The sequence below is a fragment of the Leopardus geoffroyi genome, chromosome A1, assembly GCF_018350155.1.
Source record: "Leopardus geoffroyi isolate Oge1 chromosome A1, O.geoffroyi_Oge1_pat1.0, whole genome shotgun sequence".
Lineage (NCBI taxonomy): Eukaryota > Metazoa > Chordata > Mammalia > Carnivora > Felidae > Leopardus > Leopardus geoffroyi.
In genome coordinates this window covers 218703248-218775336 of record NC_059326.1, presented here as the reverse complement: position 1 = coordinate 218775336, position 72089 = coordinate 218703248, and positions in this window count along the sequence as shown.

Sequence of the window (72089 nt, the reverse complement as noted above, 5' to 3'; positions counted from 1 at the left end):
CCCTTATTTAGTATTGAAAATATTCTTTGTTTTATTTTTGACTTTCAAAAGGTTTAGAATAAAGAAAATTAATAGGAGTACCCTTTCCAGGTATCTTTCTTTTAGGGCAATAATCGAAAGGAAAGGATGTGTAGGGAGTATTTAAAATAATTACATGTTACTATTTATTAGAATACTTCTCAATCCTTTAATTTCATTTCCATTAATTACTTTACTATGTCTTACGATTTCTAATTCTGTCCATAAAGTACCTGAAGTTAATCATGATTAGCTGTTGAATTAATAAGTAATTCAAATGTATAATATAGACAGTTCTGTAAGTCAATAATGGTGTTTAGTGGTGATGCAAATATTTGTACAATGAATGAATTTCAAGGTAAAACATTTTGAAATGATGAAAATGATTTTGGCAGAATTTCTGGTAAGTAATAGAGACTTATCTTGAAATATGACATTTTTCCATTTCCTTCTCTATTATTAAAATGTGATTTACCACAGGGAAACATCTGTTTAGAAAATCAGAATAATATAAGTAATCAAGTTCCTTTTGTGTTCAACTTCCATCCAGCTGTATCATATTATGAAAGCATTTCATAAAGAACATGATGATGATATCATGAATTTGTCTACCTAAACCTTTAGGGCAGACTTGTCTGCTTTTTTTTCTGTTATTTCAAAATATTTTGAACAAGGAATATTACTTGGAGAAGATTTACTACATTAAGCTAAAAACTATTTTTTTAATAATATTATAAAGAAGACACATCTAGCTTACAACAAATGACAGGATGTATACAATTGTCAAAGTTTAGGCTTGAAATAACTGCTAAAACCTCAAGGAAAAAAATTCATATGTAAAAATAAAGTCAAGATTGATAGATATATTTCACTAAAAATTAATGTAATTATATTCCCAGGTCTTTCATTACTTCCATAGACTTGAACTTTCATTAACCCCTTCTGATGTTTCCTTTCATCAGGAATTCATAAAACATACTCAGTCATCTACAGTAAATAGGATATTTTGTCTGTTGTGGAGTGTCTGATTGGAAAAAAAACCCTATATTTAAATTTTCCTTTTCAGTTTTTATGGCAGCACAGTAAATGATTAATTTGGCATTATTATTGTAAGTTGAGATCTCCCTGTACAGGTTGATTTAATTATTAATCCTTGGCAACTTGACTCTTTCTATTCATTTCATAAATGGAACCTGACTTATATTACTTCTTTTACATTGCATTTCTATGTCTATTTGATTATATATTAAAATATATATTTAAATATATTTATTATATTTTTATAATATAGAAAGGAAATTTCAAAGGAAATTGTTAAACTATTTTACTTAACGTCCTTTCCATCTTTAATTAGGAGTTTAAACTCTTGTTCACATGTATCTTTTTAAATTTGATATTTCATAAATAAAGGCAATATTTGGTTGGCAAAGAATTACTTTAAAAGTGGAGGGGCGCCTGGGTGGTGCAGTCGGTTAAGCGTCCGACTTCAGCCAGGTCACGATCTCGCAGTCCGTGAGTTCGAGCCCCGCGTCGGGCTCTGGGCTGATGGCTCAGAGCCTGGAGCCTGTTTCCGATTCTGTGTCTCCCTCTCTCTCTGCCCCTCCCCCGTTCATGCTCTGTCTCTCTCTGTCCCAAAGATAAATAAACTTTAAAAAAAAAAAAAAAGTGGAAAAGGAACAACCAAATGGCCTTAAAAAAACATTTTTAGCAATCAACAGCCCAATTATAAATTTTGAAAATAGTTTTTCCCAAATATTGGTCTATACTGAATGTTTTCAATATATTAGCCCATTGAATAGGTAATGAAACTCATTTTTTTCACTAAGAATTTGTTATTCTTTTGTGAATAGACAGGTCCTAACTTCTATCATTTGAAAATTATTTAGGATTTTCTTCTTTTAAGCAGTAGCGATTCAAAAAATAATGTTCATTTATATTTTATCATGTAACTCATTTCTTTATTGGTTTCATTTGTTTATTGTAATTCTCTCAAAGGGCATTTCATTTTAGGTCCAGGGTTTTATATATTATTATAAGTAGTAACCTTTCAGTTTTTTTTAAATTTCATACTTAAAATTAATTACTATTTTATTTTTAAGTTTGGAGTACTGATTGTACTTTTATTCTTTTTTTAAAAAAAATTTTTTTAATGTTTATTTATTCTTGACAAAGTGAGACACAGAGTGAGAGTGAGGGAGGAGTCAGAGAGGGAGACATAGAATCCCAAGCGGGCTCCACGCTCTGAGCTGTCTGCACAGAGTCTGATGCAGGGCTCGAACTCACTAACTGTGAGATCATGACCTGAGCTGAAGTCGGATGCTTAATTGACTGAGCCACCCAGGCACCCCTGTACTTCTCTTCTTAATCAGTAGAACTGTAAAAATTAGTTAAATGTGTCTTTTCAACTATTTAACTAGAGCATAACTTCCAGGGCATTATCAGAGTCAAATAGGGAAGGGTAATATTCAAATCTAAGTCTCTCTAGTCAATCTGTCTCACATAAGGGGGTGGAGGAGTGAGAAAACTTGTGAATATATACGAAAATCTTAAAACTTAGTAGTAAGAAAATAAGCACTGGTTAAAGAGTGGACCAAAGTCCTTAATAAACAGCTCACCAAAAAAAGATATACAGAAAACTAATAAATATATGAAATTATGTTCCATACCTATGTCATCAGGGAAATGAAATTTAAACAAGGTACCACTCACTATATACCTGGTTAGTATGGTCAAAATCCAGAACTCTGACAACACCAAATGCTGCCAAGAATGTAAAGCAACAAGAACTCTCATATATTACAAGTGGGAGTCCAAAATGGCACAGCTATTTTGAAGGACATTTTGGTCATTACTTACAAAATTACATATATTTTACCATATGATCCAGCAATCACACTCCTTGTTTTTTACCCAAAGTAATTGAAAATGTATGTTCAAATGAAAACTGCACATGGATGTTTATAGGTTTTGTTCAGAATTTGCTAAACTTGGAAGCACCCAAGACGTCCATCAGTAGCTAAATAAAGGATGTTATATCCAGGCAATGGAATATTATGCAACACTAAAAAGAAATGAGCTATTAAGTCATTACAAGACATGGATGAATTCTTTTCAAATAATTTATTTATTTATTTAAATTCAGGTTAGTTAACATACAGCATACTATTGGTTTCAGGAATACAACCCAGTGATTCATCACTTATATATAACACCCAGTGCCCATCCCAACAATTGCTCTCCTTAATGCCCATCCCCCATTTAGCCCATTCCCCTCCCCACCACCTTCCCTCCAGCCACCCTCAGCTTGTTCTCTGTATTTAAGAGTCTCATGGTTTGCTTCCCTCTCTGTTTTTATCTTATTTTTCCAATGCTCATTTGTTTCGTCTCTTAAATTACTCATACCAGTGAAATCATATGGTATTCGTCTGTCTCTGATTTATTTTGCTTAGCATAATACACTCTAGTTCCATCCACGTTGTTGCAAATGGCAAGATGTCATTCTTTTTGATTGCTGAGTAATATTCCATGGTTTGCATCCTCGCCAACATCTGTTGTTTCCTGAGTTGTTCATTTTAGCCATTCTGACAGGTGGTTTTGATTCTCACTGGTTTTCATTCTCACTGTGGTTTTGATTTGCATTTCTCTGATGATGAGTGATGTTGAGCTGCTTGTCATGTGTCTGTGAACCATCTGGATATCTTCTTTGGAAAAGCGTGTATTCAAAGATATGGAGGAATTCTAAATGTATAAGGGAAAAAAGCCAATCTGAAAAGACTACGTATTGTGTGATTCCAACTATATTACATTCTGGAAAAGACAAAATTACAGACACATTAAAAAGATCAATAGTTTCCTTGGAGGAAGGCAAAGATGAATAGACAGAGCACAAGATTTTTCAGGCATTGAAAATATATGATATTATAGTGATAGAAATATGTTATTATATAATGTGCATACCCATATAATATACAATGATAAGAGTGAACCTAAGGTAAACCATGGACTTTGGGAGATTATGACATGTCAGTGTAGGTTATCTGTGGTAAAAAATGTATAATTTATGTTAATTTATGTATAATTCCAGTGTGTGATGTTGATAATGAGGAGGCTATGCATGTGTGGGATAAGACAGTATATGGGAACTCTGCACCTTTCTCTCAATTGGATTATATATCTAAAATACTTATAAAAGTGTGAAGTAAAAACAAACAAACAAACAAAAACCAGACATTGGTAAAATTGTTAGCAGTCACTACTCCCTGGACCTGTGTCATGACTTTTAAAATCTTAGATGCATTTTGCCTGGTTTATAACTTGTTGTCATAGGAACATGTTTATGAATAAGATTATTTGTGCATGCATTGTAAATCATTCATTCACATTGACATATAATATACCATTTGGTGAATATAGAAAAATATTTTGCTGTTGATGGACTTTGGGATTATTTCCACATTTTGTCTGTTACAAATATTGAATCTCCAAACATTCTGGTACATATGTTTTGGTGAATATATGCATGCATTATAATTAGGTATCTAAGTAAGAGCAAAATTACTGGGTGATATGTTCAGCTAAGCAGATATTCCAAGGTTATCAAAAGTGAGTATATCTGTTTTCCAGGAGTTACGTGTGCAAGTAGCAATTACTCCATATTCTTACTAATACTCATTATTATGAGTTAATAAATATATATTTTTTTTATTTTTGAGAGAGAGAGACAGGCAGAATATGAGTGGAGGAGGGGCAGAGAGAGAGGGAGACACAGAATCCGAAGCAGGCTCCAGGTTCCAAGCTGTCAGCACAGAGCCCAATGCTGGGCTTGAACTCACGAGCTGTGAGATCATGACTTGAGCTGAAGTCAGATGCTCAACCGACTGAGCCACCCAGGCGCCCCGAGTTCATAAATAATTTTTATCACTGTAATAGTTATAGTGATATCTAATTATACACCGAATTTTATTCTTTTCAATTTGGAATGTGTTGAGCATCTTTCGTATGTTTATTATTTAATATTCTTTAAAATACTATATAGAGAAAATACAGGCATTGTCCATATCCAGTACAGTTATAATTGTGATATATTACTATAGTTTTTGGAATTGTTAACTTTTGGGTTCTTTTTGCAAATTATCAAACTGAAATGATCAATATCTATATTCTACTGAGTGAAATAATAGGGTAATTCAACTGAGCAAGGTGCTACTAATAGCCATTATACTGTAAATAAATATACCACTATAATGACAGGTGCCTACCCAGGATTAGGGTAGTATAGTTCATTATTTATTAACTCTCAGCATAGAAATATCCAGACAGAGATGCTCCTACTTATGTACTTTCCTCTCTACCAGTCACGTTCATTACAAACCTTCTACCTATCAAAATCCTACACCCCCATTAATGCAAAAGCGTAAAATGAAATGTATCACAACTTCCTTTTTTAACTATTTTATAATCTCATTTTGTGTGTGCATAAAACATACTAAAATATCCACCTCCCCTATTAAGATTGGGATCCAAGATTATTTATTTACTTTATTTATTCTTTTCTTGTCTGATACTGAAGAGTCCCTCATTAATTACATTTATTTAAATATATTAATTTACTCAATTAATTAAAAACATGCTCTGAGAGCATATAATACATGGTTAGATTATAAAACTATGGATGGGATATGTAAATAATAATTTTATTGCAGACAAACATACATACAAGTAATAGCAATAAGATGTAGAGACTCAGTGTAGGAGAAAATATCAGAGGCTCAGTAGGTTAAGGAAGAGAGGGCTAAATATTGTTACACAGTGGTGCTCTATTCTGGTGAGCCAGAGAGCTTATGCTCCGACATCAGTGTCTGAGTGTTGGTAAGAGTTACTTTGCTTGATTTCAGGGACCTTATCAAAATTCTTGTCCTTATCCTAAATATGGTAAAACTGAAGCAAGCTCATGTTGCTTACATATTTTATGGAACCAAAAGCTCACGTAGGTAGTTTTTCTAAAGGCTTTCAAAAGTTCAATCTCATACTCAATCAGTTGTCAACCCAACTTAGACCAGATTCAAAACCATTACTGTAGACAGATGAATATATAGTTAATTTAATAAGTCCATTATCTTCCTGTTTTAAGTATTGACCTTCCTGGTAAACTCACTGAATAAAAGTAAAAATATAAAGACTTAAAGGATTGTTGCTTTTAAATAATTCTAGTAAGTGACCCAGTGCAGTTTCTAAGGCAAGAGTGATTATTTTCAACCTAAATAAGTACTACTCTGATAATTGATTAAATATCAGGGCTAATGACCCTAATAGCCAAATCGACATAAAAATAATCATCTCAAAAATATAAAATTTCTTTTTTTATTTCTTAGAAGGTCATAGAAAAGAAAACAGGAAGAAAAAAGACCTTCCATATCCAAACCCCTCTTTTGAAAACTTTAACAAATTTTCACACTATATATTTTTGAGAGTGCTTCAAGTAAAAATTGTGAAAATGACCTTTACTTTTATGCTTTTATTTTCTTGATGTGCTAGCTTGGATCATCATTTTATGCACTATTTATACTCCTTTTTATGGGAAAGCTGACCTTTACTGGAATTTAGATATGAACAGAATACAAATGTGCAAGCATACTTCTTATGAGTTGGAAAAAAATCAAAGGAATGATAAACAGATGAGGAAAGTATCTGTGAAAGATGCCATAGAAAGTGTATCTTTCAGGCTATGGTTTATGAAAACCAATTACAGTTTTGTAGCTTTCTAGATTATTTTATCCCCACTTCAAAATGAAAAAAGATGAAGCAAGTACCAACATGAAATATGTTTGATCAAATAACTCTTGAAATTGGCTTGTTCATATGAGCACAATATACTAATTACAAATGTTTTTTTTTGAAATTCTACTAAATTGGGAAATATTTGAAATGTACAGACTTTCAACTTTTTTTTTGAAATGTATCATCATACCTAATTTTTAAAAATCTCTGAATTGGCTTTTTACTCAGTAACATATAAGTTGATAACTTTAACTCTGAAGTAAAAGTGATGAAATATAACAATGAAGAAATAAAGCTGATTGGTATACATATTAAAATTTTATTAATTAAATATTATTCTTACTGAGAGATGTTAATTAACAAAGATCTTAGGCAGGCTCCAGAGTAACTTAAATCAGTAGATATGATATTGTGCTCAGTAATAAGTGTAACAAAAGTATATTATTTTCATTAAAAAGTGGAAGGTTTATTTGACTGATAATAAAATTTAATGGAATGTACTAAGCTGATGATTAACTGATGCTTGTAAATCTAAGATTATCTTTGCTAAAAAATATTATTTAATATGTAATTGTAAGTAAATAGATTAAATGAAATGGTCAGTTTCCTTACTTCAGTTTTTCAGTGTGGCAAAGAATGCTATTTTCCCATCAGAATCCTTTCTGCTTCTCTATTTGCAATAGAAAACATTCCACAGCTAAAGTTAGACATGGCCATGTGAATAAATACACACCACTGGAATGTGTGAGGGATGCCTGTTTCAGGCTGGTGGCCTAGGAAAACAATGGCCAAAAGGACTTTGAGAGCGATATATTGAAGCTGGCTGAGAAACCAGCATAGGGCACTGTTTCCATGGACTTATCAACCTGGATTTGCTATAGGAGAGACACATAAATATTTATCGTGTTTAGTGATTACACTTCTTGGTCCATTTATTATAGCTCTTCAGATTATCCTAAAATAAAATAAGACCCTAACTAACATAATCAGGGAGAAGGAAAAATCGTTTTATTCACTCAATTTCTAGAATCTCTCAGCGAAAAGTACAACTTAAAGAGCTGATTTGATTTTCTTAAACCACAGAATTAGAAATTTTCATTCATTAAGAAAAAGATGACATTGTATTGCCAAACAAAAGGTGTGACATCTTTTAAAATCAAATGCATGCCCTGAAAATGGCTAGTTGTGTTTGGTGCTAGTAACCAAGAAATAAATTTGAATTAATGTCACTATCAAATCATGTCTTTCATTTTGGAATCACTAGTGCTTTTTAAAAAGTTGTCTTCTCTTTTATTAAACAAGTAATAAATGGAGAATTCCAATGAATGAAACGTCTCTTTTTGCCTTTTTTGCTAAACCTATCTTCTTTTATACAAGCAATTGTCATTAATTTTGTTGGCATTTCTCCAGTAATCTTGATTGACAGACAAAATAATCATAATAGCTACTTATATTAGAATGGTAACATAGTATTCACAGACTTAATTCATATAGGCTCCTTGTCCTTTTAAGAAGCCTCAATTATTTTTATTTATCCAAAGGATACAGATGTGCTGTTTCAAAGGGGCACATGCACCCTAATGTTTATAGCAGTGCTATAAACAATAGCCCAAGTATGGAAAGAACCCAGATGTCCACTGACGAATGGATAAAGAAGATGTGGTATATATACAATGGAATATTATTCGGTGATCAAAAAGTATGAAATCTTGCCATTTGCAACAACATGGATGGAGCTAGAGTGTATTATGCTAAGTGAAATTAGTCAGAGAAAGACAAATATCATATGACTTCACTCATATGTGGAATTTAAGATACAAAACAGATGAACATAAGGGAAGGGAATCAAAAGAATGTAAAAACAGGGAGGGGGACAAACATAAGAGATTTTTTTTTAATGTATATTTATTTTTGAGAGAGAGAGACAGGGAGCAGTCAGGGGAGGGGAAGAGAAAGGGGAGCAGAGAATCTGAAGCGGGCTCTGCACTGAACCCTGGGGCCTGAAGTCATGAACCGCAAGATCATGACCTGAACTGTAAGTCGGATGCCCAACCAACTAAACCACCCAGGCACCCCAAAACATAAGAGACTCTTAAATACAGAGAACAAACAGGTTTGCTGGAGGGGTTTGGGGTGGCAGGATGGACTAAATGGGCCAGGGGAATTAAGGAGGACATGGGATGAGCACTGGATGTTATATATAGGCGATGAATCACTAGATTCTTTTCCTGAAATCATTGTTGCACTATATGCTAACTAACTTGGATGTAAATAAAAAACAATTAAAAAATAAAAAAAAAAAGAATCCTCAATTATTTTGAATATTTGACTAAATATTTGAAACCCAGTATATTTATTTGTGCAAATGGAACTAATTCTTAAGTTCTTTGCTTTTTTAACTTAGTCCATTTGGTTTTCTAGTCCTCTCTCTATATATGTATAAATATATAACTATATGTATTTATTCCTTTACATGTGGGGAATAAGCTTAGGAATTCCCTGACCTTGCACTGATGGGTTAACAAGGCATAAAGAATTAGAAAAGCCATAGGGTAAACACACCCAAGTTTGGGTAAACAAGATTAGGTAAACAGGGCAAAGGCCCCCAGTATAGGACAAAGATATAGGGATAGAAAAGCCGCAGGATGAGAACATCAGAAATGAGATAAACAAGATTAGGTATTCAGGGTGGTAATGCCCCCAACTTAGTACAGTAGCAGAAAACTACTTTCACAGGAAGGAAGGACCAAATTAGGTAAACAGGTAAACAGGGCTATAGACCCAGAAGGGCGAAGTTGCCCAGAGGGGAGCTAAAGAAAGATGACTTGTTGACCCTGAAGTAGCAGGCTCAGTCTTTCTTGGCCCCTAGCCCAGTTTAGGTAAACAGAGGTGGTTCCTCATGCCTGCTGTAAACAACCATCTGCCCAGTGCCAGGACTTTTTTTGTATTGACCCAAACTCCTAACACCACATATTTTCAATACCCCCCACCCTTTCCCTCACGCCCATGAGTTAATGTTCACGGTTTCATTGTTTCTTTGTGCACATCCATCACACTTGTAAGCCTTCTGATCTTAATAAAAATGGAGCAAGGATGCTTACTCTTGGCTCTTGGCTCTTACCAGACATTAGCCTCTCTGGCATTTAATCCTGTGTCCACTCTCTTGCTGAACAAGAGAGAACTCCAGACCCAGAGTCTATGACATTTACACACATGTTTATGTGTGTTATATTGTGTGTGTGTGTGTGTGTGCATAGCATATACATACAAATATATAGCACATACACATATATATATATATACACACATAGCATATGCCTACATGTACAGAGTAAATAATGTGTATGTACTTAATTCCATGATCTACATTTTATCATTGTATTAATGTTTGGCATGTGTGTCTCTGTTAAGAAGTGGTTTTCTTTCTAAATTCTGGTTTTGTTTGATCCACTGTGTCCGATATTTCTACTTTCCATATTTGATGACTTTTTTGTGTTTCTCTGTAATGATTTTAGTTTTACTCAATTATTTGTTATGTGCACATGTTTCCATTTGAGGATTTTTTTCAAGCATTATTGACTGAGCAACTAGGAAAAAATAGTTACTTTTTACAAAGATAGGGAAGATTATTGAAAAAGCTGATATGGGGGGAAAAACAGCAAATTGTGTACTTTACACAGTAACCACAACTATCCTTTTAAAATGACATTTAGATTTGTTGCTCTTCTGCTCAAAACTCCATGCCTTATGATGATACTTTAATATTAAAAGCTTCAGGGGCACATGGGTGCCTCAGTTGGTTGAGTGTCCGACTTTGGCTCAGGTCACGATCTCCTGATTCTTGAGCTAGAGCCCCATGTTGGGATCTGTGCTGACAACTCAGAGCCTAGAGCCTGCTTCAGATTCTCTCTGCCCCTCCCCTGCTCATGCTCTTACTCTCTCTCTCTCTCAAAAATAAATATTAAAATAAAATTTAAAATTAAAAGGTCTTTTAAAAATGTATCTTTAAAATTAAAATTAGGGGTGCCTGGGTGGCGCAGTCAGTTAAGCATCCGACTTCAGCCAGGTCACGATCTCGCAGTCCGTGAGTTTGAGCCCCGCGTCAGGCTCTGGGCTGATGGCTCAGAGCCTGGAGCCTGTTTCCGATTCTGTGTCTCCCTCTCTCTCTGCCCCTCCCCCGTTCATGCTCTGTCTCTCTCTGTCCCAAAAAAATAAATAAATGTTGAAAAAAATAAATAAATAAATAAAATTAAAATTAAAGGTTCTTTTAATAATGTATCAGCTACAGGGCACCTGGGTGGCTCAGTTGATTAAGTGTCCAACTCTTGATCTTGGCTTGGATCATGATCTCACAGTTCATGAGTTCCAGCCACACATTGGGCTCCATACTTACTGCACGGAGCCTGCTTGGGATTCTGTCTCTCTTTTTTCTCGGCTCCACCCCACCCCCCCCCCCACATTTGTGCTCTCTGTCTCTCTCTCTCTTTCTCCCTTTCAAAAAGTAAACTTAAAAAAATAATAATTTATCAGCCCTACATGATCTTGCACCGTGCATACCTTTGCTCCATTTGCTATTTTTCTCCCTTTTGATCAGTATGCTCCGGCCGTAATCTCATGCTCTATCTCTGGGCTTTTGTATATACTGGTTCTTTGGTTTGGAATGCCCTTCTCCGGATAATTACACCTCACCTCTTTCAAGTACTTTCTGTGTTCTTGCTGGCAAGAGCTTCACGGTCCACTATTACAGAAAGTCCATTCCTCATCTACTAATTTTTTCTTTCCTTCCTACCCTTCTTTATTTTTTTTTCCATTGCATTGCTCGCCGCCAAATATTTCCCATTACTTGTATATCTGTTTCCTACTTCTTGTGTATCTGTTTCATTAAAGCAGACTTTTTTAGAGAGTCATCCCAGTTCTTAGAACCAAAAAATAATGCATAATAGACCAATAAATTTTTTTCCAAAATTGCAAATGAAGGTAGGAGAAATATGAAGGTTAGAGTTGCACATCTCTAGAAATATAGGGAAAAATCCAGATTCAAAATTTGGAAGTTTTAAGCTTCCGGAATGCTGAAACTTACCAATTCCGTTGGCGATGCTGCCATCCTGAAAGAGAGGATAAAGGAGGCCTGTAAGTTTATTAAATATGCCATGCTGAAGACATGCTTTCACAGATACGTTTATGGTTCATTTTTTAGATAGACTTTTGCAAGACCGATATCTTACAAAGACTACCACCGCTTACAACAGCTTAAAATGTAAATGTGTATTTGCAATGCTTATCTCAGTTAATGTAGACAGTAAAAAATTAAGCTGATTGTGCCACTTATTACTTAATTGTGATGGGAATTTAACTAAGAAAGTCCTCAAAAATTTGATGGCAAAGCCAGCCTAATCAAGCTTAGCCAGCTAAAAGTGCTCTGACATCATCTGCTACTAGGGCCAGTGTTTTAAGCACAATAGTTGAAGATTAAGTTCAAAAATCTGAAAGAGATCCAGTAAATTTTTTTTTCCTTCTTTTACTAGAGTTGTGACTTTGGGGAAAAATATCATTAAGCCATCTAACCTTTACTTTCTTGCAACAGCATCATCTTTACCAAGTATAAATCAACCAAACATATTTTTCTTAACACTGGCTTTAGTGTCATAACACAGATAAAATATCATTAAACAGTATTCTTTTCTATCTAAATAATAATATAATCTGGTTTATTTAATGAGATCGCTAGTCTAAAACCTTACAATCTCTCCATGCCTCAGATTTCATCTCTATAGCACAGATATATTATTTGATTCCACTGTTGAATATGTGAAAAATAAATATTATAAGAAAAATAATAAAGTACAGAAGAAACAAAGTTAAAGTTTCATTCATTGAAAATTAAATTATCATTATTTTTATAAACCTGCATAACGGGCATAAACACCATTCATATTGAATCTAAGCTCCATACATAATTTCAAGGATTTAGATTCATTCAATGTAAATCATTTGGTATTTTTGAGAAGTAGCTTAAGCTTTCAAGCATTATTTTTAATTAAAAGGGGTTTGGAAAATTCAATTTGCTGTTTTATGAAGAGTCTTCTCTCAATTTCAATAAACATTACTATAGTGTCATGTGACAACATGTTAGTTTGGCTGACAGTTTAATGAAAACTCCCATTCAGGAAAAGAAATTGTCTTTATTTTTCAGAGTGTGTTTATGTTCAAGTTCTCCTTGAACTGTGATTATATATAGTTTTTCTTTTATGACCTGCACAGTAACATTTTTCTTTTTAAATACTCTTAAAAATGGTTTATTATAAAGTCCATTATTCTTTTTAAAAATCCTCTAAACCTGAACACAATTAAGAAATTGTTGACAATTGCTCCTTCACTGCCTAAATGGAGGTCTTTCACCTCCATTGTTGGGTTAATTCAACAATCCTTGCCCAGAGTCATCTCTAATGCATGTTGAATTAATACAGCAAGGTGAGTATCCACACTTTAGCATAACCCCTTTGTGGATAGTTGTTGCTATTGCCTCAATATTCCTAAATAGGTTTAAGGTTGGATAAATTAAGTCTTCAAGAACATTATATTTGTGACTAATAAAAACATTTTTCATTATCTTACATGTATAATTTTAACAAAACCAAGGAATAGATTTTAATATAAAGGAAGCCATGTCATGACAATAGGAAAGAAAAGGAAATATGTGGAGAAGGAAGAGGGGGTGGAGTAGAACATAGAACTATTTTTTTTAAATGTGAATTGTAATTTGCCATTAAGAGTCAACAACTTTGTTATGTGTAACTAACAACAACAAAACCTAATAACTAAAATTGTGCTCTACTCTACTAAACTGAACTTACTGCCATTAAGTAAACAATGTTGGATGATAGGGTAGTTCTATTTTTTGTTTTTGAGGAACCTCCACCCTGTTTTCCAGAGTGGCTGCACCAGTTTGCATTCCCACCAACAGTGCAAGAGGGTTCCGCTTTCTCTACATCCTCGCCAACACCTGTTGTTTCTTGTGTTAACTTTAGCCATTCTAACAGGTGTGAGGTGGTATCTCATTGTGGTTTTGATTTGTATTTCCCTGATGATGAGTGATGTTGAGCATCTTTTCATGTGTCTGTTAGCCAGCTGGATGTCTTCTTTGGAAAAGTGTCTATTCACGTCTTCTGCCCATTTCTCAACTGGGTTATTTGCTTGTTAGGTGTTTAGTTTAATAAATTCTGTATAGATTTGGACACTAACCCTTTATCATATGTACCATTTGCAAATATATTCTTCCGTTCTGTAGGCTGCCTTTTAGTTAAAAGAAATTTGGGTTTGAACTTTCACCACTATCCTTTCAAATTCAGTTTCCTTTTATACTAATAAAACAAAGTTTCATTTAATATATAGAAGTTTCTAGCAATATCTTTTGGTTTTTTTTGCAGATTATCTCAGAGAAAGTGTTCAATGTTGTTCAACATTATGTTCCTTGACTTCAAAAGACTTAAAATGTATATAAATATTATATATGTTGTTCAGTGTTTCACTAGGAGAAATTGTTCTTTATGCAAAAACTTTAGGCTTTCCACCACACCTTAATATTTTGAGTGTTTTGGGTTAATATATGTTACTTTGGTTAAAAAACACCAACATTTGACAGTAAATTTATTTCTTGCTGAAAATATATGGCAACAGTTAAGGTTTTTAGAGTGAAAAGGTGATGATGTAGTGTGAATATTTATTTTTTCAAAATAAACACTTAAATCTAAATATGCATATGTAGTTAGCCATGTATATGTTGGATGGACATGGAAACATCAGGTTAAAGAGAAACAAAAGGAAATGAATAAACAAAATTATAAAGACCAAAATACGATTTGGGCATTTTTTAATTTTTTTTTTCAACGTTTATTTATTTTTGGGACAGAGAGAGACAGAGCATGAATGGGGGAGGGGCAGAGAGAGAGGGAGACAGAGAATTGGAAACAGGCTCCAGGCTCTGAGCCACCAGCCCAGAGCCTGACACGGGGCTCGAACTCACGGACCGCGAGATTGTGACCTGGCCGAAGTCGGACGCTTAACCGACTGCGCCACCCAGGCGCCCCTGGGCATTTTTTAGAAAAAATACACTTAAGATATGTTTTAGGTTTGTATTGAAATATTATAGAAGGTTAAACTTATTCAGTCAGAAAAAATCTTTGATTAAAAACTGTAGTGCTCATTCCTTGGGCTATGATTAAATTGTGAAGCATGCTGGCATAATTTAAAATGAAGGTCTTAGTACTCAGCAGCAGCAGCAGCAGAGAATTATTAATTGCAAAGCCTTTGCATTTCTGCCCCGTCAATCAGCACAAGTCACAAGTCAATCAGTTGGTTAGCACAAGAATGAAGGTCAGAGGAAAAAACAATTTCTGTTTTAGCTATAATAAAGTATATTTTCTTGTTTTAGTGGAAAATAGTTATTGAATAGCTTTGATTATGACTAAAATTCAATTGGAGTATACATGCCTACCACAAATTTAGTGATCCAGCACATGGTTAGTTTTCCAGCTGTTTATTCTGTGAATATGTTTAATTTTAACCATGTTCAATATCCATGGTCTTATCCATCCTACCATGTCAAACACCGTTCTGGTTTTTCTAAGTGGAAAAGATAAAAAATTATGCATAATCATTGCCTAAATTCAAAAGTTGGAGAAATTCTTGTTCTTCATAATAAAATATTATTCAGAATCTAGACAAAATTTTCCCATGAAGGGGCACTTGGGTGGCTCAGTAGGTTACGCCCCTTGACTTCAGTTCAGATCATGATGTCACAGTTTGTGAGTTCAAGCCTATGTCAGGCTCTGTGATGACAGCTCAGAGCATGCAGCCTGCTTCGGATTCTGTATCTCCCTCTCTCTCTGCCCCTTCCCTCCTTGCGCTCTGTTTCTCTCTCTCTCTCTCAAAAATGAATACACATTAAAAAAATTAATAAAAATAAAATTCTAAAAATCCCATAAATATTTCTGTATTTTCCTCATAGTTATTTATTGAAAGAACAATATTATTCAGAGTAAAATCATTGAATTTTACTAGATACATTTTGTGTGATTTAAATTTTATCAAAATTTTTTCATGCTTAGTAAAGAATACATCATCTGATTTGAAATCAGTAGAAACAGATGTTAATGCCTTAAGCCTGTTGTAGACATCACTGTATTTTTAAGCAGACTACAATCATTTTATACAAAATGTATAAGATGTATTTAATTATACAACTGAATATATTTTTAATTCTCATTTTCATTTTTAATGAATTTAATGAATATGATGTTAGGAGAAATGAACACATTACTGCTAAATCTTTATGTTGAAATTTTAAAAATACAGAAAAGGGAAATGCTGCATATAAAATTGATATTTATTTTATTCATTTTTATTATTTATAATTTTTTAAAGCTGCAAATAATATAATAAAATATTTTAAAATTCTACCCTTTAATGACCTCCTTTGTCTTCTGGTAATTTCCTGTGTATATAATACATTAGATCTACTTTTTAAAAAGTTTCAAAATAGATGTGTTGAAAATTAAAAAAGTAAGATGCAGGGGCACCTGGGTGTCTCAGTTGGCTAAGCGTCTGACTCTTGATTTCTTTTTTATTTGATTTTATTTACTTTTATTTTTTTTCATGTTTATTTTTGAGACACAGAGAGAGAGAGAGACAGAGAGACAGACAGAGCGCGAGTAGGGGAGAGGCAGAGAGACAAGGAGACACAGAATCAGAAGCAGGCTCCAGACTCCCAAGCCGTCGCACAGAGTCCGATTTGGGGCTCGAACCCACAAACCGTGAGATCATGACCCGAGAGGAAGTTGGACACTCAACCGACTGAGCCACCCAGGCGCCCTTGACTCTTGATTTCTTAATCAAGTCATGATCTCACGGTTAGTGAGTTGAGCCCCATGTCGGTCTCTGTGCTGACAGTGAGGAGCCTGCTTAGGATTCTCTCTCTACCTACCCCCCCCCCACTTTTGCTCTCTCTCAAAGTAAATAAACTTTAAAAAATAAGGAAGAAAGTTAAGATGCGTATGACAGTATTCAAAATTCTGTATCTATTATCTACTGAATTCATGGGTATTTAACAAATGTAATATAATAGGCGATCAAATGTAGGTAGATTAAATACATAGTAAAAGGAAAAAAGGAGCTAACATTGATATGCAGTTCCATTAGTAGTCACATATAATTAACTTAGCCTAATTTTATTTAATTCATGAGCTGAATATTCATATATTCTTTTAGCTAACAGTTCCAATATGTGCCTCTACCATGGAACTCTATGAGTTTGTTCTTTTTCCACTTTCCACAGGATACATAAAATTAAGTGAATTATTGCACATCTCTCTAAGTGCAGTCTATGAAACGCTTTTCTAATGAATTCACATAATATCAATACCACATATACGTGGTATTGTAACAATACTGCTAATGTCAAAGAATGCACATGTTAAACTACTTTAAACAAGGGAAACAAATGCATACAAACCTTATTGTGCACTCTAATGTAAACATCGTGGAAGAATTCAGATTAATTTTTCAGTGAGCTGAGTACCTGACTTTAAACTAAGGTGCCATACTTTTATGTTAAAAATAAATTATGTTAAAAATAATTAGTTTGATTGCTTCATTTTTTTGTAATAGAAGAACAGATTTAAAAAAACTGTGAGACATTTATAGTTTCAAATAAAGTCTCTAAATTGAATATGTTATATAATATGACTGGTCATAATTTGAAAGATCCTAATGAGTAACCCCAGAAGAGAAAGTTTTATTACTGACGTTAATAATTATATCTGTTACTTTTTAATATCAACTTTTCAGGTATTTCTAAATTCCAGTGCAAAATAGAGGCTGTGGAAAGAGTTGATATTTCTTTTCTTTTCTTTTCTTCCATTTTCTTTTCTTTCTTTTCTTTTATTTATTATTTCCAGTTTTTAAGCCATGGAAGTAATAATAGGAATAAAAGAGAAATAAGTCAATGATATACTAGAGGGTTTCTGTTGTTTTTTATCTAATTGACCAGATAATAAATAGACTTTGTAGACCATAAAATCTCTGTCACAATTACTCAATTCTGCAATTTTATCATAAAAACACATTGGTAGCACATAAATAAATAGATATGAGTGTTTTCCAATAAAACCTCATTTACAAAAAGAGATAGTGGGCCATAATTTTCTGACTCCTAATATAATAGAACTGACAACAGAAACAACAACAAAACATTATGGCATGAAAAAGACAAAACAATTCAATTGCCTTGGCTTTCTCCTTTTCCCTGAAGCTTTCTGTCTGTCTGTCTAAGAATCATTTAAATAATGTATGTTAAATAGGGTTTACTTTTTGCTGTCATCTTCCTTGAACATACAACAATATACGTTTGAATATATTTTGAAGGTCTATGCACCAAATTGAAAATATAAATCTGTGTTATGCCCACCACCCCCTCCCAAATGTGTTTGTTGAAGTTCTAACCCTAGTACTTTAGAATGTGACTATATTTGGAAATAGGGCCTTTAAAGAAGTAATTCATTTAAAATGAGGTCATTAGAGTGGATCCTGATTCAACATTCCTGATGTCCTTGTAAGAAAAGAAAATTTGCATATAGACACATACAAAAGGAAGGCCATGGGAAGACAAGGGAACAGACTGTTTCCTATTACTCAAGAAGAGAGGGAGAGGCTTCAGAAAGAAACAACACTGCCAACGTTTTCACAACTGTTAGAAAATAAATTTCTGTTGTTGAAGCCACCTAGTCTGTAGTACTTTGTTACGGCTGCCCCAGCGAGCTTAATATAGTCTTATTGCAATTTTATCTGAAGCAATAACATAAAGTTTGTTTTGTATTTTGCGAAGACTATATGCTATCTCATAATTCAAATACAACCATCTCTGCCTTAACAGATTCTTGAGAACCTTTATGTTAAATAAAATGCTTTTGTTAATTTTAACAGGAGAATATGAATGTTTTATCTCTCTTGAGGTGCTCAGGCAACTTTCATGTGTAGAAACATATCAATTACATGGTGTGCACATATTTTATAAGTTATCAATAATGATATAAACAAATTAATTGCTTCAGTGTAAGATGCAGTGTTATGAAGGATTGTCCCACTCGCCATACTAAAACCAGAGGACCAGAATGGCTGATAGCTCATGGAGAAGGGCTATGGGATTATCATTGTTTCAGTGGCGCATTCTTTTTGTTTAGTTTTACTCAACAATGTTCAAACTTCTGAGGACACGTGAATAACTTATACTGCACTTACATGTAAGTGTATAACACAAAAATAATTTAGGAATAAATAATGACTGAATATATGGGCCTTCAAAATCAAGGAAATAGCAAACATTCTCACATACCAAAGAACATGCAGACATTACTCGTTTTTACTTGTCATATACATGCAAAGCAAAAAATTATGGGTTCTGTTTTATTTCCTTCTGATTAGAAACTGCTGTGTTAAATAAATTGTTGGGTGTCTTTTTCTAAATCCATGATAAATGAAATGTCCCTTTTATTATTTGGTGTGTTTTGAGGTGAAAAAGTCATTAAAATAGCCCTATATTGCCTAGAGACATAATAACTTTTGTGGCTTATAAAATAAAGCTTCTTCTCCTTTTGACCCTAACCTCTCTCAACTTATTATCTATATCAAAACAGCATGAGGGAGAAGTTGAAGTTCCTTCTCCAGAATAAATATGTCAAGAATTCCAAAGAAACTATAGTCCTGGCTAATGTGTGCAGGCAGGAAAAGAAGGAATATGAATACAAATAGATTGGGGGGAATTAAGGAGGGGGACATGATGGCTCGTGGGGCTGAATATAAGGCTAATTTAGAAAGGCATTTTATAACATAGGTACACTCTCTCATGAGTCAGAATTCTGAATTTTAGCAAAAAAAAAAAAAAAAAACTTGGAATAAATTTTGCTGTGGACACGAAAGTGACAGAAATTATTTGGTATATTATTCAGGAAGGGGAAGGTTCTGGTAGGTGAAAATGTTAGAATGACACTGTGAAGTAAAATCTAAGAGTCTGTGCCTGCTTATAGTTTTTTGAGTGAGACCAAAGGACACTCCTTACAGGAAGATAATGAAGAATGTGCTAGTAAGGCAAGACACTGGTATTATAAGAAGCTTAGTGGTAGCTGCCTATATAGGCTGCAGTTGGAAGAAAGAAATATTTTCATGGAACTGAGATTAGTGTGAATTTGGGAATTAAAAAGTCCAGAAGATATAATTAAATATTATAGAGGCAAAGTGGATGTAATTGTAATAATAAGTAGCAAAGCCAGAGTTAATAATTGGGGTGTCTTCATCAGCAAATATCTGTGGGAACAGACAATATGTTATGATATTTTCAAGTGACATAGATATAGATTTTATTTTTGTTTTGTATTTTATTCATTTTTGAGATATAGATTTTATTTTTGTTTTGTATTTTATTCATTTTTGAGAGAGAGAGAGAGAGACAGCATGAGTGGGGGAGAGGAAGAGAGAGGTAGAGAGAAAGAATCCGATGTGGGGCTCAAAATCATGAAACCATGAGATCATGACTTAAGCCTAAACCTCTAAGAGTCAGACGCTAAACCAACTGAGCCATCCAGGGGCCCCAAATTTTAAACAACACATACTTAAGTAACCAGTGAGTTGAAGTAGATATCAAAATGGATTTGAGGAAAAAACTGAGACAAATCAAAATGAAGACACACCACACCTAACTTATAGGATACACTAAAGCGGTGCTTACTGAGAAATTTACAGCAGTAAATGTCTATAATAAAAATAAAGATCCCAAAATTTTTTAATTTCTTATATTTTAACTAATCAGTATTATAACTCACATAAAGCATTACTTATTCGTGGCTCTTAAAATCTAAATTAAAGAAAGAAAACTGAAAATCAAATTCAGGTAACCTAAATTTATTTTCCTTCATAGATACAGTTAAGAAAATCTTTCAACTCCAGTTTATTGTATTTTAAAGCAACTAAAGATATACATGTCTTGCTCAAAATGCTGTTTATTCCTATAATTCAAGAGAGAATATAATGAATTTTCACCCAAGTTTCCTGTAATTTAACTAATGATTATGAATTTATATTTGCAATTTTTTTATAGCTCATCACATTACATATCAAGTTTATTTTTGTAGCTGTCTGCCTTTATTGAAAGTAAATTAAAGTGTATAAAGATAAATATGATGTTCACTGAACAATTAGGGTGATTTAAATGTGCCTGACTAGTGCCTGAAAAAAATTCACAAATTAGAAGTGTATTGCCTACACATATCATTACACATTTATGTAGGCACTAGATTGCATTTTGAAGGATAATATAACCAACATGTATTAAATAGAAATTGGATTTTGCTACAAATACTATGAAATTTTAGGGTAAAGAACTTTATGAGCAGAGACATTCATGTCTCAAGCTCTTAAGTTGATGTCAGCATACTATCATTAGTGTATACAAGTTCCTTTACTTGCTTTTCTTATTTTTTATTCTGTTTATTCCTATATTCCACATCCATTATTCAGTATATACTATTGGATAACAATTCTAATGTACCTATTTTTACTTAATTTTATATTTTACTATTCATCTAGAGTAGTATTCATTTATTGCTCCTAACTTTTGATTTATTGTCTTTGATAATTTATGTTCATTCAGTATACCACATTTTACCTATCTAATCTAGCTATGAACACACAGAAAGCTTCCAAGTTCTTACTACAACAAATAGTACTTGAGTATATGTGTGTGTGTGTGTGTGTGTGTGTGTGTATAAACACACACATATATACACACACACGTGTATATATACATTTATATACATATATCTATGTGTATACATACATATATTTATACATATATGTATATATGTATATATAGTTAATGAGTTTTGTGAGAACTTCTTTGAAATATACACATAGAACATTCTCTAGTGAAGAGTATATACAAGGATACTTACTCTCTTTTTTGCTCAGAAAGCCACATTGCACTCTGAATGACTACATGGTCTATTCCATGAGCATTGAATGAGAATGCCCTTTTCTTTCCTTAATATATTTCATTGAAGACCACAGGTTTTTAGGTTTGTTGAAGTCCAATTGGTAATCTTATAATCTTGACTTCATATAAATTTGACTTTTCTAATATCTTTGTTTATATAATACCTCAAAAATTGTACTTCTTCTGGGGCGCCTGGGTGGCGCAGTCGGTTAAGCGTCCGACTTCAGCCAGGTCACGATCTCGCGGTCTGTGAGTTCGAGCCCCGTGTCGGGCTCTGGGCTGATGGCTCAGAGCCTGGAGCCTGTTTCCGATTCTGTGTCTCCCCCTCTCTCTCTGCCCCTCCCGCGTTCATGCTCTGTCTCTGTCTGTCCCAAAAATAAATAAACGTTGAAAAAAAATTAAAAAAAAATTGTATTTCTTCTTTCTTCTAAACATTTTATACTTTTAGCTTCTATGTTTAAGCTTCTACTTCTCTACAATTGAATTTGTGAATAGTGTGAGATTATGATCATGGTTTGCTTTTTTCTTTCCATATGGATATCTAGTTGTTTCAGTACTATTTGTTGAAAATAGTTTTCCCCCATTGATGTGTACTGTCTGTTAACTCAGTTGTAAACCAGTTTACCACATATGTGTGAATTATTTTTACTTACGATCTTTTTCACTGGTCTATATACTATCCTAAAAATAATTAGACCATGCTGAGATCAATACATTTGCAGTAAGTTTTGATACCACTGTCTTATTTTTGTTATTCTTTATGTTCATAACTCAAATTCATTACACTACCCTAAAAGGTAAATATTGCAGTATATTTCAATGTGCTCTTTGCAGTACATACACATACATATAATGTATGCATGCATCTTAATTTACATAACTTGTATATTCCATTCTGCTTTTACTTTTACTGTACACTCAAATTATATTGTTTTGATTCCCTTATGCTATTATAGGCATATTCAACCTATAGCTCCTAACTGCTGATTATTATTTGAAGTTGTATTAGTTTCCTAAAGAGTCCATGAAAAAGTGCTACAGGTGGGTGGCTATGCCTGGGTGGGACTCAGGTGTTTAAGCATCTCACTTGGGCTCAGGTCATGATCTCATGGTTGGTGAGTTCAAGCCCCATGTCAGGCTCTGAAAGCCTGGAGCCTGCTTCAGATCCTGTGTCTCCCTCTCTCTCCCTCCCTCTCTCTCTGCCCCTCCACTGCTCAGGCTCTCTCTCTGTCTCTCTCTCTGTCTCTGTCTCTCTCTCAATCTCTCTCTCAGAAATAAGTAAACACTAAAAAAAATTTTTTAAATAAAGAAAAAGAGAAGTGCTACAAACTGGATGTCTTTAAATTTAAAAAAATTGCAGCTGTCAAAGTTTTGTTGTAAGTTTATTTATTTTGAGAGAGAGAATACACAAGAGTGGGGGAGGGACAGAGAGAGAGAGGGAGAGAGAGAGAATTCCAAGCAGGCTCTTCACTATCAGTGCAGAGACTGAGGTGGGGCTCGAACTCACTAACTGTGAGATCATCACCTGATCCAAAATCAAGAGTCTGACACTTAACCCTGAGCCATGCAGGCACCCTGAAGCTTTCATAGTTCTTGATGCTAGAAGTCCAAAATCAGGACCATGTTCTTTCTGAAGATTCTAGGACAGAATCATTTCCATGCAATTCTTTTAGTCCCTGGTGTCCTCAATCCTTGGCATCCCTCGGCATGTGTATGCATCATGCCAATCTCTACCTCTGTCATCACATGGCATTCTTTCTGTATGCATGTCTCTCTGTTTTCATTTATTACAAAGACACCAGTACTGTTGGATTAGGACCCATCCTGAGACTAGCCTTATCTTAAATTTATTACCTTTGCAAAGACCCTATATCTAAATAAGGTAACATTCACAGATATTAGGAGTGAGGACTTTAACATACTTTTTTGGAGAACACAATTCAACCCACAATAGATGGCAACCATTTTTCTCATTTTACATATCTACTCTCCTAGCAGTTGGCCCTTGGATTCTCACAAAACAGACATTTCTCCAAAGAAGACGTACAAATGTCTAACAGACATATGAAAAAGTGCTCAACATCACACATCATTGGGGAAGTACAAATCAAAACCACAGTGAGATACCATCTTACACCTGTCAGGATGGCAAAAATTAACAACTCAAGACACAACAGATGTTGGCGAGGATGTGGAGAAAGGGGAACCCTCTTACACTGTTGGTGTGAATGCAAACTGGTGCAGCCACTCTGGAAGACAGTATGGAGGTTCCTCAAAAAGCTATAAATAGAACTACTCTATGACCCAGAAATTGAACTACTAGAAATTTATCCAAAGGATACAAAAATACTGATTTAAAGGTGCATGGGGCTCCTGCATGGCTTGGTTGGTTACATGTTCATCTCTTGATTTCGGCTGAGGCCATGATCTCACAGTTGTGGGATTAAGCCCTATGTGGGGCTCTGCACTAAGAGTGGAACCTGCTTGGGATTCATCCCCTCCCTCTCCGTCTGCCCTTTTCCTGCTTTCATTCTCTCTCTCTCTCTCTCTCTGTCTGTGTCTCTGTCTCTGTCTCTCTTTCTCAAAATAAAAATAAATTAAGAAAAAAAATAAAGGAGTGCATGCACCTGAGGTCTATAGCAGCACTCTCAGTAATAACCAAATTAGTAAGGAGCTCAAATGTCCATCAACTGATGGATGGATAAAGAAGTAGTGATATATGGAATATTACTCAGCCATCAAAATGAATGAAATCTGTCATTTGCAAAGATGTGGTTGGAGCTAGAATGTATTGTGGTAAGTAAAATAAGTCAGAGGAAGAAAAATGCCATAAGATTTCACTCATATATGGGAATTTAAGAAACAAAACAGATGACCATAAGGAGAGGGAAGGAAAAACAAAATAAGATAAAAAACAGAGAGGGAGGCAAACCATAAGAGACTCTTAACTATAGAGAACAAACTGAGGGTTGCTGGAGAGAAGGTGTGTATGGAGATGGATTAAATGACAGGGCGCCTGGGTGGCTCAGTCCGTTAAGCGTCCGACTTCAGTTCAGGTCATGATCTTATGGTTTGTAAGTTCAAGCCCCGCATTGGGCTCTCTGTGCTGACACCTCAGAGCCTGGAGCCTGCTTCAGAATCTGTGTCTTCCTCTCTCTCTGACTCTCCCCTGCTCCCACTCTGGCTCTCTCTTTCAAAAACAAATAAACATTAATTTTTTTAAATGAGTTATGGGCATTAAGGAGGGCACATATGAAGGGCACTAGGTGTAATATGTAAGTGATGAATCACTAAATTATACTTCTGAAACCAATAGTTTATTATAAGTTAACTAACTTGAATTTAAATAATATCTTAGAAGGAAAAATGTTTGAATTGAGCTTTATTTTTCCAATCTTGATAGCATTGGCTAGATTTTTTCTGTTATTATATTTAGCAGTAGCATTGATAGTCTGCAGCCTTGGCTTGTACCCATCATAAAATGAATGTCACCATAATTAATTTTTAAGTATAATATCCATTAAGCAGAATCTCCATATGCCTTATGGATAAATTATATCACATTTTTGGTATATTTCTTCTAAATTATAGTAAGAAATTTATTTGGAAGAAATTATAGTAATAAACAGTTTTTTAAATATTTTATCTATTTTTGAGAGAGAGAGAGAGAGAGAGAGAAAACATGATGAGCAGGGAGTGCCAGAGAAGGAGACAGAAGAGCCCAGGCAGGCTCCACACTGACAGCAGTGAGTCCATGTGGGGCTCGAACTCATAAACCATGAGATCATGACCTGAGTCGAAGTCAGACACTGGACCAACTGAGCCACCCTTAACAGGTGCCCCTATTAAGAAACTTTTGGGGCACCTGGGTGGCTCAGTCGGTTAAGCGTCTGACTACAGCCCGGGTCACGATCTCAAGGTCCATGAGTTCGAGCCCCGCGTTGGGCTCTGGACTGATGGCTTGGAGCCTGGAGCCTGCTTCCGATTCTGTGTCTCCCTCTCTCTCTGCCCCTCCCCCATTCATGCTCTATCTCTCTCTGTCTCAAAAATAAATAAACGTTAAAAAAAAAAAGAAACTTTTGAATGAATGATGACATTTTGAATTTTCAAAAGAATCCATTAATATATATCTTTACTCTTAATCAACAATCACAAAATTTGCATTTCATTTAGGAGATGCAGAGAGCAGACTTGTATATCATTTCCAGCTTTACAAATGAAAGTCTGACCAAATGGAAAATGATCAGCTTTTCTGGAACCCAACAGAGAACTATGAATACAAGACCAAAGATGAAATCCAGAGACAGAAACTCATGGGGAACAAAAGGGCATGAGCATTTTATTACCTGTGATAAATGTCATGAAGCATATATGCCAGTGTGATGATTAAAATAGAGATTGTGAGGGGTGACACTTGATTTCAACTCAGGTCATGATCTTGTGGTTCGTGAGATCAAGCCCTGCATCTGGCTCCATACTGACAGCACAAAGTCTGCTTGGGATTGTCTCTCTCCCTCTCTCTGTCCCTTCCCATTCATTCTCTCTCTCTCTCTCTCTCTCTCTCTCTCTCTCTCTCTCTCTCTGCCTCTCAAAGTAAATAAATAAACTTTAAAAAATAGAGATTGTTAACAAAGTGCTAAGTATGTTTATAGATTTAAATATAACTGTGAAGCCCCTAGGGGATCATAGATGTGGATAATTTAACACCTACTCCTAGGAAACACTATATGTTTACTAGGAGAGTCACCAAGAGCACTGAGAAAACTTCCTGTGAGGCAATAGTTCTGGTTGAGCAAGGGAACAGCAGTACTGTCAACAATCTACTGTGACCTATCTCTCCTATTTTCTGAATGATGGGGGAAAAGGGGAAAGGAGGAAAAACTGTAGTTTAAGGGCAGTGGTGGAAACCACTTAAGCTGCATAGTGGGGGCAAAAGAGAGAAATCCAAAACTATGTCTAGGAGATGGGCTTGAATATATGCCAGTCAGCAGTATTATCAAGAACAGGTACAAAAATACTGATGAAGGACACATTCTCTCACCAAGAGTCAGTGTGTCTTTCTAAGACTGATTCTTAATCAGAACATCAAAGAACACTCCCTTAACTTGTCCAACCACCATACTAAAAAGTATTGAGGAAAATTAGGAAAAAATACAACTGAAAGGAGCAAGAAACAGATTCTCTTTTAGGACTAGCACAAATGGAAATACTTAAGCAGGGAGAAGTTAATAGGAGACAACTTTAGGAAAATTAGCTCACCTCCAAAACATAAGACATCAGTATAATTTTGAAATCTCTGGACTTCAAATGAGAACGTAATGAGAGAAACAATAAACTTTAAAAATCAGCCCAAATTATGTTAACCTAAATCTATACAATGAAGGCCTAGAATAAGGAAGGTATGTTCAAATCCTAGCATTGTATGTGTGTGTGTATATAATCAGCATCTACTGTCCTACATAACAACAAATTTTGAGGCATAAACTAAAGTAAGAAAAAACACAGTGTGTAGAGTCAATGAAATTGTTAAAATCAGACCCAAATATGACAGATATTGGGGCTATCAGATAGTAAATAAGAAAATAAAAGAAACCAAAAACTAATTAAAAAATAAGGAGTAAAGGGGCGCCTGGGTGGCGCAGTCAGTTAAGCGTCCGACTTCAGCCAGGTCACGATCTCGCGGTCCGTGAGTTCGAGCCCCGCGTCAGGCTCTGGGCTGATGGCTCAGAGCCTGGAGCCTGTTTCCGATTCTGTGTCTCTCTCTCTCTCTGCCCCTCCCCCGTTCATGCTCTGTCTCTCTCTGTCCCAAAAATAAATAAACGTTGAAAAAAAAAAAATTTTAAAAATAAGGAGTATGCAAGATCAAGTCAGTAATTTCAGCAGAGAGATGGAAAGTTAACAAAAATCAAAAGGGAATGCAAGGAATTTGAAAATAAGATACTGAGTTAAAGTATATTAGGTTCATGAGTGGACTTACTATAGTCAGTTAAATAATTGGGTTGAACGTGAATATATGTCAGTAGGAATTATACAAACTCAAACACTGTGAAAAAAGAGTAAATAAATGAGAACAAGGCATCTAAGAGTTGTGGAATAATATCAAATGATCTTGCATACATGTAATTAGAATCTCAGAAGACTATAAAGAAATAGAGAAAAAGACAGAATAAATAGTGAATAAATAAAAAGAAATATGCAACAAAAATTTTCCAAAGTTAATGACAGACACACAATTCAGATACAAGAACCTCATGCAAAAAGGATGAATGAAAAAAAATAATAAAACCCCAAATTTAGGCATATGAGATTCAAACTATAGAGCTCAAAGACAAAAAGAAAGAATTACAAGCAGCTAGAGAAAAAGATGTGTTATAAACAGCAGAACATGATTAAGGAATATAACATTTCTGATCAAAATATTGCAAACAGGAGACAATGGAATAACATTTAAAATTTTTTTAACGTTTATTTATTTTTGAGAGAGAGGGAGAGAGACAGAGCATGAGTGGCAGAGGGGCAGAAAGAGAGTAGGACACAGAATCTGAAGCAGGCTCCAGTCTCTGAGCTGTCAGCACAGAGCCCGATGCGGGGCTTAAAGCCATGAACTGGGAGATCATGACCTGAGCCAAAGCTGGACACAACCGACTGAGCCACCCAGGTGCCCCTGGGATAACATATTTGAAATGATGTTAAGGAGAAAGCTAAAATTTTTATGCCTACAAAAATACCTTTCTGTAGAGAAAAATAATAAAAGATTTTCTCAAATAAAATGAGCAGTCATTGTCAACATACCTATTCAAGAAGAAATGCTAACCGAAGTTCGTTACGTAGATGGAATAAATAAACAAATAAAAAAAGATTATTGGAAATATAATAATTGAGGGTAATTTTAAAAAAAACTTGAATTACACCAAAATATTCCTACTTAAAGGATAACTTTTAATAATACATTTTGTGTCATACACTTAAAAAATGTATTACATTAATAGTAGAAGGAATTAGAGGGCAGAACTGAGAATATCCTAAGGTAGGTTCTCTACACATGAAACAGAATAATACTAATGGAAGTAGCCTCAGATTATTTAAAATATATATTGTAATTGTAAATAATCATTAAAATTTTTCAAAAGAGAGATAATATCAATAAGAATAAAAATGCTGAATCAAACTTAGGGTAGGTAGAATAATAGAATAAACAAAAAGGAAATGACTAACGGGATGTTAAAACAGCAAGATAAATTTTAATCAATGTTTTCAATAATCACTTTAACTATGACTGATCTAAACACTCCAGCTACAATAGATTGTCAGATTAGATTAAAAATGAAAGATACTAATCCATGCCATCTACAAAAAATTCATCCTTGGGGCGCCTGGGTGGCGCAGTCGGTTAAGCGTCCGACTTCAACCAGGTCACGATCTCGCGGTCCGTGAGTCCCAGCCCTGCGTCGGGCTTCTGGGCTGATGGCTCAGAGCCTGGAGCCTGTTTCCGATTCTGTGTTTCCCTCTCTCTCTGCCCCTCCCCCGTTCATGCTCTGTCTCTCTCTGTCCCCCCGAAAAAATAAATAAACGTTGAAAAAAAAATTAAAAAAAAAATTCATCCTTTATATAATATTGTTACATTTAATTTCATAATATTTTATTCTGCATTTTACACCTATATTCAGTAGAATATCTGGTTATAGTATTTTATTTTTATGTTTTGGTATCAATTTTCTATTAATTTGCTAAAACAATTGACTACTTAACTACTTTTTTTATTCTCTAGAGTTGATTTTTCAAACTTAAAATAATTAATTAAAAAATATTTGTATTAACTGTCAGGGCACCTTGGTTTGAAGATCTCTTGAGGGAAGTGTTATTATTACTATGTTTTTAATTATATATTTAATTTATATTTTATCTTACTGGTTTTGGTAAATTATAAGTTTTCTTATATTTTTTCTAAATTTTTAAGTATTTTGACACAATGTTCATAATATATTCACTTAATTATACAATTGTTGTGATTTTTAAATATCATTATCAGTTTTGAATGCTTTCTTTTTCATTCAAGTAATGAAATCTTGCTTTTATCATTCTATTGTAGGGTTTTTTTTGTTTTATTTCAATTATTTATGTTCTTATAATTTTATTCATATTTTCTTTATTTAGTTTTTGAATTCTAAACATTTTTAGCTTTTCATCTTTTTCAATATAAGCTGTTATGGCTGTAAATTTCCACTCACTCATATTTTCAACTTTATCATACTGTTGTTTATATGTTACATTTTAATTGCCATTCAGTTCAAAATATATTTTCAATATTTGTTTTGTTTTTTCTTTGACCCATATATTCCTTTGAAGTGTGTTTTTTAATTTCCAAATGTATGTGAACTTTCAGTTAGTTTATATTGCTGTCTAGCTTTATTTCACAAGAGTTAGAAAACACATTTTTATTTTTAAAATATTCTTTTCATTGTTAAGACTTGTGATCAAAGAGGAAACAACATATGTGTATTTTCTATTGATGTATATTTAATGACTAAAGTTGGATTTGGCTCTGTGAGTTTACTAAAAATATTAGTGATTTTCCTAGAAATTTCCTAGAAAGTAAGTTCTTAGAAAGTTCCCAAGTCATGGGGTGAACATTCCTTGATTTCCTGACCTATTTTCCTTGGAATGGTTTATCCCCTAAATTGTAATACAAAGGGAAAGGCTGAATGTTGTGTTTTACAGCCCCTATTCCAAGGCCTTGTACCTGGAGTCCTAGAAAACTCACTTTGGCAACTGTTTCTTCCCTTCTTTTCTTGTCACATGACTCAGAGCACTGAGGTTTAGCTCAAGTGAATTAGGGTCTTTCCCTAATTCCATGTGAACCAGCTACCTTAATGATGCATAGGTTGGGACATTTTCATTTTCTGTCATTTTTTTATTTGGGGGGGGGATGTTTACCTGAAACAATGGGTTATAAGATTATTGCCCTTCTTTTCTAGGATTCATAGGCCAAGGACACTTGAATATCCTTGTATATTGGCTCATGTAGCCTTATCTCTGGGGCTTTGACATTTATGGTGAGAATCATGCTGTTATCATCCCTGTAATTCAAGAGTAATTTATGGGACCTTCACATGTTCTTCACTTACAGCTGAGGGTTACCAGAGGGGAGGTGGCAGGAAGAGGGGTGAAATAGGTGATGGGGATTAAGATGGCCGATGAGCCCTAGGTGTTGTATGGAAGTGATGAATTACTAAATTATACTCCTGAAACTAATATTACACTGTATGTTAACTAACTAAAATTTAAATATAAACTTGAAAAAATAAATTAAAAAATAAAAATGTTCTTCACTTAATGAATTTCTAAGTGCAAAAGAAACTCTAAAAATTCATTAAGTGTAGAATATTCTCATTTACTCCATTTCCCTTTCTCATTTAGTCCTATTATAAAGGTATTACATTGGTATGGTAACTATTGCAATCAATGAACCAATGTAAGTCCATACTAACATTAGGGTTCACCCTGTGTTTCACGATTCTTTAGGTTTTATCAAATGCATGGCATGCATCTACCGATAGAGAATCACACAGAATATTCTAACTGCCCCTAAAATCTGTTGTATTCTACTTATTCTTCTCCTCTCTCTTCACCCCATCTCCTGCCACTCCTGGCAACCACTGATCAGTTTATTGTCTCTATAGTTTTGCTTACTCCAAAATGTCATATAATTGTAATTGTACAGTGTGTAGCCTTTTCAAACCAGCTTCTTTCACTTAGCAACATGTACTGAAGGTTCTTCCTTCTTTTTTTGTGGTTTGATAGCTCATTTATTTTTTAATAAATTATTTAATGTGTATTTATTTTTGAGAGACAGAGTGTGAGCAGGGGAGGATCAGAGAGAGAGGGAGACACAGAATCTGAAGCAGGCTCCAGGCTTTGAGCTGTCAGCACAGACCCCGATGCAGACTCGAACTCATGAATCATGAGATGATGACCTGAACCTAAGTTGGATGCTTAACCAACTGAGCCACCCAGGCATCCTAAATAGCTCATTTATTTTTATTGTATGAATAATATTCCATTGTATGAACACACCATGATTTGTTTATCCATTCTTCTATTGAAGGACATCTGTGTTGTCCCTAGTTTTGGCAAATATGAATAAATCTATAAACATTTATGGGCAGGTTCATATGGACATAAGTTTTCAATAAACATGGAGTAAATTTGAGTAAATAACTAGGAGTATGATAGCCAGATCATATGGTAACCATATAGTAATATCAGTATATCATATAAAAATTTTAATGTTTTATTACTTGCTTTTATTACTTTTATTACTTTTGAGAGAGAGAGAGAGAGAGAGAGAGAGAGAGAGAGAGAGAGACAGAGTGTGAGTGGGGGAAGGGGCAGAGAGAGAGGGAGACACAGAATCCAAAGCAGGATATAGGCTTTGAGCTGTCAGCACACAGCCTGACATGGGGCTCAAACTCACAAGCTGTGAGATCATGATCTGAGCAGAAGTCAGACACTTAACCAACTGAGCCACCCAGGCGCCCCATCAGTATATCATTTTTAATCCCCCAATATAAGGGGGCACTTGGGTGGCTCAGTCAGCTGGGCTTTTGACTTTTGATTTGGGCTCAGGTCATGATCTCACAGTTCATGGGATTGAGCCCCATGTTGGGCTCCATACTGACAGCCCAGAGCCTGGAGCCTGCTTCAGATTCTGTGTCTCTCTCTCTCTCTTTGCCCCTCCCCTTGCTTGCTGTCTGTCTCTCTCTGTCTCTCTATCTCTCTCTCGAAAATAAATAAAACATTGGACATTTTTTAAATAAATAAAATAAATAAGTAAATAAATAAGGTAATAAATATCCCCCAATATAAGTAGTAGTGACAACTAAGAAAATTGAAAAAGCTTTATAAAGGAACTACATGGTAAATAATTGAACTTTCTGTCATGAAGTCAATTAGAAGTTATCTTCAAAGCAGAATAGAAAATGTCATTTTCTTATTAATCCCAGGATTTTCTGATTTAATTCAAAACTTCTCAATTTTCTATAAGTTTTACAATCTTATTTTTAAACATAGAAGTGAATACTATATAACAAAATTATTTAATGGGTACTATGTAAAAAAGACTCTCACCACTAACTTTATATCATTATGTGTTGTAACAGTGATTTTCAAACTGAGGATTATATTTAGCTTTTCAATCATATAATCACATAATGTACTGTGTCCTGAATTTTAAAGATGGAATAAAATAACCACTATTAGAATAGAGAAAAGTAGAATAAAATACCTGAGTGCCCTGATTTTATAATATATATTTCTTTATCATTTTATGATATGCAGCAAAAATAGAAAACCATTACTTAGTAGTTACCATACATAACCTGATGAAGAGCTAGGAACACCATAAAGAAACCATATTTATCCCTAATTTAAGGATATTTAAGGATATAATTCAGGATGTGTGTGTGTGTGTGTGTCTTGTAGATTATAGATATAGATATAGATATAGATATAGATATAGATATAGATGATATAGATATAGATATAGATGATATAGATATAGATATAGATGATATAGATATAGATATAGATGATATAGATATAGATATAGATATTGCTGAATTATTTTAGAGAATTATGAGGGGATTCCCAAAGACTTGGTTGACTCTCCAAATATTAAATGAAATAAACAAGCAAACAATATAATCACTAAACAGAAGGCAATACACACAACCAAAATAATGAATAAAATAGAACATTAAAAATTAAAAAAATGAGAAAACAGGATTGACCACATGTAGAATGTTTATATGTATATATAAAATTAGCATTAGAAAATAAGGTAGGGCACTAATGAATGGATAACAAGAAGTGGTTATATATATACAATGGAATATTACTCAGCCATCAAAAAATGAAATCTTGCCATTTGCAGTGATGTGGATGGAGTTAGAGTAGATTATGGTAAGGGAAATGAGTCAGTCAGATAGACAAATACCATATGATTTCACTCATATGTAGAATTTAAGAAACAAAAAAGATGAACATAAGGGAAGGAAGAAAAAAACAGAAGGAGGCAAACCATAAGAGACTCATAACTATAGAGAATAAATTGAGGGTTGCTGGAGGGGAGGTTGGCAGGGGAAGGACTAAATGGGTAATGGGTATTAAGGAGGGCACTTGTTAAAATGAGCACTGTATGTTATATGTAAGTGATGAATCACTAAATTCTACTCCTTAAACCAATACTACATTATGTGTTAACTAACTAGAATTTAAATAAACATTGAAACAAAAAAATGTTTGAAAAATACAAAAATTAAAGAAAGTTGGGTAGGGCATGTGTTGTTCACAATTCTTTCTGGAATGGTTTATATAATGCTGCACGGTCAATAAAAAACTAGTATATAGATGCCATGAAGACATACTATAACACATATTCACATATGAACACGTGTTAAATTATTTCATGTCACTATAAATTACAGTGTGGGTTTAAAAAAATTAGACAGAATTGAAGTCTCATTTTCTTGTTAATTTGCTTGTGGGCTCACATTTTGGTTAAACCATTTCAATTGTAACAATATGAATCAATGCATTTTAGTTCCAAGTGTAAACCATTTACCTATCAGCTATCTAATCCAGCAACACACTTCTGTGTCCACAGGGTATAAGGGGTCATTCTAGGACAGGCCTTTGGCAAACTATGACTTTGGCCAAATGCATTCACTGGCTTGCTTTTATTAATATAGCTTTATTTGAACACATCCAAAGCCATTCCTTATATATTGTCTATTGCTACTTCCAGACTACAGTATCAGAATTTAGTGATTGTGACACAGACTCTATGGGGCTAGCAAAATAATTTTTTGACATAATAAATTTATATACCCATGGTTTAAAAGCTGGAAATAAAGAGAAACACAAATTAGATACTTTCAGGAGCTCTCTGTCTAGATAAAGATTCAGGAGAAAACAGTATCAACTTAATGCAATGAAGTATGTGAAAAAGACATAGGTAGATCGCAAACACAAGTTACCTGGGGATGATTCCTGAAGGACTTCAAAGCAAAAACGATGCCTGAAATTTTGTCTTAAAATTTATTAATATGAATTATTTCCTCTTATTTTTTCTTTTATAAACATGCATTTTATTTAACAAAGAATGATTATGATTTTTCCCCGTATAAGATTGAAATCTGATACAGTGTGAAACAAGTCATTTCCCCAGAACATTATTTTGCCTTTTTGGCTTACATGGTTCATTCATTTTGGCTGAAATGTAATACTCATTTTGGGGATACACTGTGTTTTATTCATTTGGCTGAGATGCAGTATTCGCTATGTGAGTATACTATAGTTTCATGGGTGTTTTCTTCCAGCTCTCACAAGCTGGTAAATGTGCCTCTTAATACATAAGCAAACATTTATTTTAGATATAAACCTAAGAGTGCAATTGATGTGCAGGTTTTCTAAGTATACATCTTGACAATCTCTTCTAGAGTGGATATTGTATTGATCAAGAAATAAACTTGTTAGCTTGTTAAATTATTAAGATAATGAGGCTATTTGTTATCATATAATTCTTGTCATCCTAATGAAATGGTTTTGTCACTTAACAGTCAGCTAGCAGTAAATAAAAAAGACTATGAATTCTCATCTTCTTCAGCACTTGTTATTGGATACTGTGATAGGGAGAACAATGGCTCCCGCAAAGTTGTCCACATTCTTCTAATCCCCAGAACGTATGCATATGTTATGTTACATGGTAAGGAAGGGGGAGACATGTGGTTGAAATGGAATGAAGATAACTACTCGCTGACTTTAACATAGGAGATTTTTCTGAATTATTTGTAATATATACTGGTGATATATGCTGCCTGCAGTTGTCTGCAATTCAGTGTAATCACAGGGTCCTTTTATATGTGGACAAGGTAGGCAAGAGTCAAAGTCAGAGTGACGCAATGTGAGAAAGACCCAAGAAACATTGCTGTCTTTGAACACAAAGGGAGCTAATGAGCAAGAGTGCAGGTAACCTTTAGAAATTATATAGAAACTCCGGGAAAAAATATAACTCTACAAACCTTAATTCAGCCCTGTGACACCCATTTCATACTTCTGACCTCCAGAACTGTGAAGTAATAAATATATGTTGTTGAAGTTACTAGGTTTGTGGTATTTTTTTAAATTAGCAGCAATAGAAAACTAATATAGGGCTTTCTATTTTTTGCCAATTAAATTGGGTATAAAATTTTATTTGATGATTGTATTGTTTTGAATTTCTCTGATCATTAGACACATTGAATTAGACACACTGAATATCTCTTCAAGCATATATTGGCCATATGTGATTCTTTTTTGTGAGAAATGTCTGTTAATGCTTTTTAACCACTTTTTTACTTTTTTATTCCTTCTGATTTTCTTGTAAAATTGTAAGAGTACTTTAGATATTCTTAACAGTAATTGTTTCTTGGTTTTAAAAATTGCAAATATCCTTAGCAAATGTATAACATCTTTTATGAAATTTCCTTAGGGTTTCTTTTTATGAGAAGTCTTGATTTAAATATAATAAAATTTTCATACATTCTTCTTTTAATTGGTAATTTAAAGTAATACTTTCCTACCTCAATATTCACCTTTTTCCTATTCAGAAATTTGAAAGGTGGTTTTAACCACATTAGGTTTTAATATATTTTAAGTTTACATATATGAGTGTATGTATGTGTATATATATATATATATATATATATATATATATATATATGTATGTATATGTGGTGTGCCTTCACTATATACATTTATTTTTTGCCACATAATCTTTTGTTTTAATTCCATGTGTTAAGAAACACTACGTCTCCTCACTGATAATGGCATGCAACACATTTCATAAGATAAAGTTCCAGAGAACTTAGGTCTTTGTATGCATTCTTCATACCACTATTTCTGGTTGTATGAAGAACCCATAAAATAGTATATCTATTTCTGCAATAGTAATACAACGGTATCTTAATTACTATAGCTTCACAATAAGTCCTAATTTCTGTAATAGCAAATCACCATCCCTTGTTCCTCCTGTTCAGAAGTGGCCTAGTTATTCTGGCCTATATTGTCGTTCACATAATATACTTAGAATCAGAATATCAATTTTTGTGTAAAATTCTATTAAGCCTCTTGATTGAAATTCCATTAAATCTATAAGTCAGTTATGAGATAATTAGCATCTGAATGGTATTAAAACTACCTATTAATTAATTTTTTAAGTTTTTTAATGTTTCTTAATAGAATATTATAATTTTGTTATAAAATTATTGTGCCTATAAAATAATGCCTCTGCACTTGAAATAAATTAGAGTTTCATATATAAAGGATTCTATCATCTGTAAATAATGACAGTTATTTTGTTATCATCTTTTATCATGCTTCTTAGTCCATACTCTATAGACTAAAACTGTCTCCCCACGTTTATGAAACACTCAATTACCTTTTACCAGTGGCCCAGTATATCTTATGTAATTAATCAATATAAACGTGTCTTAATGTTCTACCAATCATCCAGTCACTGAGTTCCCTGACTACATTGTTTAAATAAAGTTTTTTTTTTCCCTCTCCAATCCAGATACTAGTAGCCACATCTACAACCTAAAAGTTTTGAATGCAGTTGGCAAAAAAATATGATGATTGAAAAAAATGGGCACAAGCTGTAACTAAAATATCATTAGCTTCAATTAAAATGTCCATCAAAATAAATTAATTTTAAAATATAGAGCAGTAGATTACTATAAGTTTTCTTTCTAATGCTGACCAGGTCCATGCCTGCTTCTAACAAACAAACAAACAAAGCTTCTCCATCTAAAAATACCAACCTTAAATAAACCATAACTGCTCCACTGAGTTTGCCATGGTTCCTAATGCAACTCTCTTCACACTGATATCTGTTTATTTAATTATTATTGCTTGTCTAAGTCACTGGCAATCGTCTGTAGTGTGACTGAACACTACATGAACTGATCCAACATTAAGAAATTAGATAGGGACTTAACATTTGATATTAACGATTCAGATTTGGATCATTTTTCCCATCTATTATAACAATTCCATGGTTAATATCAGGAGAAAATATCACATGGTATTTCATTTAGTCATTCAGTGGAGATAATATAGAAGGGGTAGAAGGAAATAGAAGTAATGGGAATCCATGAGGGCATATGAGAAACTCCAATAACCTCCTTTGCAGCAGCCAGAGATCAAAATACAAATGCGAGGTTCATATGATTCTGATGAAGGAGGTAGAGTCAATTATTTGCTTTTTTGTAAACAGTATGACCGTTGCATCCCTTTCAGTGGGGTTTATGAGGAAATTTGTGGTTCAAAAGTATTCATTAACTTAGAATATAAAAAACAATTAAAGCAGGGGAATAATGATTTGATAAGTACTCCTTCGCTTTGTTTAGTTGTTCTGTTTAGCTATCAGACCTCACCATCAACATTTAAAAAATTCTGTGCCCATAGTCTTCAGCTCTTCATAATTTCATAATTAATTTTCCAATGAGATTAAACAAGGAATATAGAAGCAAAAAACAATTTGCCACCCAGCCTTGAACAAAAGAATAAAATCATATGACTTCAACACAATTTAGAAATAATTAATCTTATTTTACAGCTGAGACAATGCATTTTATTTGCAAGTATTATTATAAACCATTGTGAATTTATAGTGAATTTATAATGGAAATGGCCCAAAGAAATTGCCCCAGCAAAGGATAATTTATGAAAGTATTACTTTTCTCCTATTGGTTGATTGTCTAAATCAATTTCTTCATAGATTAAGCATTAAATTAATCTAACAAGAAAATATAAGTTCACTCCAAGTATCACTAACTTTGTTGGGAACAGAGTATTCAAAACCACTTATTGAACCAGCTGCCCTACCTCTATGAAAGCCTCAGCAATCAAGCAGTCTTTCCTTGCCTACCTATTTATTTTGTTCTACAACAGAAATCTGTTTTTCAGGTCATCTATTTCCCTGCAACTGTCATTCCCATACCAATGTGTATAGCACCTGATGTGAATCATTTCCCCAAGGCTTTACATCCTGACAAAAGCTTTACTGTGCTTTTTTAGACTGCAAAATAAGTGATCCCCAAACTCCTCTATATTCTCATTCTCTGTTTTGAATCTTCCCTTTACCGATTTCACCCAGTTGAGAACTATGCACCATCCAATGTGCTGCAGTCCTTTCCAGTGGGATTTGTTTTATTAGTCATTTTTCACATGCTCCAGGGCAGGAGATGGATTACTTATCTTTATCATTTCTCCTTGGCACTTTCTTATTACTTTTCTTCCTCTATCTTCTCTTCTTTGAAGCTCATGCCATCTAAATATATTATGTACTGCTACTCCTATTGTTGTCATCTTCTCATGAAGTTTACAATGAAGTAGGCAGAGAAAGATGATAAACAATGATTAATTAATAGGTTTGTTGGAAGATAACTATTTGGGGGGAAAAGTAAGATAGAACAAGGAGGACTTAATGTTGAAGAAGCATGATTTGAAATGTAAAATAGTGTAGTCTGTGTATTTCTTAGTGAGAAGGTACCTTGGAGCAAAGACAAGTAGAATGTCTGCATATTTCAGAGAAAGTCTTTAGTGTTGTTGAGGACAACACTTTAGTGTTTAGTGTCTTTAGTTGTTGTTGAGAATGAGGACAATGGAGTGGGACATGAAATGAGATAAGTAAGAGAACTATAGAGGAAAGATCATTTTGAGACTTACTGGCAATACAAAGGATTTTGGTCATTTCTCCCCTGCCTGATGTTTGTTTTTTTTTCCCCTGATTTTTGCGTCTTGGCTCAAGATTTCCTTCTCTTCCCCCACCCCAATTCTTGTTACCTTTCATAACAATTCTGGACTAAACATGACTGTTTATAATTTATATGTTCAATTACTATCTTTACTTCAAAGATGTCCAAAGAGGGTTTTACCCCTCTCTCATACATCCACTCCTGGGGCCTCAACAGTCACAAACACATTTGTCTTTCTTCACTGAATCAGTTTCAATAGCTTATAAAACACATACCTTCTATCACAAATTAACATACTTCCAATTAGAAAGAAAAAATTTCCATGACCCATGGGCCCCTGTATCTGCTTCTAATTTTTACAGGCAAACTTCAATGCTGTTTAACATTTATTTCTTTGATATGCTCACCTATTCTTGATTTACAACAATCTATTCTCTGGTACTTGCATTTCACTTAGTTTCTTCTTTAAAAATCTACAGTTGTGCATTGCCAAGTTTGCTATGTGCTTCTAATCTAAATTAAATGGGAATAAACACACCTGACTTCTCTTACCTTTTAAAAACACTCTCTTTTGGCTTCCGTGGCACTACATACTTCTGGCTATCCTTCATTTACTGCAAGCCTCACCCCAATCTAATTTAATGACTCCTCTTACTCTAACCAACCTTTCAGTGCCAGATTACCTCAAGGCTCTACTCTCATCATCTGCTGTTTTTATGGGATTCAATCTCATGGCATGATATGCCAATTTTTGTTTTAAGTTTGAGAAAGAGAGGGAGAACGCGCATGCAAGTGTGCATGAGCAGGGGAGGGGCAGAGAGAGACAGATACAGAGACAGAGACAGAGAGAGATCATCCCAAGCAGCCTCCACGTCACCAGTGTGGAGCCAGACATGGGGCTCCACTCATGAACCACTGAGATCATAACTTGAGCCATAATGGCATTTAACCAACTGAGCCACCCAGGCTCCCCATGGTATGCCATTCTTTGGTGAGGACACTCACGTTTTCTCTTCCAGATCAACTTAAGAATGCTGTAATTCTGTCCCAAAAACAGTTGTTTTAGAATTTTAATTTGGTGGCAATTTTGTTATATTTTGAATTTGAGACAAACTGACAATTTTCAAATATTATATATAGCCATGGAAACATGATATATCCTTCTACATTTTCAAGCTTTACTTTCATTCTTCGATAAGGTATCACTCATATAAATCTAATCATATCGTGTTATTTTTTCACACTTGCTATTTGTATTATTATATTGTGTTTCATATAAATCTAATGCCGTGTTATTTTTTCACACTTGCTATTTGTATTATTGTGTTTGGGCAGTTAAGGAATTCATGTAGTTTTTTTAATAGACTAGCTTTTGCACATCTTTCTTGTTTTGTTTTAGTTTTAGTTTGTTTAGTAATTAAGTGACTAGGACAGAGTACTCTTTAAGTTTGTTACAAGAAGAGTATATTTTACTTTTTCCTTGAAAATCTCAAAAGTTTGCCAAACTGTCATTTTGTTGTGATTAGAAATAAAAAAGACCTTCACAGGTTTCATGTCAAATTTTCATACGGGACTCTCATTGACAATGTCTGGTGAACTATGGGCAAGATAATAGCTCTAGTCCATTAAGATTATGTTTTCTTGATCTCAATGCCTCATTTTTTATTTACAGATTTAAAAGTATTCAGCCATTTTTTTTTTAATTTTTTTTTTTCAACGTTTATTTATTTTTTGGGACAGAGAGAGACAGAGCATGAACGGGGGAGGGTCAGAGAGAGGGAGACACAGAATCGGAAACAGGCTCCAGGCTCTGAGCCATCAGCCCAGAGCCCGACGCGGGGCTCGAACTCACGGACCGCGAGATCGTGACCTGGCTGAAGTCGGACGCTTAACCGACTGCACCACCCAGGCGCCCCAGTATTCAGCCATTTTATTGGGTATACAGTTATACCTTGCTGTGGCTAAGTTGCATTTCCCCAGAGAACAATGTGTTTAGTATATTTTTTCTATACTTGGCTATCATCTGTATATATCATTTTCAAAGTGTCTTTTCAAATATTTTCCCAATATATTCTAAATTTGTCTGTTTTTCTTCCTTTTATTGAATAATAAGAGTTTCTTATATACTATTGACAAGCTTATTATCAAATATATATTTTGCAAGTATTTTCTCTCAGTGTCTAGCCTGCCCTTTTATTTTAACAGTGTTTTTTGAAGAACAGAATATTTAAATTTTGATGAAGTGAACTTTACATTGTTGAAGCCTGGATTTTGTATATTTCTGGAATGCTTGATTTTGTTCTAGCATGAAGATCAGTTACTTTGGATATGTTTAATCTTTTCATGACTGGTTTCTAAGTTTTGTTAGGGTGATTCCACTGTAATCTTTATTCTGGGCCTAGTTTCATCCTTTTATTAAAATTTACTCTTTTGGGTACTCCCCAACATTTTATATGTTACAATGTTTCTCACCTTTGACTGGTTGAACTTGAACTGTTTCCAGCCAGCTATTAGCCAGCTATTAGCTCCAGAAATTATGTGGCCAGCTGCTTACAAGTCGTTCTTTTACCGTCCTCATCAAATTCTCTACTATACACAAACGAACCCAGTGCAAAAGATTCGAGGATTCCCAACAACTGATCTTTGTAGCCTGTCTCTTACGTCTCTTCTTTTCTCTGACATTCTGCCACAAAAACAATAGTCATAATAGCATCCTCAAAAAGCAATGTCCACTTCTCAGTGCAGTGAGAACTCTGGTAAGCCATGTTAATCACAGGGCTTGTTAAATTTTTTTCTTTCAGAGATCACAGTCCTGCTCTGTCTGTAGTTCAAGTCTAAAAACATTTTTTCGTATATTTCCCAGTTTTCCTGTTGTTTTCAGAGGGAGGGTAATTTTTATAGACACATATCTTTTATGAACAAGCCATAAGTCTGTGTGTGTGTATCTGTGTGCGTATATATATATATATATATATACATATATATATATATATATGTATATATATATGTGTGTGTGTGTGTGTGTATGAATTTTTATAATTGACCTAAATTTTGGTTATTCTTGAGAAACCCCGGAGGCTCAATCGGTTAAGCGTCTGACTTCAGCTCAGGTCATAATCTAACCGCCTGTGCATTTGAACCCCGCGTCTGGCTCTGTGCTGACAGCTCAGAGCCTGAAACCTGTTTCAGATTCTGTGTCTCCCTCTCTCTCTCTGCCCCTCCCTGCTCCCACTTTGTGTCTCTCTCTCTCAAAAATAAACATTAAAATAAATAAATAAATAAATAAATAAATAAATAAATAAATAAATACATTTTTTGTTATTCCAGATAAACTTACAGTGTCGTAATTTTCTTACAATTATTGTTTTACTTACATCTTCCAAAATTGCTTCTCTTAGATGAGAAGACTCATGGAATATGTCAAGAAATATTCAATTCAGCAATGGTATACAAATTTAATTCTATATATTGTCTATTATTTTATTAAACTAGGTATATATATTTTTCTTTTATATTTTTTAAAGAAAATTATTCAAACTTAGAAACGTAAATTGAGTAGCGCCTGAGTGGCTCAGTTGGTTAAGTGTCAGACTATTGGTTTTGTCTCAGGTCCTGATCTCACGGTTTGTGAGTTCAAGCCCTGCATTGGGCTTTGTGGTGACAGCTCAGAGTCTGGAGCCTACTTTGGATTCTGTGTCTCCTTCTCTCTCTGCTATTCCCCCACTAGTGCTGTCTCTGTCTCTGTCAGAAAAATAAATAAACTTCAAAAGCAAAGAAACACAAACTGAATATACATATCCTTTAAGTACCATAAGCCCTCATTTAATAAGTTTTCCCAAGGAATATTTAAGCCTCTAGGAATATTTACCTCTGTTTGGGTTTGGAATTTATTATTCATTTATAATGCAAAATTACTTTATACATTTTGTTTGAAAAAATAAAACTCAGAAAATACTGACATTATTGTCCTGAAGAATATTAACCAGATTGGTATGTAAGCAAATTAGTTTTAGCACTACTTTGATTGAGTTCTGTTTCTCTAATTCTCCCTGAAATGAAATTTCAACTGATATTTGTTCCATTAGTAACTGAGGCATTCATTAAGTTTTGACATGGATTTCTTCTATTTTATATGAGAGTCATGTTTTTAGAGTTTTGAAAACTATACTTAAGTAGTTTGAGAAGTTGTCTCCCAAGGTGCAACTTCTTGACTGGACTTTGGATTTCTTGTAAAGGTGTTTTGGTCCATATATCATTGTTTAATTGATGTTTTTTTGGAGGACCAAGCACTAAGACTTCAGATACTACCATTTTGCTAGCAGAATATTTATACTAAACTTTAAAACAAAATTATCCTGACAGAACTTGAGAGATCAGACACATTTTTATATAGATATCTAAGTTTATGTACGTAAGTTGAATCTTTGGACAAACCGGACATGCTCAATATTTTGTTGTTGTTGTTGTCAAAAGGCAATAAATTAGTGTCTGTATTCCTTTGAAGTGATTTAATCAGTGTGGGCATTAAAAATATACATTTAATTTTTAAAATAATAGTTTTACCATAAAACCATTAGTTACACTAAACTTCCAAAATGCTAATACTGGTTTATGAATTAGATAAACTGCAATTACTACTATATACTAATATTATAAAGCAAAAATTGTGTTGAACACAATAGAATTATAATTGTGACAAAATATGTGATATCAATACTAATTAGGTTTATAGTGGGTCAGAGAAAACATAATTTCCAAGATACTTAGTGATGCTTAAGACCTTTTAACAATGTTATATTCAGTTGCTCAATAATTTTTGGATATTTGCTTGATTTCTATATATCCTATAATTTTTAATACAGGGATTTTTGCTTCTAACTTTAATATGTCTATAACCTTTTAGTTCTGTTAATGATTGTTTTCAATTTTGCTATTTTAAACAAGTGGAAAAGAATTGTGCATGAATATGGATCAATTGATGTGTTCTTAGCTAATCTAATAATATATGTATGTATAATATATACATATGATTACATATTTTCTAGTTCTCAGTTACATCCATGCATCCTAGTTTTCTCTAAGAAAGGGAAGTTAATAACTTTCAGTGTGTTAGAGTTAGCATACATGGTTGAAGATATACTATGAACAATCACAACAGTTAAAAACTTTGTATTTCCAAGGTTATAAGATGTGCTTTTGCATTGCAATGAAAGTGGTAGGAATCTTCACCTAAAGTTAAATGCTATCTTACATATAATATGAAAGAGATAGTGACAAGACTTGAGTATTCATAGAAAAGTGTAAAATACTTGGGGGGAGGCAAATTTTATATAATTTATATCTAATACCTGAATATGAAAAGACGCAGAGTGTGTTAAAATATTGACTATTTTGATGCACTGCTAATGGACTTATTTATAAGATAAATTAAACAAAAAGAGTTTACTAATTTGTCTTTGTGAATGCTTTTCACCACATATCTTATTTTACAAAAAATATTAAGTCCTTATGAAATATTTTTATTATACCCCATAGAGATTGTTTTTCATTTTTGATAGTTGGTTACTGTAATAAATTAATCATTATTATTTAGTTGTATCATTTAGCAGGTGAGTTGTTTTTTACTTGGAAGTTTGCCTGGAGGCCCTGCTATAGCTCTAGGCAAAATGTACATCTTTGACAAGTGAAAATGGTGTCTGAAACCTGAAGAGGAAAATTCTCTTTAGTGTGAATATAGAGTCTGCGAATAGATTCTTGAGTTCTGTTTTATAGCAACAGTATAGAAAAACAACTAATAGAGTCTTTTGATCGTCCAATCACATTCCTGACAAAAATTTCTACACACAAGTTAACTCTCCTGCCTAAATTGTTCAACATGGTTCAACCTATTCCCTCACCTATAAAAATGATCACGTATAAAACAAAATGAAACCAGAGGAGAGAGTGTGTGTGTGCATGATCAAGAACAATGTTTTGAAATTATATGTGGTCACAAAGAGAGCAAAGGAGGTGTTAAGAAAAAATTTCCAACTTCGAAATAAGAAATGTGTAGAAGTGTTTTCCATAATAATGCAAACAATTAACTTCTACTTATCAGTTTTTCACTCATTATCTGTAGTTAATATTTTGGGTTTTTTTTTACAGTTGTTGAGAAAAAATGAATATCAAAAGTTTGATATACAGAGTAAACAGGGTCTTACATATCTTACTGGGAACATGTTTGATAAGTATACAATCTGAATAGTACCTAATTTTCTAGGGCAAGATACCTACATTTGACTTGTCATTTGCTGTTTGACTAAAGACCACTCACTATCAAGTTGCATACAAACTTATAAATATTTTGAGTTGAAAATTAGTCCCCAAATTTAAAGTTTGATGACTCTTTTTTTTATTAGCAAACTTATTTTGGCATTCTCTGACAGACCTTTTAAAACTCTGTACCTTAGGTCCCTTTTTCTTTCTTTTTTAATACCTCGATTGAGATATAATTTAACACACACAAATCACCTACTTAAAGTGTAAAATTAAATGTTTTTAGCACATTCACAAACTTCCACAACATTGGAAATAATTTTAGAAATTTTCATGACTCTCCCCAAAAGAAACACCGTACACATTAGCATGAATGCCTCCCCTTTCTTTCTCATCCATTCCTGCCTCACTCCTAGGCAAACCTTAGTCTACCTTCTGTCTCTATAGATTTGCCTATTCCAGATATTTCAGAACAGAATATTAAAATATGTGGGGTTTTTTTCCATTTGCTTCTTTCATTTAGCAAAATATCTGATGATTTTTCTCCTATTGTAATAGATATTAGTACTTAATTCCTTTTTATTACTGAATTTGAGCCAGACATAACATTTCATGGGTTCCATTATTAATTACTTAGTTGAATAATATTTTATGTGTTTTCATTCTGTTATTTATAAAAGTCAAGTTATTAATTGTATTTTGTAATTATAATGAAACACAATAATAAGAAGTATCTCTCATTGTTTTCAATTATTAGATTTTGTTTATTTATTATTTTGTGTTTTAGGGAAGAGAAACAGGTGCATATTGCCAAAGAAAGCTTAGATTCAAATCTATTGAGAAAAAATGAAAAGCAACAATTACATAGCATTTTTTAGAAATATAAATAAATATATTATGTATCCAAAAATAATCTATTCTTATCAAGAAGATAGCATTTTAAAACTTTAGTGTAGAGTCATATAATTGATTCAGACATACTTACTATAGTTTTATATAACCTTGGGAAGTAAAAAAAAAGAAATGTCAAGTTCACATTTAGATACATTTTTATTTTGATTCATTTTCTTCATTACAAACATCTAAAAGGCATTTGACAGTATTTGTATTTTGCAGCTGTTTTCATTAATTTGTGCCATACTGTGAAATGTGTTGATTTTGCCATGACCAGTCCATGAAATCATTGTCTAACTGCCTGATATACTGGTTTCTTACCAAAAGTGTTCTAAATACTGCTGAGAAAAAACAAACACCCTTCATATATATATATGTATATGTATATGTATATGTATATGTATATGTATATGTATATATGCATAAATATATATTCATATATTATATATATGCATAAATATATATTCATATATTTCTCATATATATGCATAAAATATATATTCATATATTTCTCATATATATATGAAAAATAGCTATAAAACTATTTTTCATGAAAATTAGAGAATTAGAAATAGATCTATGGATGTTTTCATTCTAAGTGCATAAAAAGTGTTATGACATTTTGAATATGAAACTGAAATTGCAGGGAACTTTACACTTTAGTTTTCTTTTTTGTTTGTTTAATAGTCAAGGGTTTAACTATCTCTCACTAAATGCATTTGACTTTAAAAACTTCTTGTTTTCTATATTTTCCTCATATCACCTTTGTACTAATGTCTATGAATATCTGGTTATAAAATAAATATGCTACTTCTTTTTTTTTTAAATATGCTGTTTTTAACATTAAGTTTAATACTTTAAAAGTGATGTACAATTAAAAGCAAATGTGTATTACTGATCCTTGTCACTTGATTTAAAGTATTTACTCAGTATATTAATCTTTGTTTTGGTTAATGTTGAGTTAGCTATTATTCAGATCTGTCAAAGTGTTCTTATAATTTGTGTATTTATACAACCTGATTCCAAAAATAGTATTGATATGACTTATTGAATTTAGTTGCAAAGGTAGCTACATATTTTATGTGAAAACGTAACAATAATTGTCTTATATCTTCACATTTGTTTTAAGGGTAGCTTGGAATTCTTGCCATGAGCCTTTCTAATAATTTTCCTCATTAAGTTGTGCATTAGACACACTCATATAAGGCAAGTGTTTCGAAATTATTGAAGTGTTGTTTATTAGAAATATATTTTTTTCCCACTCAGTCGCATGTGTTAACAATAAAAGACAAAGTGAGAACTAGATTTTGTTTGAGTCATTCTACTCAAAATTGTGTTTATCAATTTTATTAGCTAATACATCAGGTTAAATTGTTATTTTTGTTACTAAAAATGACAAATGTTCTATGAATATATTCTTAAATTTAATTTGAGTTTCCTTCCCTTTTCAATGTATCTGGCACTAGACACCAAAGCTTCTTTTTCAGTAAGTTGTGAGTCTTCCTGTCCCAGGAGATGAAATAAATGTTTAAACTAAATGACTTTCTTGTGTCACATACTATTTAAAGTTTTGTAACAGTCAATATAAAGATTTATAAGTCTTGTCTTTTCAATAAAACTTAGAAAAAGGCATCAAATCTAAAAATGAATTAAAGGTGGAGTGCCTGGGTGGCTCAGTCAGTTAAGCATCCGACTTTGGCTGAGGTCATGATCTCACGGTTCGTGAGTTCGAGTCCCGCGTCAGGCAGAGCCTGGAGCCTGCTTCAGATTCTGTGTCTCCCTCTCTCTCTGCCCCTCTCCTGCTCATGCTCTGTCTCTCTCTGTCTCAAAAATAAATAAAACATTAAAAAATTTAAAAAAATAAAATAAAAATGAATTAAAGGTATGTAAAGCTGGGGTGCCTGGGTGGCTCAGTTATTTAGGCATCTGACTCTTGATTTTGGCTCAAGTCATTATCTGACAGGTTCATGAGTTCAGGCCCCGTGTCAGGCTCCCCACTGACAGTGTGGAGCCTGCTTGGGATTCTTTCTGTCTCCCTCTCTCTCTTCTCCTCCGTGTACATACATGCACAGTCTCTCTCCCTCTCTCTTTCAAAATACATAAATAAACTTTTTTAAAAAATGTATATAAAGCTAAGAATTTCGCTTGGCTTCTAAATGTCTAGAGATTTGGTTTTCTTGCAATAATCTCTATTTTCCCCAAACCTTTTTATGTCATTAGTTACATTTGTTTTAGCAAAGAAAAATAACACATTTAAATGTATTGTACTCATTTCTCGAAAATGTACTGCATTGTTACATGTTGATAATTGCTGGCCAAATTATCCTACCCACATGAAGTAAAAACTCTGCACAGACACACACACACACACACACACACACACACACACAATCACACACCACACACACACACACACACACACACACACGTATGTGTACAGAATCACTATTTGTAGATTCTGTATTTGTAATTTCTTCTACTCACAAAAGTTTATTTCTTTGTAACTCCGAAGTCAATATTTGTGGTGTTTACATGGTCATTCATTTGAGAACATACGCAATGAGGTAAAAACTTTAAGTAATCCACATGCATGAGCATTCCCAGCTGAGACTAAGTCTTCTTGTTTCAGATCTTATAGAAGTCTTCATGGTATATCTAGGGCTACATTTTTGACATTCTTTTTGTTTTTTTTTTTTTTTTTTGCTGGTCACTTCACTGTAAAAATGGCCACCATAAATAGTTCTGAAGTGTTGTAAAAGGTTCCTAAGCACAAGAATGGTGTGAGGAGCTTTACTGAAAAAGTATGTGTTCAGGTATGAATTAAAGTGATGTTGGTTATCAGCTCAATGTTAATGAATCAACTATATATTAAATAAGGTGTCTTTAAACAGAAACACATGTGAAATAAATTTATGTATTGATCACTTGACAAAAATATGATGACAGGTTCAAAACCTTTATTTTCCCTAGGAGCAGTGATTTAGTATTTGCAGAATCAGTGTTTGTGTTGATATGATAAGATATGGCTAGTGTGAATAATGGGATTTGACTGTATATGTATGTGCATATACACATGCACACACAAAAATGTCTGTATACATGATTATTTATTATTTAAAATGTATTTTGTTATGGAATGTTACTCAGCCATAAAAAATGAAATCTTGCCATTTGCAATGATGTGGATGGAGCCAGAGAATATTATACTATGTCAAAGAAAGACAAATACCATATGGTTTCACTCATATGTAGAATTTAAGAAACAAAACTTATGAACATATAAATAAAAATGGAGGTAAACCAGGAAACAGACTCTTTTTTTTTTTTTTTTTGTCAAGTTAGTTAACATACAGGGTAGTCTTGGCTTTAGGAGTAGATCCCTGTAATTTATCACTTACATACAACACCCAGTGTTCATCCCAGTAAATGCCCTCCTCAACACCCATTACCCATTTCTCCCACCCCCCACAACCCTCCACCCTTATCAATCCTCAGTTGGTTCTCTGTATTTAAGAGTCTCTTATGGTTTGCCTCCCTCCTGTATCTTATTTTTATTTCCCTTCCCTATGGTCTTTTGTTAAGTTTCTCATTCTGCGTATTAGTGAAACCAAATAATATCTGTATTTATTTGATTGACTTATTTCACTTAGCATAATAGTCTCCAGTTCCATCCATGATGTTGAAAATAGCAAAATTTCATTCTTTTTCATCACTGAGTAGTATTCCTTTGTACATGCATACCATAACTTCTTTAGCCATTCATCAGTTGATTAGCATTTGGGATCTTTCCATAATTTGGCTATTGTTGACAGCACTGCTATAAACATTGGGGTATATGTACCCCTACAATTCAGCACTCCTGTATCCTTTGTATAAATTCCCAGTAGTGCTATTGCTGGGTTATAGAGTAATTCTATTTTTAATTTTTTGAGGAACCTCCACACTGTTTTTCAGAGTGGCTCCACCAGTTTGCATTCCCTCCAACAGTGTGAAAGGGTTCTTCTTTCTCTGCATCCTCGCCAACACCTGTTGCTTCTTATGCTGTTATTTTTAGCCATCCTGACTGGTGTGAGGTGGTATCTCAGTGTAGTTTTGATTTGTATTTCCCTGATGGTGAGTGATGTTGAGCATCTTTTCATGTGCCTGTTGGCCATCTAGATGTCTTCTTTGGAAAAGTGTCTATTCATGTCTTCTGCCAATTTCTTCACTGGATTATTTGTTTTTGGGGTGTTGAGTTTGGTAAATTCTTATAGATTTTTGATACTAACCCTTTATTGGATATGTCATTTGCAATTATCTTCTCCCATTCCATCTGTTGCCTTTTAGTTCTGTCGTTTCCTTTGCTGTGCAGAAACTTTTTATCTTGATGAGGTCTCAATAGTTCATTTTTGCTTTTATTTTCCTTACCTTTGGTGACATGTCAAGTAATAAGTTGCTGTGGCCAAGGTCAAATAGGTTGCTGCCTGTTTTTTCCTGTAGGATTTTGATGGTTTCCTGTTCACATTTAGGTCTTTCATCCATTTTGAATAATTTTTGTGTATGATGTAAGAGAGTGGTACAGTTTCATTCTTCTGCATGTTGCTGACCAGTTCTCCCAGCACCATTTGCTAAAGAGACTGTCTTTTTTCCATTTGATACTCTTTCCTGCTTTGTTGAAGATTAGATGGCCATATATTTGTGGGTCCCTTTCTGGGTTCTCAATTCTTTCCCATTGGTCTATGTGTCTGTTTTGTGCCAGTTCCATCCTGTCTTGTTGATTACAACTTTGTAATACAGACTGAAGTCCAGGATTGTGATGCCTCCAAATTTCGTTCTCCTTTTCTACATTACTTTGGCTATTTGGGGCCTTTTGTGGTTCCATACAAATTTTAATATTATTTGTTCTAACTCTCTTAACTATAGAGAACAAACTGAGAGTTACTGGAGGGAAACTGGGCAGGAGGATGCACTAAATGAGTGATGAGTATTAAGGAGGGCACGTATGATGAGCACTGTGTGTTGTATAAAAGTAACGAATCACTATATTCTACACCTGATACTAATATTACACTGTGTGTTAAAAAACTGGAATTTAAATAAACACTTGAAATAAAATAAAATAAAATTAAATTAAATTAAATTAAATTTATTTTGTTAAATGCAGAGTTTTAAAGACTAAATATTATTCTACGCCTAGGAAATTTCACAGAATATGAAAAAAAGAGGCAGAGCAAATTACAAACAGTAATTTTCATTAGTATTAATTAAATCATCATAATTCATAGAAATAGTGCATCATCAATACTGAAAATTTATTTGCAGAGTTAATGTATTCATTAACTTATTATTTAAACTGATGGCACAAATCATTATTTAAATCACATTTTATTTTGCTTCCTAATCTACTATATATGGGAAAATTACATATCTTGTAATAGTTTATTACATATCTTGTAATATGTAATATATATCTTGTAATAATTTATACTTTATATATACATGTAAAATGAGTTAATACTTAGCATTATTTTTTTCCAATTTTTCACAGTCGTTGCCTTGACATTGTATGTCTTTTTTTCTTAATTATTGATTGGTTTATATGTTTCTTATATCAGCAAAATATTATAAACAAAATACAATAGATCACAAACAAAATACCATAGCATTCAAACGGCTTTTGAGTATTCACTTTTTTTTCAGAACATTCTTCAGAACACAGATGTTGTAATTGATAGACATGAGTATTGCAGAGCATATTCTTCCAGTGAGATTCTAAAGATATTAAGATAAAAAAGATATTAAAGACTATTAAAGATTAAAAAATCCACAATGGTCTTGTACATGTTTTGGGGAAGACCTTAGAACAAAAGTATACATGAATGCACCTCCGTGTAACTGTAGGACTTCTGTTGTTGGTGTATATAGTCGTCTTGCTTAATAATCTAGTACCTAGAGCTATGATATATTAAATGTTTTATATCAGTGTATTTCTATAGAGTTTTGAAACAAATTAGCATTTACTTATCGACTTTCCATAATCTTGAACCATCTGTAATTCTATGACTGTCAAAGGTGTCTACAAGGAGTAGGTAATCCTAAGAATATCACTGAAATATTATTGTTGTTTCTAATTCTCACAGAAATGATAATTTATGGGCACCTGGGTGACTCAGTCAGTTACTAGTTTCAGCTCAGGTCATGATCTCATGGTTCATGAGTTCGAACCCAGTGTGGGACTCTGTGCTGACACTGTGGAGCCTATTTGGGATTCTCTCTCCCTTTCTCTCTCTGCTCCTCCCTGCTCACTGTGTCTCTAAATAAATAAATAAATAAATAAATAATAAATAAATAAATAAACTTAAAAAAGAAATGATAATTTAATTATTGGAAACAGTAAATAGAAATGGCAAAGCATGTTATAAAATTATAGAGTTTATTAACAAATTCTGGATTACAGAAATCACGTTCGAAAGTTTAGGATTTTGAATTGTCTCATAATCCTTACTATAAACTGAGAGCTCTTTTCTATCATCTAATTCTCACAGCTGGTATTTGAATTAGATATTCACATAAAAACTCACATCAGTTAAGGAAATTGAGATCAGAAAGGTTAAGGAAGCTGGCTAAATTTACTAAACTAGTCAATTGTGAAGAAAGGATTTGAGCCTGGCTAATCTGATGTGAGAGGTCACATTTTAACGCTCACATTGAGCTACTTGTTTTTGTTTCCACAGTAAGTAAAACGTTGCTGATTTTATTGGGCTAAAATACACACAACAAAATTCACTGTTTTAATCATTTCAAGTGTACAGTTAAGTGGCATTAACTACATTTATATAGTTGTACAACTATGACCACTATCTATCTCTAAAATGTACTCATCAAAAAATGAAACTATTTTGCTGGTATGCAAAATCCATTGAATTTTGAACACTCTAATATATTTTAAAGAGAACATCTGTAGAACAAATTAGAGCAATAAACACTTGAAAGTTTAAAATCACATATAATGAATACTGCCAAATGAAAACAGCACTTGATAATATAAAATGTTACCATTTTATTTCTTTCCACTGTTTTAATTGTATAATTATACTTTAGCCCCAGTGTGTCAAAGATCCAGTTTTGATCACAGTTATGCTAAACCCTATGCTTTAGCTTTTCCAAGAACATGTCATTCCTGTTTCCATGAAAATTGAGTTTATATCGTGAAAATGAGTATCATTAGACTGTGAAATAGGTAGCCATACCATATTACTGAGAAAAGAAACACCTACTTTGTTATAGAAAGACATAACAAACCTTAGGAAAAGTAATTGAAACAGCTATAGTTGTCAAATACATTATTGTAGAACATTCGTGTTTGAAGTATTTATGTATGTTGATCAACTTCTTTTCTAGAAACTACGACAAGAGCAATAGGATTTCTTTAGCTCATGTGAAATGATCATTATTTCTGAATCAAATTTCTCCTGTTCAAGTAATTGTCTCTGTCAAAACATTTTAACTGGAAAGAAATCACTCACATTTTTAAATAGCTTTTGTGAATTTTAATCATATAGAAGTCTATTAATTTGAGAAGGATACCGTTGAATATAAAACTTCAAAAGGCTTCAGAAATATAATGTTAATAATTGCATTTAATTCATATAAACATATATACACTTTTGATCTTTAAGGTGATACCACAAATAAAAGTAAAATGTAAACTAGAAAAATATATTTTTTATTCTACTGCTAGAATAGGTTCACTGAGTCACTTCTTGAGAGACTTTTCTTGACAAATTATGCATTGTGGGTTTTTCTTTTGACAAACTATGTTAAAATGATCCCCCTTCATTTTGTTTACTAAGTCCTTTATTAATTTCTATAAAAATTTTTTTCACAAATTTTACAACAAATATAATTGTAAATATTATATTTAAGTATTTGCTTAATTTCCTATTGTCATTAGACCCTGCAATGTCAGATGTTATGTCTATTACAGTTGAATTCAGTAGACGTCAATAATTAATTGTCCTTGCCTTTTGATATAAGCAATGTGATATAGATATGGATAGATTGACATAGAAATCTTCTAAGTAGAGAAGATCTCCAGACTACAGGGTCATATCATGAAACCAGTGCCAAAGAATGAAATTTTAGTAGATTTAGTATTAAAAATATTGACCAAACATTACTTATGAGGAACATAACTCACATTACCTGACCAAGGGGAGCATTAGTAATGCCAGAAAGTACAGAGAATCAGAGTCAATTTTGAGTTGTGTGGAATGGAATGATATTCATGGAGGAGTTCTATAAATTATTTAATCAACATCTGAGGTTAGAAATTATGTGATATAATTGCTATTCTGCCATTACTCTGAAAGTGATTCAAGGGCAGATAAAGATAATTTGAGGCACTTTGATCAACATCTTTTTTGCTGTGTATTTTAATTTTTTTTATTTGTTAAATACTTATTTATTTGAGAGAGAAAGAGTGGGGGAGGGACAGAGAGAGGGAGAGAGCGAGAATATGTGCTGCTTGTGCAGAGCCTGACAGGAGTCTCAATCTTAGCAACCGTGAGATCATGACCCAAGCTGAAACCAAGAGTCAGACACCTAACTGACTCAGCTACCCAGGTGCCCATGCCTTTTGTTTGTTTGTTTTTGTTTTTGTTTTTGTTTTTGTTTTTGTTTTTAATGTGGGAGACCAATCAGAGTATTTGGGCTTTTACTTATATAGTTCAACTATACTTAAGACAGACTAAGTATAAATATGGGGTGGAAGATGAAGCAGCATTGGTGGATATATAAACTTTATAATGTTGATTTCTTATATTCATCATCACCAGGGGAGCATCCTGAGAGCGTGGAAGGTTGTTCCTACATTTTGGCTTAAGGTAGGCAGCATAAGGCAGTGCATTTTCTTTGTAGTAGCACAAAAGAAGTCCTGCACTATTTATTCAATGATTTAAGTGAGATTGTGTGGCAGGCTGGAGTTTTCACTCACCTGTCTATAGCAGCTTTCTGGACATCTCCATCATCCTCCTGAGTCCACCATCTCACTTCCCCATTAGATGTTTCAGGAGCTCTTGGAAACACTGTTGTGGTTGTTTCCTTTTTCTACTACTGGCAGATTCCATTGCTCAGCAAATCAAAATGAAAGCATTCCCAATATGAACCATATTGTGAATCAGAATTTAGAAATCAAGCTTTCACACAGTATTTTTGTGTGGATGGTCAATAAAATGATAAATGCACAACTCTTCCAACGGTGACACACTCCACCTCTTTTAAGTTGAGTGTGTCGCGGATGTCAAGGATACTTGATATAGTGTCTCCAAACCTTAAAATATAGACTTGAGGATAGCATATCCTTTCTTCCACGGAAGTTTTTAACCTAAATTGTAGACTCTTTTAAGTCAAAATTTTGTCACAGCAAAAGAAGTCTTCGAAACTTGGTTCAGTCTGCAGGAGACCACTGTTACCTAGCCAAGTGTGTACGTGGCTTTGTTCAGGATGTCAGGTAAATAGTAAACTTATCAGTTATTTTAATAACACAGCTCTCCATGGATACTATATTCTTATCTCCCTCAGAAGTCTTTTTTCAAGGGAAGAAAGATGAAATATCAATGAATGAAACACCGGTGACTTATGAAAAATCATTAAGAATGATCACTTTTTTATTGACCTTGAGTTGTTAGTATTCTAAATGGATTAATACTTTATTGTTATAATTTTAACTCTTATTTTTGGAAAGGGGATAGCTCAGTAATGTCAAATAAGAGTGGTCAAATATTATGTCATAAACTGTCATATATACAGTTATGATAGTTGCTATAGAAGTGATCAAAACTACTCAAACCAGGTTATTATGTAATATCAAATAACAGCAGTGTATAAGGATGTCAGCTAAGCAAACCATAAAATACTAATCCAACAGCCATAGAAGTTATTTCCATGGGCAAAATCACATCAAGATATATTTAAAGGCTTTGGAATATCATCTTTATTAACTGTCTTCTCAGAGAAATACAAACTCACACACAATTTAATATTATTGTTCAAAGCTCCTAGGGAGCCTGGGTGGCTCAGTTGGTTGAGCATCCAACTTCGGCTCAGGTGGTGATCTCATGGTTCATGGGTTCGAGCCTTGCGTCAGACTCTGAGCTGACAGCTCAGAGCCTGGAGCCCGCTTCAGATTCTGTGTCTCCTTCTCTCTCAGCCCCTACCCTGCTCATGCTCTGTCTCTCAAGAAATGAAATAAAATGTTAAAAGAAAGTTATTTTTCAAAGGTCCTTAAGCATAAAATTATTAGGTTTGAACTAAATAAATAGAGATTACAGTAGCTTAATACAGGAAGATATCCCCTGATATTATATATTCTTAAATAATATGTTAACCCTCTTTACAGGAGGAGGAAGAATTTATATAGCCCAGAAATAATGCTTTTTGATATATTTAGAAATTGGTATAGAACAAACTATGTGCCACAAGCACAGACTTTGAACGTAGATCAAAAACTCAGTCATATGAAAAAGAGCTCATTGGCTCCTTAGCAGCCTCATCTGATAGAACTTCCCCATGCATGGAATAATGGTAAAAATTCTGATCAATGAACAGTGTGCAGAACAAATACAGGCAAAATGGAGACAGAGGTTGAAGTGAAAGGCAATGCTTTAAGTTTGGCCATGCAGTGGAAAACTGGGCCATGAGACTTCAGATTGGAGAATATAACGACCACAGCTCTCCACGAGGGTACAGCTTCGCCAGTGTCCAAAATAGAAAGTCAGGTTTCCAAATCCCAACCCACTCTAAAGAAGGTGATATAATACGCAAACAAAATTAGAGAATAAGTACTGTTTTTATACAGTGATTGTTCTAATTATAAAATTTCTAAAGCTTCCAAGCAACATAAACAAAAATGCAGAAAAATAACAGAATTAAAACTATTAATTAAAACTCTCTGACAAGCTTCTATAATCTTCTTATTCCCCTGCATTTTTTGCCTGCATACTCTTTTATCATCTGTTCAAATGACAAAAACAGAAGACAGGTGACAATTATCAAAATGATGTTTTGAATTTCCCAGAACAACTGGCTTTCTGTATTGTTTTATTCATTGCTCAGGTAAACACATACTTTAAAAAAACAATGTTAAGGTGTCCTAGTTGAATATGTGAGGCAAAGTAAGCACATATAAATTGACCTGTACCTCATAATAAGCCAAATTTAAAAAGAAAAAAAAACATAAAAATAATGCTGTTTATTTGGACATCATTTAAGTATTAAGTATTGGGCATCATCATCTAACCAGAAGCATGTAAAAATAGGGGCGCCTGGGTGGCTCAGTCGGTTAAGCCTCCGACTTGGGCTCAGGTCATGATCTCACGGTTTGTGAGTTTGAGCCCAGCGTTGGACTCTGTGCTGTTAGCTCAGAGCCTGGAGGCTGCTTCGGATTCTGTGTCTCCTTCTCTCTCTGCCCCTCCCCCACTTGTGCTCTGTCTCTCTCTGTCTCTCAATAATAAATAAATATAAATTTTTTTTAAGAAACGTAAAAATAGAAGCCTCTTTGATATACAGAGCTATTTTATTTCTTTTCTTTTCTTTTCTTTTCTTTTCTTTTCTTTTCTTTTCTTTTCTTTTAAACAATGTTGAGTGTGGTATATCCTTAAAGGAGTGCTTAAAAATATTGAGTCAATATTAAGAATAGAATAACAAAAATTCACAAAATGCACATCAAATTCCTTTGATTTTAAGACTTGATTCTGACGTTCACTCATTAAGATTCATCCATTAATATTTGTCCACTAAGATATTTATAAATATTTCATTTTTTTCCTTTTTACAGTTTATTTATTTATTTTAGTGAGAGAGAGTGAGTAGGGGAGGAGCAGACAGAGAAAGAGAGAGAAAGAATCCCAAGCAGGTTCCACACTGTCAACAAAGAGCCTGGAGGAGGGTTTGAACTCACAAATGGCGAGATCATGAACTGAACTGAAATCAAGAGTCAGAGGATTAACCTAGTGAGCCACTCAGGCGCCCCTATAAATGATCCATTTTGTGGATAAAACACACACTGTAGGTCAGTCTATGAATGATAGAAAATAGATTGGCAGAATAAACATGAACTTTCAGAAATAATTGAATTGTGACAATTTAAATAAGGAAGGCTATAGTATTACACTTTTATATTCTTATCCACACTCCAATACAACTTCTTTATAACTGGACATTTGATGTCAGGAGTGAGAGAAATCTGTACTTTGTTTTATCAAACTAATTTCTATTTGCTGAATTACTACATGGAAGTGGTGAACTGCAATATTTCTACTTTCAAAAGACATATTTTGGATCATTTGTTATGTTAGCATTAATTTTTCTTAAAATACTGTATTTTTTTAAATTTAAATTTTTATTTGAATTCTACTTAGAATACTGACATTCTTAATCTAGATGTGGTTTTTCTGGACTTTATCTTGGAAGATTTATAGATATACTATTGTAAAACATCTACACTACCACTAAGAGATATAAAAAGAATCTTAATAAGTAATCAGAGATTTATTCAGCAAGGTGGATACATGTTACATTTCTTTAAAAAATGTTCCCTTTATAACATTTTATTTTTATATTTTTCTTTTTTTAATTGAAGTATAGTTGGCGTACAATAATTATATTAGTTTCAAGTGTACACATAATGATCTGACATTTATGTACATTAGGACATGATCACCACAATAAGTCTAGTTGCCATATGTCATCATACAAAGTTACTGTAATATTATTTACTGCATCCCCAATGCTATACTTACATCCCCATCACTTATTTATTTTATATGTTATATTCCAACAGCAACATCACTCTGTTTAATTGATACTGTCAGTATTAACATGATATTTTCCAGAGTTGCCACACTGAGAAAAATGAATGTTCCCTGGGAGTGTATTGGAGAGTGAAAGACTTGATTTGAGAAAATGTCATCTACATGAACTGACATTTTTTGAAATATTTAACTTCAGGATTACCCTATAAATATCATCCAATTAGATCATTTCATTTCAATAAATGCCATATTATCTTCTTTTCAAAATCCAATATGTTTGAGCTCTTGTATGCATGTATGTGTGCATGTGTGTGTGCCTTTATGTATGTGTGTGCATCCATATAAATAGTTTTGCAAATCACTGATGAGTAACATAGGGAAGGAAAAATTCTCCCTCTTCCTTTCAAAGTCTTCCAGCTAGGAATTAAATTTACATGAGACAGATTAACAGGAGAAAAGAAAAAAAATATATAAAACGGTTTTATTTTGTGCACACAGAGGCCAAATAATGATATTGAGACCCAAACAAATGACCAAGGCTGGCAGTTTTTATACTTTTTAGACAAAGAGACCATAAATTTGTGATGAATTGACAGGATAAAGAAAACAGATGGCTGGGAGGGTTAATTAGTTAGGGATGCTATGCTGAATTTGGGCTGAGGCAGTAGATTAGTAAAAAAAAAAAAAAAAAAGTAACAAGGTTGTTTACATAGCCTCTTTGGCTCTCCATTTCCTATCTCTGAGTGTCCTTCCATGGGCTATTTCCCAAGTAGCTTCAATTCAAAATAATTAATATGCCATTGTGGTACATTTAGTGGGGCCTTCTCCCATTGACCCCACAACACTCATTGCTCTGGAATATGAAAGTAACAAAATTTATTTTCTTTGTGTGATCTACCGAATGTTTCTAGGCACTTTATTACCCAAACCAAATAACTGGGGGATATGTGGAATAACTTATACTTTAGATACTTCAGAGAACAGGAGCTAAGTTCTCCAATGTCTGAGCCTCAGAATTTTGATTAAGAAGTACTGTTGTAGAACAATGGGGTACCTGCTTGGCTCAGTCAGTTAAGTGTTCAACTCGGTTTCTGCTCAAATCATGATCTCACGGTTCATGAGATCAAGCTCCACATCTGGCTCTACACTGACAGCACAGAGCCTGCTTGGGATTCTGTCTCTTCCTCTATTTCCACCCCTCCCTTGCTCATGTGTGTGCTCTCTCTCTCTTTCAAAATAAATAAACTTTTTATTTTAAAGAAGTACTTTTGTAGAACAAGATTGCTCTGATTAAAGTTCAGGGTCAAGAGAGCATACATAAGCCCCCAAACTAAAATTATGTTGAGGTAAGGGAGAGTATCTGACATCATATACTTCACACAAAGACCTTTGATGAAGTCTAGTCCTGAAACAACTTGAATTGAGGTTGAAAACCAGATGTACCCACATAACCCAATAGATGCTATTTTGGGTAAAAACTGATTGAGCAAGAGCAAAAGCGACACAATTAGAAACCCATACATATACCCAACCTTGTGGGCCATTTAACCACCTGACATGGGACATCATTGATAAAATTGAATGTGTCCATGAAATAATTTACATGTAGTAAGTATAACAAGTGTAACAACAAACAACTTTTGTTGCCTCAGCTCAGGTTATGATCTCATGGTTTGTGGGATTGAGTCCCGTGTTGGGCTCTGTGCTGACAGTGCAGAGCCTGCTTGGGATTGTCTTTCTCCCTCTCTCTCTGCCCTTCCACCACTCACATGCACTCACTCTCTCTCTCAAAATAAATAAACATTAAAAAAAAAGTCACATTCTGAGGTACTAGGGATTAGGACTTTGACATAATCTTTTTTGAGGGCCCAAATTCAACTAATAGCAAATAGATAAATGGATAGATTGCTAGATAATATTAAAAGAGACATGTAAACTTATTTATTTTATTTTAATATTTATTTTAGAGAGAGAAAGAGAGAACACGCAAAAGCAGGGGAGGACCAGAAAGAGAGGGAGAGAGAGAATCCCAAGCAGGATCCATGCTGTGAGTGCAGAGCCCAATGTGAGGCTCAATCTCATGAACCATGAGATCATGACCTGAGCTGAAATCAAGAGTCAGATATTTAACCGACTGAGCCACCCAGGTGCCTCATTTATTTTATATTGTTTTAAAATTTTTGTTAAGTCTTTATATAAATTCCAGTTAGTTAAAATATAGTATAATATTGGTTTCAGTAATTCCATACAATACCTGGTGTTCATCACAACAAGTATACTCTTTAATACCCATCACCTATTTAACCCATCTGCCCCCACCTACCTCCACTCCGTCAACCATCAATTTGTTCTCCATAGTTAAGAGTCTGTTTCTTGGTTTGCCTCAATTTTCCCCACCCCGCATGCTTGTTTGTTTTGTTTCTGAAAATCCACATATGAGTGAAATCATAATATTTGTCTTTCTCTGACTTATTTTGTTTGGCAAATTATTTCAAATGGTGAAATGGTGATGAGTGTCAAAGTTGTCAACTATTTAACCAACATTAAATACAATAAAAGGGGAAACTTAATATTTTTCCTTAATATATGTAATATATATTTTTTTCACGTATGATGAATTAAAATGACAAACCATAGTGTCCATGATTTGAGAGGTAGAGGAGGAAGGTATAGAGGGAAATTTCTGTAATTCCTTCAACATATGAAACCACATGACAAAAATTAATAGTAAGTTTATATTAACTTAATTAGATTATAAAAACCTATGAGAATATATATCATTCATATTGTATAAAGAAATATTGTAGATGTAAAAAAATAATAATAATAGTGACTATCCTCAAGGAAAAAGAAGATATGGGGCACCTGGGTGGCTTGGTTGGTTGAGAATCCGACTTCTGCTCAGGTCATGATCTCACGGTTTGTGAGTTTGAGCCCCGCATCCTCACCCTGTCAATGAAGAGCTGCTTTGGATCCTCTGTCCCCCTCTCAATGCCTCTGTCCCTCTCTCTCTCTCTTTCTCTCTCTCTCAAAAATAAGTAAACATTTTTAAAAAACGAAAAATAAAGATATTCAATGGAATCTTAGGGTGCTGAGTTTGCAAATTATTGCACAATTCATCAAAGCTTATGGGGGATTTTAAAAGGGAAATAATTTTAGAAATGCAAATCTGTGAGCTAGATCAATGATTATAGAATATAGAGAGTTTTCCTTGGAAATAACCTACAGAAAAGAATAAGCTAAGTGTTTTTAGATGATGTCTCTTTTTCCAAGAAGGAGTTACAATGGGGTTGATATTTACATTTCTGGTGCCTGATTACATGTGGGAAATGGAGAGGAACAAAAATGCCTAGGGCCCACCCTAACTCAAAGCTTAATCCTTGAATATAGTTACACAGGTGACTGGGTTTTGTTCCATTGTGAAAAGCATGAACTTAAAGCTAAAATTCTCAAATCCAAAAAATTTAGTTCCTACAATTCCGTTGAAAGTTTTTATATATGTTTCCTCCCTCCTTCCCTCTTTCCTTCCTTACTTGCCCTTCATTCCTTATTCTCCTTCTTCTTCTCTACTTCCTTCATGTTCTTCTCTTTGTCTTTCTTCTGCTTCTCCTCCTTCTATTTAGAAAAACAAATACTTTTTTAATGTTTTATTTAATATATGACAGAGAGAAAGAGAAAGCATGAGCAAAGGAGGCACAGAGAGATGGAGACAATCTGAAGCAGGCTCCAGGCTCTGAGCTGTCAGCACAGAGCCCAATGTGGAGCTCAAACACATGAGCAATGACATCATGACCTGAGCCAAAGTCAGACACTCAACTGCTGAGCCACCCTGGCACCCAAAAAGAAAAAAAGTTTTTTTAAGAAAAAAAAAAAAACTGGAGGCTGAGGAAAGATGAAAAGACATAGGTCTTTTAACATAGGATTTAACATAGTCTATGAGAAGTAAAGAAATGTTTAAGGTGCTCAGAGTGTCTGGGAGACAGGGTAAACCACACCCTAATAGCATAACAACACTGAAGAAGGAAGAAAAAAGATCTACTTATGCAAGGATTATTTTTTTTACACAATATCCAAGTTAAAAGGTATGAAAACGGCAAATAAAAAGTCTTTATGACCAGCCACAAAGTGGGTATGATTTCAAAAAGCAACTAGAATAGAAAAGCAAAGGAACTTAATGGAAGGTAGTTTTGACTATTTCTTATTTTGCATTTTGATTTTTTCTGAAAGTTTTCCTTTACTGAAAAATCTACTTTAAAGACAAAATTTCTCCTCAAAAAAATTACATTTTTAGAAATCTCTCCAAGATAATGTTTGCTATTATTTCCTCAAATTAGTAAATCTTCAGTTAGTACCTAATCCTCATGACCAAAGGAAAAGGAAAATTTAAATTCAAATGCATGACATAAATTTTAAACCCTAATCAAAGTCATATAAAGAATTCTGACATATAGAGTCCTTATTTTGTGAAGAAACAGTTCCTATATTTTGAAACAGTGTTTTAACATTTTAATCATTGTTGCAAATATTAAAAGGATATAGATTTTTGTGGACCCAGCCAGCTTTAAATTTTTGAGTTCAGTAGTTCATTACCAATATTAACCTTTTTATTCATTGTCGTAAGGTCACCACTCTTAACTTTCTCTTCATTGTCTTTTATATCAGTGTCTGTTTTTCTCAATTTCATTTTGTGTTAGAGTCCTCTCTGTCAAGTATTTTCTGTGAGTTGCATCTTGATATAGAATTTGAATTCTTACATATCTATAAATTTTTTCTACCCTGAGAAGGTGAAATATCTGTTAAAAAGATATCTGCCATCTTAACTTAGGATAAGTTAATTCCTGGGTAAAGGAATCTTTTCATGTATTCTTCTAGCTCCTGGTATTAGAGATGAGAAGTTTAATACATTTGAATATTTTCCTTTCTCAGTGACTTCTCTGTCAGGAAACTTGAAAAGATGTCCTTTCCTTTTCTTTTAATACTTAGAATTCAGAGATTTTAGTAGGATATGTATAAGTGAGTAGCTCTTTTTGTTTTTCCTCAAGCTTGCCTGTATCTCAGTAAATGTTCATAAGTTTTAGGCTGAAGTGTTTTTTCAAAGCAAGGCTACCTTTCTCTTTTATTTATTCAGATACTCTCTGCCCTATATTTGTTTCTAATTCTCTTTTTAAAAACTTCTATTATGTGAATCATAGGTCATCTAATTTTGTTTCACAGTTACTGCACAATGGAATGATTTATCAAAACATATTTTTATTGTATGAAACAAATTGTTAACAGTGGAATAATGCTTATATTGGCTTATTTGTGATTTAAACAATCCCTATATTTATAGAGATAATGTTTAGAAGGTAGAATAAGTTATATTTTCTTGACAATTTCTATTGTCTATTATTTATTGTAGTGTAGATGTCATTCAATAAACACTACAAATGATAAATAAAATGCATTCACCATTACAATGAAAAGTTATGTTAACATATACTTATAATTGACACATAGTGGCCTCTTTACTTGTGACCATGAATGACTATCCATAACATGAAATATCATGTTCTTAAGATAATCAATATGTGAGCTAATCTTTACCATGAATTAGTCAAAATATTTTTTTTTACAATCAAGCCTGGAAATTCCAATACTTTAGTATTATTTCAAATACTTTAAGAACTTTAAAAATAATAGTACATACATGTAAGTAAGAACTAATTTTACAGCACTGAGTTATACAAGTGTTTTCTAGAAGACAACATTTAAATGGAAAATTTACATAAATTAATGTCAGTAAACAAAAATATAAAATTAACTTTAATATACTATTTAATAGTATTCAATTATTAGATGAGAAGATTTTTTTCAATAATTCAAATCTAGTTCTATCCTCAGCAATTATGATTCGATAAATTGAGTGAGCTTCAGATATATGAATGTTTTGCAACTTCTCTAGGAGAATATGAAGTAACTAGGGAATATGTTTTAAGGGGGAAAAAAAAACTAAAAGTAAAAAATGTATAGGCTCTTTAATTTGGGTAGATCATTTCTACTTCTTCACTTTACAGAAACTTATTTTGTTCCAGATTTCCTCAAATTTTTAAGCCTATATGACTCATAATATGTGTTATAAACTCATTTTGCTATTTATGAAGTAGAAAATTTATTAGAAAAGGCTGTAGAATACGTAGGATCAATAAAAGATTATGAGAATCTTTTGAGCCAGAAAATAGTTCAGAGAGCACAGAGCAATATTAATTAACACTAAAAGGAAATAAAAGTTTAGATGAATGTTTTAATTTAGTCCAAATGTAAAATCTTGCAAATGTAGAGAAAAGATGGGGAGCGGGAAGCTATAACGTGATACAATCTGCTAGAAACTACTTAATTTGAACTGGGTTTATTATGTTGGAGAACCTGAATTGATAGTTTTATTTGCTTTTATTAAAGAGGCTTCAAATTGCTTTATTCTTTATTAACCATAAGTTACCATACAATTCCCAACATGCATGAAATTTGATGTCATATTAAAAGCATGTGAAAAATCTTATTGACCCACTTAATGAAACTTTACTTCTTGTACAGCGATCCAGTTACTGTTACCTTTCAGGAAATCATTGTGTTTGTTTTGTTGTTGTTGTTGTGGCTGTTGTTTAGTTTCTAAAACCACCACTTACAGAAAGTAAATTAAAACAGTTACATTTCTACATATACATGTTCTGATGCTCCTCACCTTTCAACACCTCCTCCTATTAAGATGTAAAGTCAAGTTCAGATGTCAGATGCGGAATTAAGTTAACAGCCCCAAATTTACAGAATGATCAAGCTACAGCACAAGTTTTCACATAGGTATATTTGACCCTAAAGTCTATTGTGTAGTCTATAATTTATTATCTATAATGATAGCTATCATGTATTGAGGACTTGTGTGCATTTTGGCAAAAGAATCATAAAGGAGGGCTACAGAAACTGAGGCTTAGAAATGGTAAATATCTTGCCCAAGACAAACCTGCTAGGGCAGCATGTAGCTCCACTGTTGTGCCAGGTGCAGCTGTTACCATTCTCCTGCCAGGCACTATCAAGTTCATTCTTAGATATATTTTTCAGGTCACATTTCCCAGAGCCATGGGCATCATTGGCCTCAAAAAGTAGAGTCCATTCATCATTTTGTTGGGAAAACTAAAATATTTGTAAACACAGAGTCACCAACCTGAATTATTTTTCTACCTGGCCAAGAGGCAAGTATGAAAGCAAATTTAACTCAGGAATACAACATGAGTTAAATTTATGTATAATAATGTGATATAATGGGGTGGCCTGGGTGGCTCGGTCAGTTAAGTGTCTGACTCTTGTTTTCAGCTCAGCTCATGATCTCATGGTTGTGAATTTGAGCCCTGAGTCAAGCTCTGCACTGACAGCATGGAACCAGCATGGAACCTCCCTCTTTCTCTACCCCTTCCCCACTTTTGCTCACTTTCTCTCTCTCTCAATATGATAATAACATATGATATGATGTAACATATGACATGATAATAACATATAATATGATATATGAATATACTATATAATGTATAACATTGTATAATACAGTAGAATATATATCATATATAATATGCAATATATAGCAGAACTTTAAGTGCAAACATTTAAATTACCTACCTATTCTAAATTGTATCAGAAGACAGAGGTAGAATTAAGTGAAATTGAAAGAAGGGCACTGAGATTGAAACACTTTCTGTATTATAGAAATAAAAAGAAAAAAAGGAAAGGAAGAGAAGGGGAACCAATGATATGACAAGTGCTGCATTAGGTATTTATACTCTTTAATTCCTCTAATGCTAACTTCCATCCTACCAAAAAAAAAAAAAAAAAGCTGAAGCATCTCAGAGAGTTTAGGAGATAAATAAGATCGTGTTCCAGTAGACTCACTTAAGTCTGTCATCACCCAGAGGTCTCATTTTTCCTGGTTTCCCCTACTACAAATCTCCATAGGAAAACAACACAAATAAAATATTTTTTATCCATTGTTTCATGTTATGAGGATCAGTATAAGTAATATCTAAGCTTAAGGTGAGAACAAAAAACTGTAAGTCTTTGAGTTCAACAGTGCACTATTACAGAAATCCCCTTTTATAACCGGTTTTCCAAGCTCAATATATTTATTTCCAAGAAAAGAGATTTCATTACTCACAGAAGCAACACACTTGTTGAATATTTCACTTATTTGCATTGTCTTGTGCATAGATGTGAATTTTATCCTCCAATAAATTTTACCCATTTTGTTTTCTATCAAAGGAAATTTTCTCTAACAATAGTGTTTGTGGTATATAAAAGGTATTTAGAGTAACTGGGAAATAACTGTCAAGCTAGAATTGTGTCCTCATCTTTTGGAATTAAAGCAAAATGAAGTCATTTGCTAAAAAAAAAAAAAAAAAAAAAAAAAAAAAAAAAAAAAAAAAAAAAAGACATTTTATCACAGGCAGTTTTAATTAAGGAAATTCTCAAGGCAGTGTTTTGTTTTATTTTATTTTAGTTCACTTTACTTTTATTTTATTTTATTTTATTTTATTTTATTTTATTTTGAGAGAGAGAGAGTGTGCACACAAGTGGGAGAGGGGCAAATGGAGGGAAAGAATCTCAAGCAGTCTTCACACTCAGAGCAAAGCCTGATGGAGGTGGGGGGTGGTGTGGGCGGGTCGGATTCAATCAAGAATCAGATGCTAAACTAACTGAGCCACCCAGGTGCCTTCAAGGCAGTATTTTAGAAAGGAAAAATACTATGCCATTAATAATTTTCTGAGATGTAAACATTGATTAAAAAATGATATATATGTACATAAATCTAAGGAAATTTTGACTACATAAAGGTAATGATAATAAATTTCATTGGGAGGATTATTAAAAGAATCATAGAACTCAAATACTGGATGATATTAAAATGTAGAGCAGAAGAAGATTGCTTAAAGTTAAAGAATTTTGGATTTTTTTCAGTAAAATTGATTTATTATACATAAATTTCTTTAAAAATGTATAATGTAGATACTAAAACAATAAAAGTTTACTTCAAGAAAGTAGATGGAAAATAACACAATAAAGCTTAACAAATAAGAATGGCAAAAATTAAAAAGTAGACATAGATAATTAGGAAATACAAAAGGATGCTGAATATATCAAGATATATCTAGATTCAGACTAGTGATTATTGGTTTAAAATTATCACTTAAAAGTAGGTTGGAAAGGGGGGTCTCAGTGGCTTAGTTGGTTAAGCATCCAACTTCAGTTCAGGTCATGGTCTCGTGGTTCCTGAGTTCAAGCCCTGCATCTGGCTCTCTGCTGTCGGCATGGATCCTCTGTTTTTCTCTCTACCCCTCCCCCACTCACACTGTGTCTTTCTCTCTCTCTCTCAAAAATAAGTGAACATTTTTTTAAACATAGATTGGATTAAAAAAATTGTATAAAATATAAAGAGACATTTCTAAAAACATAAGAGCACAGGATTTTTAAATAAAAGAAAATGATAATGGATATATCTAGGAAACATCAGCAAAATAAATATGGTGTTTTTATCTGAATAATTTATACTACACTTGATCTTAGCCAAAAGTCTGAGAAGTGATATATATATGTATATATAAAATATATATAAATATAATAAAAACACCAAATTTAGGAGGTGTAAAAAAGGATCACAGGATTCTTCAGTTGAACTGCCAATACTTTAATTTCCAATTTTACACAAAGATATCACTTATAATATGTGAAATGCAAACTATAAAAGAATAGTATTGGGGCGCCTGGATGGCTTAGTCGGTTGGGCGACCGACTTCCGCCCACGTGATGATCTTGCGATTCATGAGTTCGAGCGTGGTGTTGGGCTCTGTGCTGACAGCTCAGAGCCTGGAGCCTGCTTCAGATTCTGTGTCTCCACCTCTCTCGCCCCTCCCATGCTCATGCTCTGTCTCTCTCTGTCTCTCAATAATAAATAAAACATTAAAAAAAATTAAAAAAAAAGAGAATAGTATTGTCACCCACCCGGCTAGCAAAGAACAGCAAATTAATGGCATTGCTGCTTTGCTCTCTCATTCATTACTGGCTAGAGTAAAATCTGGTATCCTTCTTATTAATAACATAATATGTATTAAAATCAGCAACACACATGCATTTGTGTCAATTATCTATTGCCATAATAATGCTGCATATCAAACCATCCCAAACTCAATGGCTTAAACACAGTTAGCTTTGTGAACTCTCACAAAACTGTGAATCGGGGATTTAAGGAGGTTTTTTTTTCTGGTCTTGTCTGGCCTCCATTGCATTTCAGGGAATAGCTAAGCATTGGCTGCCTGCTCATTAGGGTTACTTGGCTCTCTTTCACGTATCTCTTACATCACGGCAACAGGCTCCTTTGGGCATGTACTCACGGTGAAGGCAGAAGTACAAAGGCAAGCAAGCCTAGTTGTGAAATCTTTCAATATTCTGTTTACATCCTGCTATCCAACACTGCACTGGTCCACAAACCAACTACATGGATGAACTCAGAATTAAGGTGTAGAGAAATAAGCTACATCTCTTTATCCATATTAATTTGAAAGCCATACCTCAAAGGGCATGGATTCAAGAGAAGGTAAAATATTAGAGAGTAATACGATCACACCCCTGGATATGGTTATTAATACATAGGAGTTCTTTCTACATATATACTTGGACATGTGTGGCATGACCTAAGTATAATAATATTTAGTATAATATTCTTCAAACCAAGGAACTAAGATATATCCAGTATGAAAAATATTAAACATGTATCAGTAGGGACATACTAAATAATTGCATAAATTCTGAATGGTTATTCTGTAGCTGATAATTATTTATGGGAAAAAATATTTTTAAGTGAAAAAGCAACATGTAAATGGGTATTATATGCTACCATGTTTTAAAATAAATGAAATATGCTTTGATATCTGGGAAACCAGTAATTAAGAGCTAAAGATAATGCTTGACACTTGGGAGAAAAAATAGAAGGACTGAGCAACTAAAGTGTTCATAATCTTACTGTACATATATACTTTTCAATATTTTTGAAATTCTGTCCCACAAGCATATATTACCTCTTTTACTTATCACTTATTTGTTCACGCAGCACTTTGTGAATAGTTTTTTGTATCTCACATCAGTTGAGATGGCAACTATGTAATAATTAACTCAAAAGAAGGAAGTATTTCCAATACATTTTCCAGTCTTCAAATTATTTTCATCTGAATTAAGATAAATTGTACTATGTAGAATAAAAACAGTACTAAAATATGTAAATTACATGTAATTTATATGAATTGCCAACAGTTTGTGTGTCTAGCACTTGAATTAGTGAATATGGCTTGTGTACTTTCTCAGTTACTAATTTAGGTTATTTTTCCTGTATTTAGTTTTCCTTATAAGATGACAATTCTTAAAGGAAGAGGCAATCATTTTTCTTCTGTCCTCTAACTTGTTGTTGGGAGTGAAAAGCAATAAAACACAATAGAAGTGCAATAATATTCAGAGAGAACTGTCACAAATTTACAGTACTTAATGCCATTTCATTGTAAGCAAAAAAAATACACACACACACACACACACACACACACACATATATATTCCTTTATGGTTTGCTCAATGTATATGAAATATTTTATTTTTTAATATATAAACAATAAGTTTAGTAAAAATGAATTACATTAGAAATATTTTAAGCTGGTCTCTTGCTATTTGTGAGACAGATGGCAACATCTCTAAAGTTATAAATTTAAATTATATTGTATTGCCATTGGGTATTCATATGCATAATTTCAGATACTTGACTACTTATTTTTCATAAATATGTAAATATTTTGTTTCATCTTTTGGGACAAAATCAGTGTATTACATCCAAATAATAATCCAAAGGGAACAAATATCTATTGAACTTAGTTCCAGAATTTATAATGAATATAATTTGCCAACGTAAATGACTTTCAGGATCTGACTTTTCAAAGTGAATATCACACTGCACAGAGAAACGATAACTGATGTTAGAAGTTAAAGATATGGCAGATTGGCTTTAAAGTGGAAACACAGAAAATTTAAAAAATAGAGAAAAGAAGTAAAGGACTGAATTGAAAGAATACCTTAAAATAAATAAAACATAGGATGAGGAAAATTGTACTGATTTCCAAAAAAAGTATTATTTTTCCCTCATTTATAATTTTTTTTTTCTTAAGGGTTTAATTTTAAAAACTCCCTTTAGTGAAAGCTACAACTAAAATTGACCTTTTCAACATTACTTAATTTTTATGTGAAGGGAGTTTACAGGTAGCCAAAATCAAAGATTCTGTTAGAAGCTAATGATAGACTACTTGCTGTGCATCTATATGTGTTCCTATAAATCAATTATATTGTAGAATTTCTGAATTCAACAAAAGTTGACCTTTAGTGAACTTTATCTAGCGTTATGTACACAATGTCCTCACATTCCTACCCAGATGACAATAAGTCTTATCAGATCTTAATGAAAAT